Source organism: Acomys minous (assembly GCF_964271855.1).
Source record: "Acomys minous genome assembly, chromosome: 14".
NCBI classification, from domain to species: Eukaryota; Metazoa; Chordata; class Mammalia; order Rodentia; family Muridae; genus Acomys; species Acomys minous.
Genome location: NC_140496.1, coordinates 18,107,848 through 18,177,459, shown reverse-complemented (window position 1 = coordinate 18,177,459; position 69,612 = coordinate 18,107,848). Strand labels below are relative to the sequence as shown.

The window sequence follows — 69,612 nt, the reverse complement described above, 5'->3', positions numbered from 1 at the left end:
GGCACCTCTGTGGACTGATGAGCTGGTATCTCTGTGGACTGATGAGCTGGTATCTCTGTGGACAGATGTGGTGGTATCTCTATGGACAGATGTGCTGGCATCTCTGAGGACCGATGTGCTGGCATCTCTGTGGACTGATGTGCTGGTATCTATCTCTGTGGACTGATGTGCTGGTATCTATCTCTGTGGACTGATGTGCTGGTATCTCTGTGGACTGATGTGCTGGCATCTGTGTGGACTGATGTGCTGGTATCTCTGCGGACAGATGAGCTGGCATCTCTGTGGACTGATGTGCTGGCATCTCTGTGGACTGATGTGCTGGTATCTATCTCTGTGGACTGATGTGCTGGTATCTATCTATGTGGACTGATGTGCTGGTATCTATCTCTGTGGACTGATGTGCTGGTATCTATCTATATGGACTGATGTGCTGGCATCTCTGTGGACTGATGTGTTGGTATCTCTGTGGACTGATGTGCTGGTATCTCTGTGGACTGATGTGCTGGTATCTATCTATGTGGACTGATGTGCTGTTATCTATCTCTGTGGACTGATGTGCTGGTATCTATCTATGTGGACTGATATGCTGGTATCTCTGTGGACGGATGTGCTGGTATCTATCTATGTGGACTGATGTGCTGGTATCTATCTCTGTGGACTGATGTGCTGGTATCTATCTATGTGGACTGATGTGCTGGTATCTATCTCTGTGGACTGATGTGCTGGTATCTATCTATGTGGACTGATGTGCTGGTATCTCTGTGGACGGATGTGCTGGTATCTATCTATGTGGACTGATGTGCTGGTATCTATCTATGTGGACTGATGTGCTGGTATCTCTGTGGACTGATATGCTGGTATCTCTGTGATGTGTTTGCATGGATGCTTGCACAAAAATACTTAGGACTGCAATAGCTGGGGCTCAGGGTAGATCTCTCTACAGATTTATTTTTTTGAGAACTCTCCACATGGATTTTCACAGTGGTTGCACCAGTTTACACCCCCACCAGGCGTGTCTAAGTGCTGCCTTCAAAATATCAGGGTTGGGAAGGCTCTCAGCAGCGTGTCAAGGAGGCATGTGCTTAGCAGTGCTTCCAGAGGCTCCTGCAGCACCCTGCATCTCTGCTATCAGTGTTGGCAGAACTAACCCTGTCCCTCTTGCATCCAGTTGACCATTATATTCTTTTTTTGTGCCCCCCCCCCACTTTACTGTCTTTGCACACTGGATGCTCAGGCCTCTATTCCTCATGTCCTTCTTTTCTTATACTTATTTTATCTAGTAATATGATTTTCTGGATGATCTACCTTCCTCCCCATTCACCACCTCTAGGCATGGGGCCTCCACCCATGAGCATCAGATGTGCTTTCTACAGCACAGATGAAAACATTCTTTTTGAAGTTTGTAGTAAGGCCTGCAAGGCGCCCCTGGTGAGGAAGAGAGTGTGAACTAGAGCAAGGCTAAGTTAGGAGGGTGGGGAAGGATGTCAACCTGGCAGGCTTCCTCTCAGGCTACTTCTAACTCCTTATAAACAAGACAGTCCATCAGCCCTGTGGCTTAAGCTGGTATCCTAGGGGTGTGTGCAGCTGAGGCCGAACCCCCAGGGGTTCATCCACAAGCCAGGTGGCAAAGGATTAGGATGCCAGCTGGACCTGGGGAAGGAGTGAGCTCCCAGACACTGCATGGGATGACATTCAGGGACAGGAAAAGGTGAGGGACCAATAACCTGGTGTGGCCAGGCCCTTTTAAGTTCTTCAACAAAGTGTGGTCCAAGTAGCCTGATTTCCCAGCTGCAGGGTCTTTTTGTGATTTTTCTCAGGGGCCGGTTAGCTAATCCATCCCACCTGGTTGATTTCACTCCCTGGGGTCTGCTTCACCGGCGCACAGACTTGTGACCCCAGCTTTAGGACCGGTGGACTGTCCCACAGACTCCAGCCTATAAATCCCCTGCCTCAGTTTTTCTTTTCCTTATTCCAAAGAAATAAGAAAACAGAAATTGGTAGAAGAAAATGACTTTATTTACAGGCTTTTGAGAGTGGTGGAGGTGGTAAGGGGTGGGGACGGTGCCTAACTTTCTCCCCATCAGGCTCCTGTCATTTTACGGTTTCTAGAAAGGTGCATGGCACAGGCTAGAAGCTGTGAGGCAGCTTAACCAGACCTTGCCTGGGGAAGAGGGCCTGGGCCACAGGTTCTGTCGATTCTCTATTATAGAGACAGCTTTTTAGTTAAATTCTTGCCAGAGGAAAATAGGGTTTTAAAGACTTTCCGTTTTCTGCCTGTGCTCTCCCCTATGACTGACAAGCAGATACATGATGTACACACAGGAATAAGCAGACTCTCTCAAACAGAATTGGACTGGCCAATATGGCTGAGATATTTCTTCCCCCTCACTGGCCCGCTAACACTATTTCTGTTGGTTGTGGTAATCGGGCCCTGTGCCCTCCACCTGTCAGACAATTCTAGAATCATCGCTGCTGGAAGAAGACAGACCCCTACCAAAGACTTAACAGGGACACATGACTCAAGCTGCCCGACTCCATTTTGAAGGCAGGAGTCCTTATGCCGTATTGTTAAAATTAAGTTTTCATTTACTGCAAGAGCCAAGTTGAGTTGCCCTTATTTTGTGTTTGTTTGTTTGTTTTGCTTGTTTTATGACCTGCTCCAACCCATGACTTTGACTTGTTTTTGAGAACATCAAATTTAGCCCTTCCATATCACATGGTGACCATGTGGTGTTTGTTGAGATTTTTCTGTACTTTTTTTTTTTTTTTTTGAGACAAGGTTTCTCTGTGTAGCCTTGACTACCCTGGACTCACTTTGTAGACCAGGCTGGCCTCAAACTCATGGCAATCCACCGGCCTTTGCCTCCCTGAGTGCTGGGATTAAAGGCATGCACCACCACGCCAGGATGGGAATACACTTTTTTGTATCATTTTTCTTTTTATCTTTTTTTCATGTATGTGTATTCATGTGTGTACATGTATGTCTGGGGGCACATGTGTATGTACATACATGGACACACTAGCTTGTATGCATGTGAAGGCCCAGAGTTGAAGTTTAGAACCATCCTCAGCTCCCTTTCCACCTGATTCAACAAGGTCAGGCCTGGCTCTCCAGCCCAGAGCTCCCAGGACGGCTCGCCTTGCTAGCCAGCTCGTTCTGCAGATCAAGAAGGGTTGCTCTTTTCTAGAAGGAATCAGCTAGGAAGTAGTTGAACTGGAGTTTGAACCCTGGCATTCTGGTAGCAGATCCCACCCTCACAGCCTACATTAATAATTTTTTTTCTCTCAGAAAATTACATGCACACTTTTTAAAAAGAAAAAAAAAATTACTGGCCGGATATGGCAGAGAATCCCAGTACTCAAGAGGCAGAGGCAGGAGGAATCTCTGTGAGTTTGCAACCAGCTGGGTCTTCCTATTGAGTTCCAGGACAGTCAGGACTACATAGAGAGACCCTGTCTCAAAATATAAATGGACAAACAAATAATAATAAAAGATTTACTTATTATGTTTTAATTACGTGCACATGTGTGGTTCTGGGTATGTGAAAGCCAGAAGGGCCTGTAGAAGCCAGAAGTGTCCAATGCCATGGAGCTGGAGTCGGGGTGTGTGAGAGATCCTTGGTATAGGAATAAACCAGGCGGTGGTGGCACATGCCTTTAATCCCAGCACTCGGGAGGCAGAGGCAGGCGGATCGCTGTGAGTTCAAGGCCAGCCTGGTCTACAAAGTGAGTCCAGGACAGCCAAGACTACACAGAGAAACCTTGTCTCAAAAAACAAAAACAAAAACAAAAAACAAACAAACAAACAAAACTCCTAACCACATAGCCATCTTCTAGAGGAACTTTAATTCAGAACATGGCTGCTCTGGTAAGAGATCACATCCAAAGACCTTCTAGGTCTCTGTGATCTGGCAGGAATACAGATACACCTTTAATCCCAGGAGGCAGAGGCAAGCAGATCTCTGAGTTCTAGTCAGTTCTGTTCAGGTAGTTCAGCTGAGTCAGTGAGCTGAGAGGCAGTGCAGTGGAGTTGAGTTCCTGGCAGTTCGGTTCGTGGAGTTCAGAGGCAGTTTTACCTGGAGAGTTTCACGGAGACAGGCTGAAGAGAGAACAAGCTAAACACAGGTGAAGACAGAAAGAGCCAGAGAGTGACAGCGAGTCAGAGGATTAGAACAGATTGCTAGAGTTAGTTTGAGTCCAGGCAAAAAAAATTCAGTCAGAAGCTGAGAGAAGCCCGATGGCATCAGGCAGCTTGGAGAGGAGTTTGAGCCAGGACAGCTGAGTTGAGCCAGCGAGCCACAGTTCAGAAAGAACAAGAAAGTGTGAGCTTAATCAGCAGTAAGTCTCAGAGGCTGAAAACCTGCCTAGTTGGATTGTACAGAGGCTAGAAGCTTCCAGGACTAGGTCTAGGTTAGCAGATGAAGGCAGTGGACCTCCAAGATGCCAATTACATCAGGCAAATAAAAGTTTCTTTTACACCACCTCTCTTGCCTACAGGAACACTCTTAATAATTGGTATTTCAGATCTTTCAAACCTCCTTTTTTCCCCAGTCTCCTGGGCCCCTTGCTAGTTTCCTATCCTTATATTTATTCCCACCTAAATATATGATATGTATTTAACAGTTGGAGGCTAGAGAGAGAGAGAGAGAGAGCCCGTCTTTCTGAGCCTGGGTTATCTTACTCCGCACACTGTTTTCCAGTTCCATCTAGTTCTTGCATATTTCTTTATTCTTTATTGTTGAATAAAATTCCATTGTATCCCAATTGCAAACACAATTACATTGTATTCCAATGTTCCACATTTTCATTAACCACTCATCTTCCTATATTTAAATAACCTACACTTCCAGGAATCTACATTGTCATTAAAAAGGGACTTTCTATTGTTAGTCCTACTTTAGTGCTAAGGAAATTGAGATTCCAGAGGAAGTTAATGTGCCCTGGTCACATTGCTAATAAGTGGCATTGGGAGCAGGGAGGGAGAGGAGAAGGGGGAAGTGCACTAAGATCTGTGTGCTGCTCAGGACCTCTCTGGGGATCTGTAAGTGCAGAACCATTTTCATCAGTAACATTTGCCTTTTTTAATTCTCTTGTGTCTGTGGTGTGTGTGTGTGTGTGTGTGTGTGTGTGTGTGTGTGTGTGTGTGTGGTTTTTTCCAGGTCTGTTGTATAATCTCAGAATACCTTGAAGGCAGGAAAAGGATTCTAGCTCTCTTCTACCAAGTCAGCCATGAAGCAAAATTTCAAGAAAGTAAAATGGTGACAGTAGTTTCACCTATTTTTTTCTGTTTTTCAAAATATTTTTCATATGATATATGGTATGACTGTTGCTTTTAAATAAACTGACAAGTCCTTTTTTTGGTTTTGTTTTGTTTTTTTTCGAGACTGGGTTTCTTTGTGTAGCCTTGGCTGTCCTGGCTTTGTATACCAGGCTGGATTTGAACTCACAGCTATCTGCCTGCCTCTGCTTCCCTGAGTGCTGGGATTAAAGGCATGTGCCACCATACCTGGCTAACATGGGTCTTTTTTATTTTTTCAAATCTTCTCTTGAAATATTCATTCTGATAGCAGTCAATCATCACCTTATTTTCTTTTGTAAACTGTTTAGTGATGCACAGGCTGAACCAGTAAGCGGGACACACATACTTTCTTTCACAGGAAAAGTTCAAGCTCAACCTTGTCTAGAAAAACAATGATTTTATAGATCTTTTGTTCAGTTGCTTTGAAAAGTGGGATTCTATTCTGATACACACGGAGAAGATGGACAACATATCTTTTGTCACATTGCTTGCTTTATAAATAGCATACACCTTCGCTGCACAGTGCTTTAGAGTATTATGATTGAGTGATGATAAATTAAATAATTATTTTATAAATTGTCCCAAATAAACACTAATTATTTATGAGCTTTACTGTTTGACTTTTGCCTAGTTCAACAATATAGCTAATAAGATACCTTGAGAAATTGTTTCCGGATTTTTTTTTAAATCGAAGTCTTTAGAAATGACTATTAAAATATCTATTTCAGTGCAGATAGAAATTAACTTTGGTTTCCTTAATTGACAATGAGGATCAGAATCACCAATTAGGTATGATATTTTTCCATGAATGGAATGAAATAAATCTATATTTATGGTGTGTGTGTGTGTGTGTGTGTGTGTGTGTGTGTGTGTGTGTCTGCACATGCGTGTGGAGACCTGAGGTCACATCAGGTCTCTTCCTCTACTGCTCCTCATTTCTATTTTGAGACAAAGTCTCTCGCTGAACTTGAAAGGCTGAGGCAGGAGAATTATGAGTTTTGCATAAGCCTGGGTTGCAAAGTGAGACCTTGTTTCAAGAAGGAGAATAAAGGCTTGAGAGATGGCTCAGTGGTTGAATGCTTGTTTTCTTCCTCGCCAAGACCTGAGTTCAGTTCCCCGTTAGCATAGGTGACTCACAACCAGGCACTTTTAACTCTGGCGCCCTCTTCTGGCCTCTATAGACACTGCATATGTGGCATACATAGCACACATCTCCAGGTAAATAAAAATAAATCTGAAACAAGGAACAATAGAAGCAAATGAAGTTAAAATGAATTTAAATGGAATGAGATAAACACTTTACTGAAAATATTGAATTAGTGACGGTACTTTGAGTAACAGTGTGACTTCCCTATGTGTTCTTGAGCATATCAGACAGACTGAAGAAGGGGTCTTTGAAGTGAAAAGATGACGGGTATAACTAATTAGTTAAAAACATAATTCTAAAAGTTAGCTACTTATGATATCCCTTGAAGTTTTTCTCTTCTTCCTTTCTATATCTCTCCTTAAATTTTTTTTTCTTTTTGTCATTGTCAAGAATTGAACCCAGGGCCTTAGTCATACTAGAAAAATGTATATTATTGAGTGACAACCTCGACTATTAGTATTTGATAGTTTAGTGCTGAAAGACTACACTTCCCAGCTTCCCTTGCGGATTACAGAAGTCCTTTCTGCCCCATAAGGGACCCCATCTTTCTCTGTAGAGAAAGCCACTCTGACATGTGTGTGACAAAATGCTGTTTTGTTGTGAATACACATGTTCTGGTCTAAGGTAAAAAGAAGAAGAAGAAGAAGAAGAAGAAGAAGAAGAAGAAGAAGAAGAAGAAGAAGAAGAAGAAGAAGAAGAAGAAGCCTCTCCTTCTTTTCGCCTTCTGTCTTTCTATAGCTGCCCTTTTATAATCTAATATATGGTGCAGAAAGCTCTGGGGAAGGTCCCTGGAGCCCCCACCCTAGCAGGCAGCCCTAAGCCTGGACTACAGGACCCGAGGGCCCTGTGGGGCCACGTGTTCCTCTTAGGCAGCCTTTTCTCTGCACAGGAGATTTGTCGCCTCCACTTGTTTAGCTGAAAGCTCCTAGAACCTTCCACTAGCCCTGTGTTCTTTAACCCTGGAATTGTATAGTTTGGGTACACCCTTATTCTCCAGGTGCGTTTGGTCACTCAGGATCTTAAAGCACAGTCTCGGCAGTTTGGCACTAACCTTTATCTTTTTAGGCTCGGTTCTGGGCCCACTCATGAGTTCCAAATTTTCTTTATAGCATCTTCACATGAGCTAGTTATGGCTATGTAGATTACTGGGTTCAGTCTTACAGAGTTCCAAATGTCTTTGAAAAATTGTTTTCCGCTGTTCTCCTCTAAGGAGAAGGCAGGCTCTGCAGTTGGAATCTGGCTGCCCAAACATATTGTTTAAAAGTTTCCTCCAAAGTCTCTGTTCTGGATCAGGCTGGTCACCTGACTCTGTAACAGGAAATAGGAAAGAAAAAACAGAACAGCCCAGGAAAAGACACTATTATTGTTGTCTTGTATTCCTTTTCTTGGCTTTGTTTACTATCTTTAAAAATGGCCAAGTGCAGTCACAGATGTTTCACACTGCAAATACTGCTCCCTCTTATAGCTCTAAAACTTTTGCCAATGTATGAACTTTATCTCAGAATCTGTAAGTGTGGTTTTAAAAGGCTATAACATTGCAAGCAAGAGGGCCTTGCTATGTAACTCAGGCTATCTCAGCATAGTAAACATTTCCAGGCAGGTGTGATGGCTCACCAACACTTGGTGGGCAGAGGCAAAGGATTGAGAGTGCAAATTTCTGGGAACTAAGGAATCAAATAACTCAAATAAGTAGGCAGCAGAATATTTTACAGGTTTCTAATTATTGATTTCTATCAAAATTGAAGGAGAGTCAAGTCATTAGGCATGGTGACCAATGCCACAGCCTATTGAGTCATCTCTCTGGCCATAGGTCTTAAAAATATTGATCAGCTATAAATAACTAGGACATTAAGATTGAGTATATTTAGAAGATAGATATAACAGGTTTATTTTGAAGTATATCTTTGTAACTATATTTATGTTAGAAATGCTAAATATTACCTAAAAATAACTAAAAACCTTTCTCTGAAGGGTTTTTCACATACTACTAAATGAATCACCATTTCAAAGAAGGCTCCTCAGTGGCATTTCATATATTCAACATGTTGTTCAACTATCTATTTATTTCCAGGATTTTAAAAAAATCATCCCAAGAGGGTACTCTGTACCCATTAAGTATTTTTCCCATGGGACTCCTCTGAGAAACACTAGCTGACTCCTACCCCTAAAGACACATTTAAAATTATTATGTTTGTGTGTTTGTATGGGTGTATGTGCACATGAGTGCAGGTGCTACCCCACTGCCCCCACTAGAGTCCAGAAGAGGGAGTCAGATCTCCTGGGACTAGAGGTGGTTTGGGGGCCGCCTGACTTGGGCGCTAAGAACTAAGGCTCTTTGTAGAGCAGTGCATGCTCTTAACGATAGAGCCTTCTCTTCAGCACCCCTCCCCCCAGGTTCTATGGATTTACTTACTTTAGACCCTTTTGTAAATGGACGATAACGCACAAACGGGAGCCATTTGTACCTGGCTTGTCTCACTTGCCATGGTCTCAAGGTTCCCAGGGATGGCTTTGCTTGACTGTGGTTAATGATGTTCCTGAATTGTGCCAGGGAGGCCAACTCACAAGCTGAGTGATAAGCCACAGAACTTGTACTGGTGTAGACATCATGCGTGTTGTGGGATGCCCTGGCTTGATTAGTACACGCAACAAACTCATCTCTTTTCAAATACCTTCCTCTCCCAAACCAATCTCCAATGGAAAGCTTCCAGCTCAAAAACTTAGTGGCAGTGGTGTGTGTGTGTGTGTGTGTGTGTGTGTGTGTGTGTGTGTGTGTGTAAATTGGCTACATCCTGGAATATTCTATAGCAACAGGTGCTAGCCATGGATTCTCAAGCCTGGCTATATGTTAAGATCACCTGGGGAAGGTTTTAAAAAATGCAGTGCCTAGGCTGGGCTCATACCTAATGAGTTGGAGCTTGGGGCAGCTTTTCTTTCTTTCTTTTTTTTTTCATGGTGAAAAAAGTGTGTATGTAGGATTAGCCAGCTGGACTCCATTTAGATGGTCCCAATCTTGTTGGCAACATCCAGAACATTACAATCAGAAGCCAACCCCACACACGCCTTCTTCTCTCCATCAGGCCTTATCAGGGTGTTGACTTTGGCCACATCAATGTCACAGAGTTTCTTCATGGCCTGTTTGATCTGGTGCTTGTTAGCCTGGACATCCACAGTGAACACAAGTGTGTTGTTGTCCTCTATCTTCTTCATGGCTGCCTGGGTGGTCAGGGGGAATGTGATGATGGCATAGTGGTCAAGCCTATTTCTCCTGCGTGCACTCTTGAGAGTATTTGGGCTCCCTCAGGAGCCTCAAGGTCTCGGGCCGCCAGAAGGTGGGTGACATGCAAATCTTCTTTTTGTGGCTGTGGACGCCTTTCAGCACTGCCTTCTTAGCTTTCCATGCCATCCTGGAGAAAAGGCAGGGCAGCTTTTCTTAACCCTTGAACTATTGACACTTGGGGCTATGTAAATCAGCTGCTCTGGGCTCCAAGAAACACTTATCAGCACCCTAGAGCCTAGACACCACCAGAGGCCAGTGATGGTCACCTTCAGCTGCAGCTAACGGCTGTCCAAGAGCTTGGGGTGTGCATTGCAAGTCACCAGGTTGAGGGTAAGTGCTCTCCAGGATGCAACCACCATAGCTTTGGACAGTTTCAACTGGTTCTGATGTAGCCAGCCTTGAGAACGAGTATTCTGATGGTGTTTTCCTCAGGAGGTGGAGCTTGTAGAAAGCCCAGGGAGGTTTAGAGTTTTTTATTGACTGTAGTTTAATAGACTGGGAAGAATGGTAAAGTGTTGGGCCAGATGAGCACTTCTTCTCGTCCTCCCTCCCTCCAGCCTCCATGTGTTCCTTTAGCCCCAGGAAACTGTAAATCAGACGGCGAACAACTTCTGAGGCTGGCAAACAAGGGCCTTTAGGTAATGAAAGATCTAAGCAGGCTGGATGACTACAAGGTACAAAAAAATGATATTACCTTGTCTTGCAGAGTAATGCAGGTCAAGCCCCTGTGCTGGAGGATCTCTGTACATGTTTTCAATGAGCAGACATTGAAGTCAGTAGTAATAATAATAATAACAACAATAATAATTATAAGTATAATAATAATTATAATTTATTATTTAAATATATAATTGTGTTATGATTTGGACAGGATATGGACTCCATGGATCATGTACTTAGACACCTGTTCCCCAGATGGTATTGTGAAAGGACATAGGGCCTGCCTGGCCTCTGTGGGTCCTAGAGGTGAGTCTCGAAGGATGATAGTTTGGCCTGCTTCCTGCCTCAGTCCCTCTGTCCCTACCCTCTGCTTCCTGATTTGCTAAGATGTGAGGACATCTTGCCAACATGCTCTCTGCCTTGCCTTCACCACCATGACAGACCCATACCCTTTGAAGTAGCCATGAAGAATAAATTTATATTAAAAATTAAAGCTTATGGTGGGGATCAGTGGCAGATACCTGTAACCCTACTACTCTGGAAGTGAGGCCAGAGGTTCAAGAGTTCAAGGCCATCCTCAGCTATACAGTGAATTAGGGGCCAGCCGGAGCTACATAAGACCCTCTCACAGAAAATAAAGAGCAGAGGTCCTATGCAGACCGAATTTTGTTTATTTTGCTCTCTGCTCATCCAAACTTACTGATTTCTGTATTCTAAGAAGCGCCCAGCTTATTAGATATTAGTTTTAGATTGATAATGTGAAAAGTCAGTGGTAAATTACAAGTCAGAGAAGAACAACATTTTCTTGTGTCTGGAAGAAGTCGAAGTTAAGGATCCTGAGATCTAAAACTTCAGGTTAATAGAACACTAGTTGAAGTTTTTCAGTCTAATACTAGATGATGCCATTGTACAACGTGAAAGTTATTGTGCTTGCCAAAGGCACCGGGCAGTGTGGAATGGGTATTAATTCTCTCCCACTGCCCCTCAGCCCACACGTGATAGAACACAGTGTGATTCGACAGTGACAACATTAACTATGACTGAAGAAGTTCTCCCAAAGGAGCAAATAAAATAATTCTGCCCGGGAAGGGAGTCCACATCAGCTCATATTATTAAAAACTCCTGCCATGCACACAGATCTGAGCTACATTGCAAAAGACCCCCAAATAAAACATTTAAGAAAGGTAGGATACGAACTTACTGATCACAATTTAGGTAGGGACTTTGGACCTGCTCTTGGGGAGGGTGGAGGGAAAGGCTTCAGGAATGAACCCAGTGAAAAAGGGTGGCTCAGAAGAACCCTGCTGAGGGCCACTCAAATGCTGCCAGCAAAATCACAAGGATAATTCATTGCTATTTTAAGGAGAAAGCTTGAAGGAAAATGTAGTGGGAGTTTCTGTTTCTTTAAAAACTCAGTTATGTGCCAGGGGTGGTAGCACAGGCCTGTAATCTCAACACTTGGGGAGGCACAGGCAGGAGGATCTCTCTGTGTTTGAGGCTAGCCTGGTCTACAAAGTGAGTCCAGGGCAGCCAAGGCTACACGGAGAAACCCTGTCTTGAAAAACCAAAACAACCAACCAACCAAAAACAAAGCAAAACCCCAAAACCTGAGTTATGTTGTTATGCAACATGTTTTTATTTTAATTCCAGCTGTGGAATATGGGGCTGCTTCAGATTGTCCACAGCAACAGGCTGTCTCAAGCAGGGCTTGGAGAAGGGTGTGATCCTTGCCAGCTACAGATACTTTAATTCCGGGGACTCTGAGAGGGAATAAATATCAGAGCCCAGAGAGTGATGGGATGAGGGGCAGCCTCTGAAGAAGAAGAAGGTGGCTGCCGATCCCCTACTGCTCCTGTTATGCCCGTTTCTCAAGACCCCTGAAAGACCACCAGGAGACGAAATTGATGCAAGCACAAGAGGATTTTTATCTGCAGCCCAAGCCAGGCTCCGACCGTCACCAATGCAGTGGTATCCCAAGAAGAACCCTGAGCTCTGAGCCAAGGGTAATTTATAGGTCCCTTTCCCTCCCAGCGCACCCAAAACAAGGAAGGTCCAGCCTGGCAAGCGCCTATTTGGTTGAGATACGAAAGGGTATATTGTGCTCTAAAATGATTGGTTGTGAGAGGGTGCCAAAATCACAAACAGTTCTGGTTTTCTTTGTTCTCTCTCTGGGCCGGTTTTCTAGCAACCCTATCTCCTGTGGGCAGAAAGGAACGCAACATGGCTGGCCAGCTCGCCAGGTGTACCTCATCAATGCCTGGTTTTTGCTCAGGCCTGTTTCTTAAACTTTGCCCCAGTGGTCTTGAAATACAGTTTTTAATTCTTTTGGTCTCTCACTACTGGTTGCTTTTGTTGCACTTTAATGAGGAGAAGAAGGTGGAGAGATCCTGCCTATGAAGACTGGACTTGCCCCAAGGGACTCGACGACCCTAACCGGTATGAAGTAGTCAAAAGAGAATTAAGCCTCCTCTCCCCAGTGGCTTTCTCTCTCTCCTACCTAGTGTTGTGGTGTTGGAAGGGACTGGCATGAAAGGAGATAGAGGTAAAAGAAATCCCAAACAAAATGGATTAAAAAGCACGATAACAGGAAAAACAGAAGCTGGAAGGCCATGTTGATAACCTAAGTCCAGTTGCTGGAAGTAAGCAAAGTCACGGGGTGCTCATGGGACTGAATCCTAGTGCCAGAAACACAAGATTTAGAAAACACACCTCAGAAAGGATAGAGAGAAGAGAGCTTGCTGCTCTTCCAGAGGACCAGCGTTCAGTTCCTAGCACCCATGCTGAGCCAACTCACAACCCCCCATAATGCTCCCGGGGATCCGGTGCTTCTTCTGGACCCCATAGGCACTTGCATACATGGGCACGCACACACACAGCCACACACATGCACATACACAGAACAAATCTTTAAAAAAGAAAGTTTGCCACCGGAGGTGAAATCCAATTGTACATGTGCCAGTAACGTGCATCCTGCCAGGGCCTACAGGAAGCCAAGCTCTCAGTTGCAGTGTACGGGGAGTAGACCCACCCCCTCCCCAAGGCACTGAGCAGCTGGTACGTGCCAGTAAGACATGTTCGCTTTTAAATCACCATTTGTGCTAATGTTAAGGTCTTGCTCTGAACACTCCTGATGCTCATTTACCTATCAATAAGCAAGCGTGTTGGGAAAGGGGACGGTTTGGTTCTTTCATTGGAAGCTGTTGGATTTTTCCCTTGCTAGTTTGGCTGTGCTAAGGAAAAAAAACAAAACAAAACAAAAAAAAAATTGCAGGTTTGGTCCTTTCTCCTCATGACTTAACTGCTTGTTCACCCCCCTGTCAATCCTTCTTGGTTGTTGCTTCTCAGTTAAGTAGCCAGCTGGACTGCCATGACTCCGGAACAGGGATTGCCTCCCCTTGAGACTGGTGTTAAAAGGAAGATGCTATCATGAGTGCCAACATGAAGCTTCCTCTGTTTCCATGAGAGGTTGGCTGGGATTGGTTGCAAACGCTTCTCCTCTGGCTATAGAAGCAGGGTATTTGGTTCACTCCCTAAACTAGATGGAAGACAGCCTTCCACACTCCCGACCCCGAGCAGGATTGGGGGGTGGGGGTGTAGGGGAGTTGTGGGGATGAGGGATGGGCTGGGGAGTAGGGGGGTAGGGGTATGGGTTGGGGTTTGGGGTTGGGGTAGCCTGCACACTGAGCTTAGAAATGGTAGAGCAGTGGAAGTCTTAAATCACAAGAAGAAAAGACCAAACCCACAATTGCCCAATTAAAGCAAACTGTATCTTGGGGTACACCAGGGACTGGCCACCTGGCAGTCTCACTGTATGTCAGCATTTGAGAGAGCAGCCCCTGCTGGCCTCTTGAAGTCCCCTTGATAGGAGAGATGAGGTGTTAACAGGGGTGAGAGAGAGGGGGGGAGGGGTGAGAAGCTCCTACACATTGTTAGAAAGCTACAAGGAGAGGGCTGGAGCAAGGGTAAGGATGTGAGTGAGGTCACAGACAGTTTCCGTCAGATCTAAGAAATAGGAACCTATTCTTAATCACACCTAGAAGCCTTCACTTGCGAGGACTTAACACGGGACAAACAGGAACTTATTCTTTAGCTACAGAGAGGAACCTTAGCCTGTGGAGGAGCTTAAGTGTCTTTACAGCAAACAGAGCCCTTGGCCTGCAAGGTGTATTGCTCCTGTTTTGGTTTCCCATTTAACTTGCAAGTTATATTGTTCCTGTTTCAGTTCACAGAAGAAAGGGCAAGAGTTGAGAAGCTGGCAGGCTTCTGTGGAAGAAACAGAGCCACAGGACCGGCTGCTGCTGACAGGGACAACCACAGCAGCTGCAGCACTAAAAAAGTGGCCGCAGCTGGTCTGCAGATGATAGTTCCCGTGGGAGTAGCCATAGCAGTAAGGGCCAACCAAAACAATTTAAGAGGGCATCCAGGGTGGGAGCAAGGATGGTAGAAGTAGAGATCCGAGGCAGAGGAAGGATGGAAGGCTATGAAGGGAGGTTGAGGACACCTCAGTCAGTCACAGAGCTTGCTATGAGAGCATGAAGGTCTAAGGGCACACACAAAATGCTGGGTAGGACCATGTGTGCCTCTACCGGGAGTGCTGGGGAGGCAGAGACTGGGCGGTCCCTGGAGTTCGGTGGTCAGACTGCCAGGCTTCATCAGTGAGCCTCAGATCCCCCGCAGAGACCCTGTCTCAAAAAGTGAGGTGGAACGGCACCTACATTTGGCATACTTACCTGAAGGAGATGGACGCCTGTGAAGAGGTATAAAAGGCATTTTCTTCGGGTGTGTCAGTTGACAGAGGCAAGGAGCTATCCAGCAGCAGCCATCAGATTCTAGAAGCTTCCTTTCTCGGGAAGACTTATTCAGGAGGGAGAATGTACTGCTCCAGCCCCCATGGGTATAGAGCGCCCTCTGCTGGACATCCTTAAAACAGGCCTAAAGCATGGCGCTTACCGTCAATGTCAGGTGGAGGGGTTGGATTAAACTGGTGAGGACCAGCCTTGACTCATGGTACACAAGCTCTGTGGCTAGGTATGGGGGCAGAGTGAGCATGTATATGGAGTGGATGGATTTGCTTGACACTTGGAGCAGCAAAGTGGGAGTCCGTGTCTAAACAGATTGAGGCCTGTTGTCCCCCCTTGTAAGTACAAGACTGAAAGACTAGAAGGGTGTTTCCAAACAGGTTTCATTGCAGAAGGCTTGGTCTGAAGCGCGCATGCACTTTGTTTTCTGGCGGAAGCTCTCTTGGTGGTGAGTGAAGTTCCAGGGACTTGGTTGAGGGACAGTCAGTTAAGGACTAATGTCCAGCTTTGATGAATGACGCCAAACAGCCGAGCAGCAAGAAAGAGAAGCGCGAGGACAGATCACAGAGTCTCAGAAGGCTCGGCCATTCCTTTTCAGACTGTTGCTTATTTGCCTGACAGCACTCTCAGATCTTTTTCTCCACCGTGACCTGTCTTCTGAGGTCCTGGACTCATTCACTTGCCCTCAAAAGAAGAAATTGTAACATCCGGGGTGGGATGGGGGGCTTAGGTAACCTGGATGCTGAAACTAAGTCAATCTAACATCGTATATACAATAGATATTGCAATATGCGCTGGCTAATATTACATAAACTTGGTGCAAACTAGAGTTATCTGAAAGGAGGGAACCTCAATTGGGAAAATGCCTCTCTAATATTGGGCTGTAGGCAAGCCTGTAGGGCATTTTCTTAATTAGTGATTCATGGAGGTGGAGGGCCCTGCCCACTGTGGCTGGGGATATGCTTGTGCTGGTGGCCCTGGCTTCTATAAGAAAGCAGACTGAGCAAGCCATGATGATTAGCTAGTTAGCAGCACGGCCTCTGTATCCACTCCTGTCTCCAGGCTCCTGCCCTGTTTGCGGTCTTTCCCTGACTGTCTTCAATACTGTGAAAGTGTAAGCCAGATAAACCCTTTCTTCCCCAGCTTGCTTTCGGTCATGGTGTTTCATCACAGCCACAGTAACCAGAACTAAGACGCAATGTCAAGTTTTAGGAACACAGGAGCTACCTTGTGGCCTGTCATTTGTCTCCAGTATGAGACTCAGGAAGGGGCTTTGTAGCCTTAGTGAGACCGAGTGCTCTGTGTTCTGCCTCTTCCACGTACGCAGAAGCAGAGCAGTGCTTTCTCAGCATGAGTTTGAGAGACTGATGAGAAGACATGGCAACTGTTGTCGCTTTTTACGGTGTTCCCTCATCTCAAGGATTCGGGCCTGCCGCTCGGACTAATGCCTGAGGCAGTCCTGTGCACTGAAGGCTGTTGTTCTTCATGCACACTTGTAATTTCTCTCTCTGTGTCTTGACACAACTGAGTGTCCTTAATGCAGTGTATCTGATCTTTCAGGGCATCTTCAGGGTGTGGAATTTTAAAGAGCCAAGAGCTCATCCATTGCTTTTGCTTTTTTAATCTCTTATTTTTATTTCCTGACTCGGAGCCTTACCAATTCCATTGCCACTACGTAAAGTGTAGGCCCTCTTTGACATTGTGTATATAAATTCCGTATCAAGTGGCTTATAGGTAGTGCATATGTTTAAAAGGTCCTGGAATATACCAGGAAGGCTATACCATGGAAGCTATACCATTCAAGTGCAAGAGGCTAGAAAAGCCTGGGCAGCTCCGTGGTGTGTGCACTGATGTTCTGTCCTTTGGTTCTTCTCTGCTTCAGTGGTATTGAGTACTTCCATCTTGACAGCATTTTCCCCCTGCCCTCAGCAGTCTGATGTAGAGGTAGGTATGGTATAGAGCTTTCAAAGCTCTATAATTTTTTGTGTTCTTTCATTTCTAGAATAACTTTGAAGTGGCATTTATGTTTTCTATTTCTTATGTCAGATGTTAAGACCAATGGCTCCGTTAGAATTTCTATTGCTATAATGAAACATCATGATCAAAAGCAAGTCAGGGAGGAAAGGGTTTACTTGGGTTTACTGTTGACCACTGGGAGGAGGGCAGGACAGGAACTCAAACAGGGCAGGAGCCTGGTCAGGCAGGAGCTGATGCAGAAGCCATGGAGGTGTACTGCTAATCAGCTTGCTCAGCATGGCTTTCTCAGCCTGCTTTCTTATAGAACCCAGGACCATCATGCCACGGGTGGTACCACCCACAGTAGGCAGAGCCCTTCCCATCAATCGATAATTAAGAAAACGCCTTACAGGTTTGCCCACAACCCAATCTTATGGATTTTCTTAATTGAGGCTCCCCTCTCCCCAGTGGCTCCAGCTTTTGTCAAGCTGACATAAAGCTAGCCAGCACAACTGACATTGACAGCAAGCCTACCTCAACATAGGGAGTTTCTGCAAAGAGCAACATGGCGATGTCCTGTGGATTGATGAGAACTGACATCCCAGAAACTTGAGACCATGGGAAGGACCAGAAAAATCCTCATTATGGCAGATATTTGAAGAAAGGTTCTTAGAATCCACTATTCGAGGAAACCCTTCCAATGTGAGGAGTATTTTTCTTACTATGTTAGACATCACAGGATCTACACTGTGGAAAAAAAATTCTTTGTGTATAAGGACTATGGGAAGACCTTCAATGGCAATTCATCACTAATCCAGGATCAGAAAATGTGCGCTGCAGAGAAGCCTTATCAGTGTGAGGCATGTAGCCTCCAGTGGTAATGCAAATGAGATACACAATGGAGACAGACCCTATCACTGTGTGGAGGGTAGAAACAGCTTTACCAATAGTTCTGAGTTTGTTATAAGTCGGAGAATCCACACTGGTATTGTAGGATATTTGATCACACTCTGTACTCTAAGTCTGTGTACTGGAAAAACCTGTTTCTAGTTGTGGTGTGGCTTAGCCCTAGTACAAACTTTTAACCTGAGAGCTTTCTGTAAACAGGACTAAATAAAGTCAGCCATAGGGTAAGAGCAAGCAACCAGTCGACAGGGAGTGAACACAGGAAAAAGCCATAGAGAGTGAGAGGAAGTCCAGAGGATGGATAGAGAGACACACAGGAAGTAGAAAGGAGGGACATTCAGTTTGAGGGTGTTTTAAGACAGAGCGGAGAAGGAGAAAGGGATTTTTACTTCTGGGATGTTGGCTGAGTAGGAAGGTCAGCGGGGTGTTTTATCTGCCTCTTTGATCTAGTAGGCTTTCACCCCAGCATCTGACTCCTGAGTCTTTACTGGTAAAATTGAACATTTGGGACTTTGTTTAAAAACAGCATACCGTGGAGAAACCCTATGCGTGTAACACGTGTAGAGAGGCTCTCATTAATAATGATCCACTGACATCAGAAAATTCACACTGGAGAGAAACCTTATGTGTGTACTGAATGTGACAAAAACTTTGGGAGGTCTTTTAGCCAACATCACTGTATTCACACAGGGGGAAGCCTTACTCTTATAAAGTGTCGCAACAGCCCTTCAACTTTCCTACAGAGCTAACTCAGTGCCAAAAAAGTCACAGTAAAGGGAAACCCTCTCAGCGTGTGTGTCTTGTGGGAAAGCCTCTGCTGCTAAAGGACATTAAAAAGACATCTAAGAACCCACACTGCACACGTGAGGAGTGTGAGAACGTCTTCACCAGCATCAAAATCTCCATTCTGGGAAGAAACCTGATGACTATAGCAGTGTGAGAAGTCCTCCAGGGCCCCTTTGCAGGCAGGTCTTGACACACGTATCCATTCGGTCAAACTTGGGCTGCACATCTGCCATCCTGGCCTCCCAGTGTTGTTTTATCCTTCTTTACAGTGATAGCGTGCTTAGTTTTGGACCCTGCCTCTCACTCAGAAGTGGAGTGTGTGGCAGAAGTCTGGCTTTGCTGCACATTCCTTCCCACGAGCCATAGTTACTGGTTAAGCTAAGAGGACCATTCTGGATACCTTAGAGGATGAAGATAAACTTAGCACAGCTTAACCAAAGTCCTGAAAGCCAAAGATCATTCAAATCTTAGAGATTGTGTTGCACAATGACACTAAATCATATCTGAAGCTAGAAGTGTGTGTGTGTGTGTGCGTGCGCACGTGCACATGTGCACACGCATGTGTTTAAATACCAGTAACCAATAACTTCCACTTTTGGTCCTTCTAAGTAAGGTGACAGTTCATGCTAATTTCCCTCCCTTGAAACAGCATTCTGACTTATGCAGAGCCTTATCAGTATAACAAACAATCTGTTTCCTTCTAAAGATGTCACAAAAGACAAATTTATCTGGGCATGCATAGTGGAACATATCTGTCCAACACTCAGGAAGCTGAGACAGGAGGATTGTGAACTCAAGGCCAGGCTGTGCTACAAACCACAAGGCACACATTGTCGGAGCACTGATGTTTTCCTGGGTCTTTGGACTTTGGTGCACTTGGGGATTGTAATTCCATAAAGCCAACGTGCTTTTCCAAGACTCTTTATAACAGGATGGGTTGGGATTCTTTTTTTTTTTTTTTAAATACAGCAGAAACTGTGGGATTGGAAGCTGATGCTGTTGCATTGTTCTGAAGGTTAGCATCCCTGTAGTCAAGGTCAGGGAGAATCTGATACCCAGTGCATCATGTTAAGGAAAACATCCAGGGCCCCTTTTAGATATATGCAAGAAGACAGTTCCTAGGCAACACCCATGAGAAAGCAGGTATGACGGTCTTCCTTAGCGGTCAGCTCTTAGTTTTATCTTGGTGCCATCTCGTTTGGATAACTTTAAATTGCTATCATTGCAGCAATGACATCAGATTGTGTCTGTCTTCTCTGTGGTAAAGCATCCAATTTGATGGCTGTGAGCAAGTTTCTGAGAAGCTAGGCAGAACATGTACCTGAAGCAGACAGGCATTGCAACCTCTCCCCCTAGTTCATCCTTGCGTGGGTCCAGGCATCACACGTGTGCCTGTGTAAGAGAGCAATCATGGCGTCTACTTTTTGTTTTCTAGCCTTCTGAACATTACAGTTCAGCTTTCTCATACGATAAGGCATACAAACATCTACCACTCACATTCCTGTTGGCTCTTTAAGCCAAAGCAACACCTCTGGCTTTAGTTTCTTACTAATTTTTGGTATGTGGCTGTACTTCCCTGTCAGATAAGTATTTATTTCTTTTTAAAGATTTATTTATTTTATTTATTGCATATGAGTGCTTTATATGCAGAAGAGGGCATCAGATTACATTATAGATGGTTGTGAGCCACCATGTGGTTGCTGGGAATTGAACTCAGGACCTCTGGAAGAGGAGGCGGTGCTCTTAACCACTGAGCCATCTCTCCAGCCCCCAGATAAGTATTTAGAATGATGTTGTATATTATAACTTTACTAAATTCCTAGGATTCTTAATCATCTAATGATTTTTGTCTTAAAATCATTATTGCAAGATATTAATATAGATGCCATTTTCTTTAATTCAGTACTCGTCTCTGGGATATATTTCCATTTTAAAGCTTTTAATTCTAGCATGTTCCCAAGTTTTAGATAAACTTTATTAATGTCTAACATTTCCCCCAAGGTGAACTTTAGAGTCACTTTCAGAAGTTTCAGAATCAGTCCAGTTGGATTTTTATACTCTTCCTACCAGAAACTTGCCTGTGATGTTATTCTTACAGTGTGGTCCTTTTGTTTGGTTGGTCCTGAGTATTTGAACACATGCATGCACATGCATGCACACACATGCATGCACATGTTCCCATCACTTCTTAAACATTTATTAAGCTTACTCTTTATCTAGCTTTGGTTGCTTTATGGATGACCTTTCCTTCCCTAATATGTATTTATCCACATAGTAGAATGCATGCTCTATTAAATTAATTAACACTATCAAGGAGTACATGAGCAAGGTGTAGTGATGCATTCCTGAAATCCTAGCACTCAGTAGGACAAGATAGGAAGATCATGGGTTCAAAACCAGTCTGAGCAGTAACTGTCATGTGACAAAACTTTAACTGGGAGGTGCAACACACACACATCTACTTACCCCAGATAGGAAACCCATGGCACTCCAAAGTACAGATACCACTGAAGTCCAATTTGGTGAGCCAATGAGTTTTACTGGGGTTCTTTAAGGAAGACTCCAGGATGTCCAGAAATGACTCCAGGATGGCTTTGTCACCAAAGACTATCCCAGTAGGCTGGAGACCTGGAGCACACTGCACAGCCTGTAGCTCAACAGGTTGGAAAGTATCCTTTCTAAGTGACTCAGTTGGTCTATGCCTCTTCCAGGTAGCTCAATTTATCTCTTCTTCTTCAACACCGCTGGTATGGTGTCAGCCTTCTATGAAGCTCAGTTTCCATCTTCTGAGAGAGAACCCTCAATTTTTATTGCTTACTCTGGTAGGGAGGGGGCTTATAAATCTGGTCAGTTCCAGGGACTTCCTGAAGCTATTTTGAGCTGCTGACCTTCTTGCTTAAAGAGCTTCCTGCAGGATAGACTGTTTCAATCTGGGAGGAGGAAACTTTAACTGGAGGATGAGCCTGGGCCAGCATGGACCATACAGTGGGACCACACCTGGGGGGAAAAAAGATGTAAATGAAATGTTGAGCCAACCAGACTCATGTTTTTGGCACAGTTTTCACAGAGAAATGGATAAACCCCATCTTTGTTGCAGGTCCTGTGATGGTGTGGGGAGCGCATCCTATGCATGCTATTCGTCTAGAGAACAGCGCCTGTGCAAGTGCAGGAACAGAAAAGAGAATGGGTGGGTTGAGAGCCTGGAGAGGTGGGTGTGGCCACACATCACCTTCAAGTACAGCAGTATGTGGCGGAGGTGGGTGGGGCCACACATCACCTTCAAGTACAGCAGTATGTGGCGGAGGTGAGGGTGGGGGATGGGGGTAGGCAAGCTGGAAGGAAGGGAGAACTATGTTATCAGAATCAGGAAGGGGGAGGGTTTTTGTTTGGTTTTGTTCTGAATCCTCAAGAACTTCATACATACATACATACATACATGTAATGTGTTTTGACCAAACCCACCTTCATTCCCTCCCCTCAGCTTCTCCCCTCTGCTCCCTACCCCTTTCCCCCCAACTTCGTGTGCTCTTTCTAAAACTCACTGAGTCCTCTTAGCGGGGCCAGTGCTGGAACATGGACAACTTCTCAGGGACCACATCCCCAGCATGGAAGAAAATAGACTTCCCCTCCCCCCAGCAGCCATCAATTCTGGACAGCTCCTCCGTGAGAGGCTGGATTTTGTGAGCATCTCCAGTAAGGAGAATATCTAATGAGGGTCTGACCTAGTGGCTTTTAGTACTGTCTACCTTTCCCCCATGGTTCATTCTGGGACTTTATATGTTTTTTTTGTTTGTTTTTTGGTTTTTTGTTTTGTTTTGTTTTTACATTTGATGGCAATAGTGTGGTTAAATGGTGGATCGTTGTCAGAAGTGCCACAAAGCCTGAAATGGGGGCAGTCTGCCTACAGAAGAAGATTTTAGACTTGCAAGCGGTCGTTCACGTGAGTGAAAACCTTGACCTGAATCTAGGCATGCTCATGCAATTTTAACATGTAGTAACTCTAGGAATCTAACTACAGCGTAATGAAGAGAAAAACCATCCTGTGTTTCACTCGCCCCTTTGCCAAAAAGCATTCAGCATTTTAGATGACAGGTGGGTGCGTCAGAGAGGTGGTTACAGCAAGATTGGGGATGCTTTTCTATAGGTCAGATAGATGCTGTTTTTGAAGACACCAGTGAAAGGCAGCAGCTCGGTGGTGGCTGTGGCATCCAAATTCTATGTGTGACAATGGCAAATATATATGTTATTAGGTCAAAGTAGAATTGTTATTATAAATCATTTTCACGTATCCTTTATAATGAATTGTTTATGAATTTCTAGGCAGTGCCAACTTTCAATTCCTGAAGAGAAGCTGTGTCTTCAAAGACTGGCCGGTTAGAACCACAGTGATGCAGAGAGGCTGGGATGCCGCAGGTGCAGAGGCTAATTATCTTATTTGGTGCTAGCTTTAGCACTCGGAATATCCATTCCTTGGCCATTTTTTTTTCTGTCAGAACATCCCCTGGTAATAGGTTAATCATCTGTTGGGATCTAGTAACAGGACACTAGCTAGCGTCCTCCGACACAAAAGCCAATAACTATCACATCTATCTGACCTATAGGAAAGTGTCTTCTGTCTTGCTGTAACCACCTCTCTGATGCACCCACCAATGTATTTTAAACTTTCCTTGATTTAGGACTTTCTTGTTGTTCTGTAAAACTATGACATTGCTTCTGTGTTGGAACATAGAATTTGGGGTAACCTACATCTGTATGCCCAGGCCATGATCACTTAAATTTGGTTCGAGAATAAACTATCTTCTATTTCCTTTAAGAGTTGTTTTCTTGTGTCAAGAGAAGGTAGTTAAGAACTTCGTGGTGATTGTTGTTGTTATTATTGTTGTTGTTGTTGTTATTTGCACTGTCGATTGAATCCAGAATGCCACACAAGCAGTGTACCACTAAGCTACACGTCTAGTCTCAGCTTCCAGAACAGCTGTGATTAAGGCCCAGCAGGCCTGCATGACATTACGTAACACTTATTTTTAAAGTGGACCCTGGTTCCTCCAGCCTGTGACGCACTGGCACAGTCCACCTGCTGGCACCTGCAGCTTTACCAAGACACAAGCTCGGGATGCCTTTCTCGGGTGGGCCTGTCCAGGTCCCCCAGGAGTAACGGTCCTCAGGAGTCAGATCCCACCGCCCGCGACGAAGGGCCTGTGCCCTAGGGGGCCAGAACAGGACCGCAAAGGCCGGGCGGGGCACCCCGAGAGGGTGGGCAACAGTCCTGGAGGGGCGGGCCGGTCCAGTGACGCACTTCCGGTCGCGCCGCAGATCGTGCTGCGCAGGTGAGTGCGGGCTCGCTGCGGTTCGCGGTGTCCCGGCGGTCAGCACGCACGGTGTCCCGCAGACAGCTTCGCTGCGCACCAAGTCTCGGTGCCCACAGTAGTGAGGCCTGTGTGGCGGCCACACATCAGACCCAGAGCGCTTAGCAGGTGGCTGCTCGGGGAGGCTGTGTCTCTGCAGCCTGAGGGTGACTGCGTGCGTGCGGGGGCGAAGCGGCTCGAGGTGACACCGCAAGTGTTTTGACGCGCTGCGGCCCTGCAGGCGCTTCAGGTGTGTACAGCGTGTCCCCGGGCTCCAGACAGGGTGAGGGGCGCGGGGTACCGCAGGAAAAGCGGGGCCCCTTTCTCAGCCAGTGGGGACAGAAGACCTGAGGCCTGGTCTGCTGCATCGACGTCAGGCCCCGCACACGCACACAAGATTACGCCATAGCTGGGATATACGCAGAATAGTTTCAGAATTGCTATTTCATACCCCGTAGAGGACAGTACAACATTTGGGTGGATGCAGGTGGTCTCTTTAATTAAAGCTACCATACTCAAAATACTATTTTTCCAAGGAGAGAGAGAGAGAGAGAGAGAGAGAGAGAGAGAGAGAGAGAGAGAGAGAGAGAGAGAGAGAGAGAGAGAATATATGAATCAAGGTCCTTAGTGCTGCATACATCAATATGTTAGTTCTTCACAAGACTCTCAGACTCTCCCACCCTTGGAGGTAACAACTATTTTGAATTTTGTCTTAATCACTGCCTGTTTTAAAAAGTGTGTCCATATGTACTAATATGTAAACAATTTGATCTTTCGGTTTTTGAGCATCGGTTTTGCGTTAATTTGTAAATTCATTAGTGTATATACCAGCTGGGTAGCATGCAGTTAGAAAAACAAGACAGAAAATTTGTGTTTTCACTGGATAGGTAAGTTGTTTTCAGGCTGGTTATGTATCAAAAATAGAGGCAAAGGTAAATATTTTGAGCATATGTTTTATTATGTAAATGAGCCTATCCATAGGGACACATTTTTCAAGTTTAAAAAAAATTCTTTGAGAACGTCATACAAGTATGCAATACGTTTCGACCGTTTTCACTCCTCTCCTGGGTAACCCCATGATATATACATTTTAAAAACAGATGTGAATATTGGATTTTTCACTTTGGCATTGAGGTAGACCGTTATTAATGGAGCCCACTTGTTATCTCCAGGCTGGATTACATCTTCTTCATTGTAGAATAAGTTTTCTTAACTTCCAAAGGGTATTTCAAGAAGAGCTAGGCATCAATAACACACTTATACCAGACACTAAATGAACAAAAGACAGAATAAAAACCTTTTAAAAAAAACTGTAAAGAATAAGAAACCAGGCCGTTTAAACATACAGTAATAAAACCAGAGCTTATTAGTGGGGGAAGTGAGAGCAGCACAGATATATTTTAGCTGTTATATCAGAGACAAATCAGGGTCCCTGAGCTCCAACATAGAAGTTAGATTATTTAACACGAGAATCCCTGAGCACTGCTGGTTAAGGGTTAGTGCTAGGGCTAGACGAAAATTTATGTTTTTAATTGCCAAGTAAGAAACAATGAAAATAACCGAAAAAAACTCCTACAGGTTGAAGAAGGGAAGAAAATGTAAAAATCCTGTTGTAGTCTAGGTTTTTCTAGGCATGGAACATGGAATGAAAGTGTTTGTTTGTTTGTTTGTTTGTTTGTGGGAATTTATCTGTGAATGTAGTCACTTGGACAGAGTGAAGGATGCAGAGAGAGAGAGAGAGAGGAAAACAGGGGGGAATATTACAGACAAATTAAACACTCAGTTGAGTCCAGAATGATTTGACAGTTGGGCAGTTGGCAGCGCAGTGACTTGTGAGTCACTGGGGATGATGCCATGGGCCAGGATATTTATAGGTAGGAAAGAGAAGGAAGTACCTTGCTGAAGAGCCAGCTCAGTTGGCTTGCCTTATTTGAACCTAGTTTGACCAGCCTGACGCCTGTGATTGGCTGAGACTCTGCTCCTAAGTTAGATGTGATCTTGTTTATAGGTTGCAGTTCTCTCTACAGGAAAGGACTCAGGGTTATAAGTAGGGAGGCTTTCTTAGGCCAATTTAGTTTGTTTTAATAAACCACTACAAGGTTGCCTTGTCAGGCTTGGCCCTCAACAGCGCCTGTCTTCCAGGGTCTCAGAGGAGTCTTGGAATCTCAAAGGTGTCCTTCTATGGCTAATGGGAAAACCATTTACCCATCAAATTCTGTCCACTCTTGGTCAAGGGTGGCCTTAGATGTTTACTTGCCTGCAGTTCAGAGCCCAGCAGGGGTCTCCCTCAAAATATGGGAGAAGCCCTAGGGCAGGAATGAGGTATCTGTGGTGTATGTCCTTGTGCAGGTTGGTTACAGCTCTATGCAGCTGCTCTCTGCCTAGGAGAATGCAGAAAGCCTCCATTTGGCCTGCCTGTGACCCGAAAGTGGACAGTTCAGATTGAGAACTGAGAGGCAGCCTGCACCCTCACTTACTTCTAGCCCAGCTTTCTCAGGGTTAGCTTAGGCCACAGGGGAAGCCAGCCTGCTGAGGCCCACACAAAAGCCTTAGGGTTCATTTGTAGGTTTTGGTTTGTTTGTTGGTGTGAAGACAGGATCCCTGTGTGGCCCAAGGTAGCCTTGAGCTTTGAACTCATGAGCTTTCTGCCTTGGCCTCCAGAGTGCTAGGGTTACAGGTTTGTATCATTGTGCCCAGAAGGCATCAAGATAGCTTCTGTTGTTGTTTGAAGCAGGGTCTTGTGTAGCGCAGGCTGGTCTCAAACGCTGATGCTCCTGCCTTCAGCTCCTGAGTACTGGGGTTATGGGTGTGCACCGTCACTCCTGGCAAGCCTGAGGGATCTTGACACTAAGAATGAGAGGACTGACAGGAGCTAGAAGAGCAGCTGTCCCCTTTCTCTGTGGTGTCTTCCTGCAGCCTGCCTCTCAGACCCCATGCTGAGGCTGCCGCCTAGCCACCCTTTTCTTACAGTGTGATTGCAAGCGATGTTTGGTTGCGGGAAGAGAAATGAATTAGATTTGATAGTGTCATCTCTTGAACTGAGTCATCGATTCCTGGTCTGCCTAAGTTTTATAAACACTTTTATATGATGCTTGTAAGAGTTGCCAAATCGCAGGCTTCTTGACAGCAAACTTTGGATCATCAGCGTCCTGGGAGGGACACCAGGCATGGGAGCCGGCGAGAGGGTCGCGTCCTCCCTCTTCTCTGGCAGCTCCTGTTCCTCTTTGGCTACCAGTTGCCTATGCCTCAGATCTCAGCTGTGCTCCTGATTGGGGTGGCTTGCCTCTCATCTCACCCCCACCCTCTGTTTCTCCTCAGCTCCAGCCCTTCCTTGAGAGGGAAACCAGGTGATGGCAGCCATGATCCCATCGGTTTGGCCCCAGGTGAGCTATGGGCCCCTCATCCCCTTCAGTGGGCAGTGTAGACTGAGAGCTGAGGGGAGATCTGGGTGAGACTTGGAAAGAAGAGTGCTTTTATCTGCCAAACTGGATCTGGTGGGAAAGGTGGTCAGACAGGGGGCAGAGACTGGGGCAGAACCAGAGACGGTGGCAGGAAAGTGGGCCTAGCAGGTGGAGACACACAGGGTCTGTATGCCGTGGTACATGAGCGCCCTGATGGAGGGCTTTTGGAAAATGGGACCATGGGAACAAGCCATGTGGTTCTGAGGAACTGAAGGGGTTTGGCGTAATTGGTTGCTGGGCGTGGGAGAAGAGCTGGTCAGGGAGAAAGAAGCTTTGCCTCTGACTAGGAGGGATGGGGACGATGATAGAAAGTGGGAACAAGGAAGGGAAAGACAGGAGACCTGGGAGTCCTTGGTTGAGGGTCTATGTGGGGAGTCAGGTGGCAGATGGGTTAGAAGCCCAGATTACCTCTGGAAGGGTACGGGGCACGGGTTTTACCTTATGAGGGTGAGGGCAGTGTGTGGGGAGAGGGCTGGGACTTGAGGTAAATAAACCACACAAGACTTCACAAGGATGCGGTGGGCACTGCGGATGCTTCCAACAGTCTGCCAGTGCGGGAGTAGCCCGTCTGAGAGTACAATTGTGCAGTAGAATTTGCTTATGGGAATTCTTTTTCTTTCAGCCCAGTGTGAGAGTGGCATGCGGTTTCTCTGCTGTAAGAGAAGGCGGATATTCCATAGCTTACTTTCCTGGTGTTTTTTCTTCTTCACTTTCTCTTATTACTAATTTTGTGCTCTTCACAAGCCCCCTTCCCAAGCCCTTATTTTGCCCTCTGCCCCTCACTTAGGGCCTGAGCCATGGAATTGGCCCTAGGGCAGCAAGAACCTGTTGTTTCAGAAGTCGGTGACCTTTGAGGATGTAGCTGTGTACTTCACGCAGACGGAATGGAGTGGTCTGTCCCCTGAGCAGAGGGCACTATACAGGGATGTCATGCTGGAGAACTACAGGAACCTGGCCTCCGTGGGTAAGGCCTCTCTCCCCAGGGCTCAGATGCTTCCACTTTGGGTTTCTTGGTTCCTTTCTTCCTAGGGTGGGGATCTGGTAATCCTTCATGAGTGAGCTTCTAACCTTATGTGTAGCAAGCTGGAAGAGCACAGCCCGAGCTGTTGGGGCCAACATAGGACTTTGTGGAGACCAAGGCGTGCTTCTGAATGACCCTAGAGGATCTGTATATTGGAGTATACAGTGTGAAAACAGACGCCTGTTCTACAGAGGTGCCTTTAGATTGCCCCTTGCCTGCCTTTTCTCGAGTCATATTTAAGAATCTCAATGCACTCTGGGTATTTCAGGCTAAGATCAAGACGTGGTGTCCCTTTTGGGCCGACTCTCCAGTGTCTCTGCTTGTCCCTGGTCATAGTCTGACCCTTCTTATCTCTAGCCGCCTCCTTTCTGAGGGATCCTGGCTCTCTCTTCCCCTCCCCCCACTGCTGAGGCAGTCTCAGAAGTGAAGAATACACACGTGGGAGATTTTTCATTCTCTTCTGTTTTCCTTTTCCCAAATCAGGATTTCCACTTGTCAAACCTGCTGTGATCTCACAGCTGGAGGAAGGAAAGGACTTGGAAAACCTGTCTCATCTGGCCACTGGAACAGGCTCCCAGGGCCTCTGGACTGGTAAGGAAGGCACTAACTGCCCACAACATAGATGTGTGTGCCACATTCATGCATTATGGTAAAGCATTTTCCCTAGATTTCATATCCTAACCCTGACCCCACCATCTTCAAATAAGATGATGGATCTAGTGATTTGGGTGTGAGGTCCTTAACATTTTTGAGCACTGCCACTAAAAGTGGAGGATGTAGCCTTATCAGCTTTTTTACACAGAGGCAGAAATGGCTAAAGCCACAGGCTTTGCTGAGGTATCATCCCATCTGTGTCTGTGAGGAAACTGTTTCTTTCCAGTCAGTTATTTGAGGTCTGTACTGTCCTGTGAACCAATCTCTGAAAATGTGATGATGAGAGGCAGCAAATGTGCCATGTTATGGGCTCAAGACTAAATGTGACAATACACATCAAGGGTATAGCTTAGTTAAATTATAATTAGCTATCCATTGAGAGTATAAATAAAACGTGCCCTGTTCAGTGCTTCTTGAATGCAGTGTGTAAATGGCTACTTGGGATTCTCACAGGTACACAGAGTGTCAGTAGGGCTTGGGCCCAGCCAACTGGCTGCGTCTAGATTTATACTGTGGGGCCCTTAAGCGGGTGCTTGATTCTCATTCTGTATGCAGCAGTGAATCTCATTGGTTGGTGATAAATGAGACAGGCTCTGGGTGGGCAGAGGGAGACTGTGGTGGCAGTGAAACCATAAACACAAAACAGAAGGCCTTTTTCATGACTCAACCCTGTGATTTCTGCAGAAGTCTTACTTGCTGCACCTTAGAAACTGGAAAATAAGATTTTGGTGGGCAGCTCAGTAGTTCAAAAAATTAAATGGACGGTATGTTAGTAAAGATGAAATGGGCACTGGATATTAACATCTTGCCATACCATCGGGCTTGGAAGGTCGATAATAAAAATTGATAAAGATTAAATTGTTGATCTGCCATACAAATGTTAATCATTTTGAAAAATATCTATCTTTAGTAGAAACCAAAGGCAAACAAGTCATAATAATGAAGGAAGGTTGGGACGCAGCATAGCAGTAGAGCGTTTGCTTAGAATGCGTGAGGCCTTGGGTTTGACCTTCACTGTGGAGAAGCTGCAGTAGTGAGGGAACACTTACCCGTCAGAGAACCTGGTTCCATCAAGTGTTAGTGAGGTAGCAAAACAGGTATGTGGCCTTTGGAGGGGAGTGAATTCTGTGTGAATTGCTAGTCCTTCTAGAGGAAAAGTTGGCACTCGGTAACCTTGATACTGTTTTCTAGACTCATAAATAGTGACACTTTACTCAGAGATCCTTGGTGCACTTGGGCATCAAGACAGCGAAGCCAGTCCGTTGTCAGTGTGAGAAGACCAAGTTGAGGCACCACTGCAGGTTGAAAGAGCATCTAGTAATTACGCTCTTAAATTTTTGCAGTCTTTAAAAATATTGGAAAATGTTCATCATTAAAGGAAGGAAAAATTGCCTGGCCTGGTGGTGCATGCCTTTAATCCCAGCACTTGGGAGGCAGAGGCAGGTGGATCTCTGTGAGTTCGAGGCCAGCCTGGTCTACAAAACGAGTCTAAGACAGCCAAGACTATACAGAGAAACCCTGTCTCGAAAACAACAACAACAACAACAACAAAAACAAAACAAAAAACCCAACAACAACCAAAAAAACAAAAAAGGGAAAACTCTAGTTTTTTGAAAATTAAAAAAAAAAAATTAAAAAAAAAAGATATGTTAGAGTAGTGACTTTTAGGCACTAGGTAACTCAGGTTTTGGATAACTGAACTTTTCAGTTTCTGTTACCACAGATGTCTTAGTCAGTCTGAGGTTTTGGAACAGAGCCCCATAGAGTGAGTGGTTTATAAACAACATAATTTGCACAGTTTGAGCTGCTATAACAGACTACCTTAGATGGTTTTTAAGAACATAAGTTTATTCTTCCAGTTTTGGAGGCCAAAAGTCCAAGATCAAGGTGCAGGTGGACTCTGTGTTTGACAAGGACTGTTTCCAGATCATTGGGCAGCTAGCTAGTTCCTTGCTATGTCCTTATATGGTAGAAGGGAAGAGAACTTTACCAGATCTCTTAAAACATGTTAATTCCATGTATGAGCTTTCTGCCAAAGATACTCACTCTTGTAAGTGATTTAGGGTTTATATAGGTAAATGGTAGGGATGGACAGCAACAAACAGTGAGTCTATGGTGATATATTCTTAATTTTGGAAAGGTTTATATTGTTTTAAAGTCCTTTCTAGAGGAACCCAGGTTACTTGTGTTGCTGAGAATAATTATAATGAAGTAGTAAGAAAAAGGCCTTGCTCTTTTTTTAAGTGTTTTCTCTTTCTCTCTCTCTCTCTCTCTCTCTCTCTCTCTCTCTCTCTCTCTCTCTCACTCACTTTCTTGCTCTCTCAGTTTTCTGAGACAAGGTTTCTCTGTGTAGCCCTGGCTGTCCTGGATTCGCTTTGTAGACCAGGCTGGCCTGGAACTCACAGAGATCCGCCTGCTTCATGTCTGGCTAGTTATTCTTCTCTTATATAATATATGCCAACTGCAGCCTCTGCTCCCCCCGCTCCGGCTCCTCCCACGGCTTCCCCACTCCATCTCCTCTCCTCTCCCCCAGATCCACTGCTCCTTCATTTCTCTTCAGAAAAGAGCAGGCCTCCCAGTGATAGCAAGCAAAGATGGCATAAAAAAATGCAGTAAGACCTGCACAAACCCTCATATCAAGGCTGGGTGAAGGATTGCAGTAGGAGGGAAAGGGTCCCAAGAACAGGCAAAACAGAGATACTCCATTCCCACTGTTAGGAGCCCCACAAAACCCCCTAGCTAACAGCCACAGCATGTAGTGCAGACCCCTTTGGTCTCTGTGAGCCGCTCTGTGAGCCCTGCTTAGCTGATTCTGTGGGCTGTGCTCTCTTGGTGTCCTCAATCCCTCCGGCTCCTACAGTCCTCCCTCCCTCTCTTCCTCGGGGTTCCCAGAGCTATGTCTAATGTTTGGCTCAGGGTCTCTGCATCTGCTCTCATCAGCTGTCGGAGAAAGCCTCTCTGATGATGATTGGGCTAGGCACCATTATTTATTCACTTTTTTTTTTTTTTGGCCAGTCATGTTTGGTTCTACCCTATATCTCTGAGCCATCCAGCTTTGAGTTCCTGGCCATCCAAGCAGTGTTGGACGTAGACTCCGAGCCACCATTGCCCTAGCACAACTTACAAGCAGGACAGACGTGTGTGGAAAGTTTTATGACTGGGTTGGTGTGCTAGTCCTACTGCTGGGAGCTTAGCCTCATTACAGAAAATGAAAGCGCATATTTTATATGGTTGGGGGAAGTTATAGATGAAAAAAATAAAGGAAGCTATTTGGGGGGAGAAATGGAAAGGTCAGTATTGTAAAAATTATGATTATAAAGAAGGCTGTTTAGAGGTGATTGGTTTCTAGAGCTGGTGGAAGGAAAAGCTTGTGCAGCAGTGTTTGGAGGGGCCGGAAAGGTGTGAGAGCACCTAGGAGAGCAGAGCTTCTGTGAGGCACAGAAAGGAGTGGAAAGAGCAGCTTCCAGAAGGCTAGAGTGAAGTGCTAGGAAAACAACACATAGCTCTTCTTTTCCTCTGTTGATGCCTGTCAAAGCCAGTCTTGTTGTGTGTCATTAGGTCCTCCACCTTTCCTTTGTTAATAATTTTCTACTTGTATTAATTAGGGGCTTGATCCATAGGGACAACCAAGAAGGAACTGATCTGATAGACAAGACCTAGACTTTTCTTCCATTGCTACCACTTTTAACCTTTACGTTACTGGTATTGCCTTTTGCAGTGGCCTTGCCTTAGGAAAGTACAGCTGGGGGTCTTATTTTAGTTGAGGTGGGCTTGGATAGCTGTCCTTTCCCAGATGTTTTCTGAAATAGAGATACATGTTCTTGTCTAGTCTTTTCATTCTTCATTACACATTTGGAATCTCCTTTGTTTTCTATTTCTTGTCTTTTGCTTTAAAATATATCCGGTGCACGCCTGTAATCCCAGCACTCAGAGAGGCAGAGACAGGCGGATCTCTGTGAATTCGAGGCCAGCCTGGTTTACAGAGTGAGTCCAGGACAGCTAAGGCTACACAGAGAAATCCTGTCTTGAAAAGTGATTTTTAAAGAACCTTCTGGAGCAGGGCATGTTGATGTGCATATGTAATTCTAGCCCTTGTGAAGCAGGTACAGGAGAATCAGTAGTTCAAAGCCAGCCTAGGCAACATATTTAGACCCTTTCTGATTATTATATATTCTCTTCCAACATGGTTCTATATGGCATCTTTTAATTTTCTACTTCTTTTGGTAGAATACAGTACTATCCAGACTGGCAATAATTTGACAAAAGAAGAGTGGGAGGAAAAAAAGAGTGTATTATTTGAACTTCAGAAGGACTTTTCCCAGGAAACAAACGTTTCAAAAACTTATATTGTTGACCAACAACCGGAAGTCCAGTCAACAGGAAGTGTGAAGGAGAGCATCAGTGCCACTGATGGAAGAGCTAAGACAAGCTCCATAGAGACTCCAAACTTGTCCCAGAGTCATAGCAACTCCACTGGAGAACAATATTCTGATACCCAGCTTACTAAGAATGAAAAAAGTACTATAGAGGAAAGGCCGCTGAAACACAGAGAATTAGCAGCAACCTCTCCGGGTAGCTCTCAAGTGAATCAGCACCCAGAAAGCTGTGACGTGGAAAAGCCCTATCAGTGTACAGAATGTGGCAAAGCCTTCAGCGTGAAAGCAAAATTTGTTTGGCATCAACGACTTCATAATGGAGAGAAGCCTTTCAAATGCGTGGAGTGTGGGAAATGCTTCAGCTACAGCTCACACTATATCACGCATCAGACAATCCACAGTGGAGAAAAGCCATACCAGTGTAAGGTGTGTGGTAAAGCCTTCAGTGTTAACGGGAGTCTCGTCAGACACCAGAGGATACACACAGGAGAGAAGCCCTATCAGTGCCAGGAGTGCGGGACTGGCTTTGGCTGTAGTTCTGCATACATTACACACCAGAGAACCCACACTGGGGAGAAGCCGTACGAGTGCAGCGACTGTGGGAAAGCGTTCAATGTTAACGCAAAGTTAATTCAGCATCAGAGAATTCACACTGGAGAGAAACCGTACGAGTGCAATGTGTGTGGGAAGGGCTTCAGGTGTAGCACCCAGCTCCGGCAGCACCAGAGCATCCATACTGGAGAGAAGCCGCATCGCTGCAGTGAGTGTGGGAAAGGCTTCACTAAGAATGCAAAGCTCATTCAGCATCAGAGAGTCCACACGGGGGAGAAGCCCTACGAGTGCAGCGACTGCGGGAAGACTTTCAGTGCCAAAGGGAAGTTAATCCAGCACCAGAGAATCCACACGGGCGAGAGACCGTACGAATGTAGCGAGTGTGGGAAATCTTTTAGGTGTAACTCCCAGCTTCGGCAGCATCTACGAATCCATACTGGGGAGAAGCCATATAAGTGCAGTGAGTGTGGAAAGGCCTTCAATGTTAATGCAAAACTAATGCAGCACCGGAGAACTCACACAGGGGAGAAGCCTTTTGAATGTAATGAATGTGGGAAGTGCTTTACTTCTAAGAGAAACCTGCTTGATCATCAGCGAACCCATACTGGAGAAAAGCCATATCAGTGTAAGGAGTGTGGGAAAGCTTTCAGTATCAATGCCAAGTTAACTAGGCATCAGCAGATACACACTCGGGAGAAGCCGTTCAAGTGTATGGAGTGCAAGAAAGCATTCAGCTGTAGTTCTGACTATATTGTGCACCAGAGAATCCACACTGGAGAGAAACCCTTTCAGTGCAGTGAGTGTGGCAAAGCCTTCCATGTCAATGCTCATTTAATTAGACACCAGAGAAGCCATACAGGGGAAAAGCCTTTCCGATGTGTGGAGTGTGGCAAAGGCTTCAGCCTCAGTTCAGACTGTATTATACACCAGACTGTCCATACTTGGAAGAAGCCCTATGTGTGTAGTGTGTGTGGGAAAGCTTTCAGGTTTAGCTTCCAACTTAGTCAGCACCAAGAGGCTCATAGTGAAGAGAAATCCTAATAGACAAAGAAAGCAACAACAGTCAAACCGAAACAAAGAACTCCTCTGTTCAATAGGAAGTAGCTCATGGCTCATCAGTTATTACCTGGAGGAAAATCCTCAGAGGGAAAGGACATGGCGGTCTTCACTTGCAAATAGTTGTTCTCTTTTCCGTTTCTAATCAAGATTAGATGAACAGTAGGAAGGTACACCTAAAATACCCTGGGTTTTTAATGAACTTGGTTTTTTTTGTTTTTTTTTGTTTTTGTTTGTTTTTTTTTTTGTTTTTTTTGTTTTTTTGTTTTTGTTTTTGTTTTTGTTTTTTCGAGACAGGGTCTCTCTGTAGCCTTGGCTGTCCTGGACTCACTTTGTAGACCAGGCTGGCCTCGAACTCACAGCGATCCGCCTGCCTCTGCCTCCTGAGTGCTGGGATTAAAGGCGTGCGCCACCACGCCCGGCCGAACTTGTTTTGTTTTGCTTTGCTTTTTTGAGACAGAGATTCTCTGTGTAGCCCTGGCTGTCCTGGAACTCACTCTGTAGACCAGGCTGGGTTCCAACTCAGAGCCTCCCAAGTGCTGGGATTAAAGATGTGTGCCACTACTGCCTGGCTAATCACTTAGTTTTATGCCAGTAACCCATCAGGAAATATAACGAAGGAAAACATCCATTCCCAGCGGCATCAGGAAAAGTAGGTTTTTCTAGGAATAATTATTTTGTGGGACTGAAGAAAATGAAAGATTCTTAACTGAGGGAAACCAAAGGAAACAAGTAAAAGGGATGGAGAGAAATTAACTTATTTCTGCTAAGTTTTTGACAACAAGGATGCATTGCATGTCCTTTTTAAAGGGGGAGAAAAGGAAACATTAAAAAAATTACTTGTTAGAAGAAGCCTTTAAAAATATGAGATCCAAAGTGGAGATAAACAATAAGGAAAATGTTGGCAAATGATTCTTTCAAAAATAAACCAAAATAACCAACAAAAAGAAACAACAACAAAAAAAAAAAGAAAGAAAAAAAAAGAAACAAATCTGTGTGTTGTAAATAATTTCAAATAAGTTTGAGATGTAAAGTGCATCTGCAGATGTGCACTATCCTACACGCACACACACATACTCACAAATGGAAAGACCTTTGTAAAATTTGTGATATAAAGGATAATATCTAGTACTCAGATTTTCAAAAAAAGATAAATAACTTTAAAAAGTCAACAATGACATTAACAGACAGTGCTTCAAAATCACAAGTGTTCTAAAGAAGCATTCCACCTCAGTAGTATCCCAAGGAGTGGAACTTAAGACCTTTTTTTTGCATGTCACATTGAGTATACGATATGCATTTCCTCCAATACTAGCAGCCCTCAGCGATCGCAGATGCCGCCTTTGCTATAGATGCCTGCCATACAAGCATCAAATACACTTAACAGCATGCTGGAGTTCCTATTTTGTAGTGGCTGAATTATAAAAACATGGCTATGCCCTGAAAAAAGGTGTCTGCTTTGGATTTCAACTCTGTGGTCTTGAGCTCCACGAAAATGTTAGAGTTCTCAAGATAGTCTGTGAAGTCTCTTAATCCCTTAAAAAAAAAAAGTAAGCCATTAATATCATGTAAGCTGTCATGAAGCTGAGAAACAGCAGTTGCTTCTCCATGTTGTCAACTGTTAATAGGTGGTAAAGGAAAAGGTTTCCTACTCAAAGCACCTCTGGTACCAAATGTTCAGGGTTCTGCACCAGGTCAGTGTGGTGTGGACAACTGGATGTCCTCCAATTTATAACAGTTTAGACACTGTCCATAATAAACATCTGACTGGTGAAGTGGGCTCGGTCTGAAAAGCCTCTCTCCCTCTGCCCCATCTTCAGACACTAGTGATGAGTCCTACATTTCTGGTTTGGCTACAAATAGGACCCTTTGGGTTCAGTAAGTTGCTATAGTAACCCACAGACCTTAAAGAGACAGTTTACAGTTACAATTTACTCTCCGTTATATCGTGAATGTCACATGAGCAGCCAGATGAAGAGATACTTAGAGCAAGATCCTCAGGGTTCCCTTGTGAAGGTGATTTTGCCCTTATGGAGCCAGAGTGCCTCATCCTGCTGAGCCCCACTGTTCAGGGCTTTTATGGAGATTACAGTGTGTAGCTGTGATTGATGAAATCCTTGGCTATTAGTGGGTAAGTTTGCCCTTCCAGAAGCCAACAAAGTTTGCTGAAAGTTCCAACCCTCTTAGCACATAGTCGGCTTGGAGCTAGCTCACCACTTGAGCATGAACAGATGACTGCAGGAGACCTTATGAGTAGCAGTGCTGAACTGGAGAGAGGCCAAACGTGTCTTACACCACACAAACCCACTTACTTGGTTCACACCCCCATACATCTCTTTGGGGATTTTGAGGTTTTGTGTGCCTTTAGTTCAGCAGTAAGTAGGATAAAACGAAAACACAGCAAGATGAAAGCTATCAATTCTATGAACACAGACGTTAGGCAATGCAGAGTACCAGTGTTTCCTTCCATACAGCAGCTCTTTCCAAATGTCTCCATTTAAAAGTTCTGTGATGGCTCAGCAGGTAAAGGCCAAGCCCGACCCGAGTTTCCATCTTTAGAACCCGTGTGATGGATAGGACAGACTCTCACAAGCTGTCCTCTGGTCTCTGTGCATGCATGAAAATAACAAATGTAACTTTAAAAAGCTAAAATACCTATAACAAAATTAAGCATTTTGATTGTTTTGAAGTGTGTCATTCATCTATCCAAATAAACAATAAATTGCAAAATTGCTGAAACTTTTTTTTTTAAGACTACATTTAGTCTGAGGAAGTACCTGGGTTTAAATAATCAGAAGGTTTGGTGGGAAAAAAATCAAGTTCTGGTACACCTCCTTAATCTGGACATAAGATTATGCAAAAATAATCTTAAGATATAAGACAGAGCTAAAACCGTCCACAATTTTTAAATTTTATTTTAAATTTATTTTTATCTTTTAGGAAAGAATTCAGATCTGACTTCACTGAGCTGAAGTAGAATACAGCTTAGCAGGTTTTGGATACTCAGGAGCAGTTCTCTGCAGGGGAGAGAACAGTGGGGAAAGCAATACCAGGGTTTTTGTGGTAGTATTGTCCTAGTATTTTTTGCTCACAGAGCACAATAAGAACATACTTTGTAAAACTGCCCTGGAGAAGATCTGACAACCTTTTTTTTTTTTTTAATTTATTTATTTATTTTGGTTTTTCGAGACAGGGTTTCTCTCTGTCGTGTTGGCTGTCCTGGACTCCCTTTTTAGACCAGGCTAGTCTCGAACTCACAGAGATCTGCCTGCCTCTGCCTTCCGAGTGCTGGGATTAAAGGCAGGTGCCACTACGCCTGGCAGACACAAGAGTTTTTCTATATACACCACTACCCCCATCCCCAGCTCTGCTTCTCAGTAGCCTTCTACCTTCTCTTCCTGCCCAACACTGTTCTTTTCCTCTCTTTCTTACCAGCTCCTTTTGCTCAGTGTCTGGGTGAACATGATGGCCAGTAGGAACAGTTAAGCCTTGTGTAAGTGATGTGATCCCTGAGAAAGCTGCAACCATAAGGCAGATCTAAGGGAAGACCCCACCCCTCCTGTATCCACAGACCTGGCCAGGCTCTTACAGGTAGTTCAAATTTTACTCTACAGGGGATATCCCTGGGGCCCATCACCTCACACTGAGGAAAACTTTAGACAAAGCACAGGGCAGGTATGGGCTGCCAAGATCACTCAGAGAGTAAATGTGGTGTCCAGGGAATGTCCAGGAGAAATTGGTGTCCTTAAGGGGGACAGGTCCCTTAGAGGGACACTGATGAAGAGCTAGCCTCCAGAGTTCAAGGCTAGGCTCTGTAGGTGAGGACAGCAGTGCTTTTCTCATCCACCCTCTGAGAGTCATAGTGCTCTTTGACACTTGGGGTCTTGAGAGGGTCATCACCCTTACTTCATTAAAATGGACACTTGGGCTGAGGAGCTTGGAGTCAGCTATCAAACAGACCCAGGTTTTAGGGCACCAGTGCTACCTGGGAGGCACTGAGCAAGTGTATTGGCTCACCTATAAGAGCAGGATGCTTCTAACCCTGTTGGTAGCTGGGCATCCCCAAGAGGCAAACAAAAGCATCTGAAGAGCCCAGATAACTGAGGTTGCCACTGTCTGTCTTCTGGATTCTCATGAGGTCCAGGGGCCTGATGCTCAGGCCACCTGCAGTGTGCCTCACCTTCCCATGACGTTCTGTGCATCTCTCCACCTCTCTGTCCTTCCTCCTCCCTTGCAGACCCCCTCAGCCCTCCCACCCACCCCTGCTTTTGCTCTCTTACAACCCTCCTTGCTGGTTCTCTCACATCTCAGTCCCTAGCGGTCTGAACTGTTTGCAGAGCCGACTCTGAAAGGGCCAGGGGATGACAGGGCCAGGCGGCTCATCTTCCTGAGGCCACACAGGGTACTAAGTGGCTGCCATGCCGCTTTTTCTGGTGGCTGGTAGAATGACCTGTGTGCTGAGGGGTGGAGGAGGGTAGGGGACATGTGACAAGAAGTCTCCTGTAGACCACATGGAAACTTCTTAGGGCCCACTCATCCTGGACACTGGCCAGGTGTTTATTTCAGATGCCCTGGTGTATCTTTGTGAAGTGTGAGGTCCCCTCTCCTCAGTAACCCTTCCTCTATTCTGTGCCCTTTCTCATGGTGTCTTCAGATTCTTCTTATTTTGAGATCTTGTTAGGGGTACTATTGCTGTGATGAAACACCATGACCAAAAGCAACTTGGGGGAGGGTTTATTCCACCCACACCTCCAGGAAACAGTCCATCCCGAAGAGAAGTCGGGGAAGGAACTCAAACAGGGCAGGAACCCAGAGGCAGGAGCTGATGCAGAGGCCACGGAGGGGTGCTGCTTACTGGCTCACTCCTCATGGCTTGCTCATCCTGGTTTCTTACAGTACCCAGGGCCACCAGCCCAGGGGTTGCACCACCCACAATGGACTTTGCCTTCCCCAGTCAGCCACTAATTAAGAAAATGCCCTACAGGTCTGCCTAGAGCCCAATTGCATGGAGGCATTTTCTCACTTGAGGTTCCTTCCTCTCAGATGACTCTATCTTATATCAGGTTGGTGTAAAAATTAGCCAGCACAGACATCTGGATGGGATAGGGCCTGAGTTCCATTGGCCTCTTATGGTCCAGGGCCCAGCTCAGGAGAGGGTGCCCAGTCTGGTTCTTAGACAGAGATAAAGCTACGAAGCTCCCTCACTCCCCCTCCCACGTCACCACCCAACTTCTCCTTACGTCCCAGCCAGCAGCAGCTGTACATTGTTGCATCCCCCAGCACTGAGCCTTGTCCACGGTAACTAGTCAAGACCCTCTCTTCTGTCCCTGCCCTGTCTGGTCATCACCCATCTTGACCCCAAGCTCAAGCCAGATGGGAGCTGCCCACCTGGAGGCACACAACAATTGCTTAATCCACTTCAAGATAGACAGCTGGTTTGCTTTTGCTTACAGAGCATCTAAAGAATGTCCCCTCTGAGGAGCCATAGTTCATCACTGTTGCACTGTCCCCGACTGAGTTGTCTGTTCTTTGGGAGGCCGTGAATAGTTCATGACTGGCCTCAGACAGAATGACCCGCATTCTCCATTGTCAGATGCATGGATAGGGGCAGTGCAAGGATCATTTGTCCCCAGCACTGGGGTCCTTCCCTGGACTCCTGGTGCCGTGACTTGCCTGTAGATACTTGCTTCCTGGGGCCTCTTCAGCGGCATGCCCATGTAGGGGAGAGCTGGAGGGTGTGGTCTGAAGGGGTCCCCAGACACTGGGAGGCCAAGACGACTCAGGCAATTCACCAGTCTCTATCCGTCCCCACTAAGGATTTTATGGGGCCGGAGCAAAAAGATTGTAAAGGAGTCAATCCAAGAAAAGGTAACAATAGCATCTCCTAGCACACAGGAACAATATGTTTCTACACCACACACTGTGATTTGAGGGCCTGCCTGATGATAGCAAAGATGGGGACTGCATCCGGTTTCATTCGAAAGGAAATTTCTCAGAACCACTGTTAGCATATGTTTTGTTCTTGAGGTAAATAGACATTCAGACAGAAACATGGGGCGGGGGTAAGCCAGCAGAAAGGCAAGGCTTCAAGAGCACAGACGCCGATCCATGCTCATACCTAGACATACAAGCAAGGTCAAAGGCAGGTTGCTGCTCTAGAAAGCAGGTGGGTGGTTGCCACCAGCAACTGCCATCGTGTAGGCATTGGCTCAACCAGGCAGGCTATGAGGCACCACCACCATGTTGGCTTCAAGTGTATGGTGCCGCTAAAAGATTGAGCCCCAACTGGTTCTAGACAGTTGTCAAATTTACCCCCCAGGAGAGTCAGAGGACAGTTGGGGGAAACATTTAAAAAAAAAAAAAAAGCTCATAAAAGCATTGTTTGGCCTACATCCCACTTTTTGGAGATCTTATTTCGTGGTATACAGCTGAGGTTGGAGAAGCATCTCCATATTGTCAGGTCCCCTTTTTATCACACGCAAACTGTGGTGGTGGTAGGATCTACTTCCCAAGTGTGGTAGTGAAGACCGATTATCTGCTGCACAGTGTGTATGTGTGTACACAGATGTGCGCGCGCGTGTGCGCATGCACACACACACACACACACACACACACACTTGTGCAAAGTCAAGAGTCCAAGTCTCTCTCTCATTGGCCTAAAGGTATGCACACAAACTTTGCCACAGACAGGGTTCTACACAGACCCCCCAACTTCCCCCAGACTCCCAGAAGTACATGTAAAACACACCACAGCTCTAAAGCATGTCTGCTCTGCTCTTACAGCTTCAGCCACCAATGCTGGCCAAGCGTCCTGTCTTGTGTACTTCAAAGAAGCCATCCCTATCACCTGTGACATGTACAGGCCCTCAGTGGAGTGTCCCAGGGATGCCATTGTGTAAACTGACCCTCTCCTGGGGCTGCTGGGAACTAAGGACAGATAGAAGCAAGCCTTGCCTCCTCCATCACACCTAAGAGAGAGAAGGGAGCAGAACCCTCCCTTCCCTTGGCTGCTTGTGGGTCTGGGTAGTTTCAAACCATACACTGTGAGACCCAGAGAGGCCCCAAGCCATGGATCCAAGTCCTTAGTTTACTTATGGCCAATCAGGTCCAGGGATGGATGGGACACTCTGTTGTTCACATAGCAAACCAATGGCTCACCTGTCTCTAATCTCAGGCAGGGGAGAGATCAGTTGAAACATTTCATCACGCAGGAAGCTCCTTAAGCAGGAAGGTCAACAACTCAAAGTAGCTTCAGGAAGTTCCTAAAACTGAGTAGATTCACCAGGCCTCCCTGCTACTAGAGAAAGCAATAAAAGCTGCGAGTTCCCTTCAGACAGAAGGAAGTTGAACTGAGACCCTGAGACCAGAACAGCTGCCTGGAAGAAGCAGAAACCAGTCGAGCTGTCTGGGAGAGATACAGACCAACTGAGGTACTTGGGAAGGCCACTATTCCGCCTGTTGAGCTGCCTGCAGGTTGTGTGATGTGCTCCAGCTTCCCAGCTTTGTGAGCTGTCACCTATGGGTGGGCTTTGGTTGATGCAGTTGTCTTTGGGTCATTTCTGTTCTTGTATGTAAGCCCAATAAGACTCATTGGTTCACCAAGTTGGACTTTGGTGGTATCCATACTTTGGTCTACCATGGGCTCTCTACCATGTGGGTTCTGTCTCACAAAAGATGGCCAGGGCTTGCTCCACCTGTATCAGCTCATGGTCAGCTGCTGCTGGTGTCTGGGATGGAGTCAAAGAATGGATCAGGAATCCCCCAGGCCTGTTTCCTGTGTTCTCAATGCAGATGTAGTATCGAAACACAAATAGAGGCGCTCTGAAATCAGAAGGTCTAATGTCCCAGATCTGCCACCAATGGGAAAATGTGTAAACTTGGGGCTCAGAGTCTTGGCCAATATGAGAAAGTGGCCTCTGGAAGGCCATGCTTTGATGGTCAGTGATGCTTGCTCACTCTCTGTAGGTTTGTTAGTGTCCAGGACTGGTCTTTCTGCTCAGACTCCAAAGATGAGCAGGTAAAGAAAGCTATTCGGCGTCTGCAAAACCTCATGCATCACCAGGCAGAGTACACGGGCCACAGCTACCGGGGTCTAGTAGATGCCTTACAGTGACAATGAGGAGCCTCAGCCCCAAAGACTCGTTTCTACACTGTAACATTTTTCACCTGGAGCTCTAGGCCCAGATGGGCACCTGTTACAATCGTTTTCCCTCCCTCTGGATCAGTATATCTGTCTCAGGGGTGGAGGGTGCCCTCCCACCCAAACCTGTCACCCTCAGAAAACAACTGGGCATACCTAGGTCAGAGAGGGGCTTTTGAGAAGACTCTTTGCTGACCTCTCTGCCTCTGAAATCTCCCCAACTCTCCAGGCCACTTGGCCACTTTTGTCTGCTGTTGTCTGGCCTGACCAGGAACCGAGGAGCATTCCGTTCTATTCCAGAATGCCTGCCAGCCCCTTCCGCTTAGTCAAGAATCGGACGACGGGAAATGGCCTTTTGGGGGATAAGCACGTAGCCACTGGGTTGGGCAAGGTCCCTGTTTCCTTTAATCCCACACACTACAGATCAGGTGGAGCATCTCTCAGGCCTCCTGGGGGCTCCCTGCTAAGGCCTGAACCAGTTAGGGAGGTGGGAGTCATCGGCCTACTCCGTTGTCTGTCGGATCAGAGCCTCCTTCCTGCTCCTGTTTCATCCACCACAGCAGGGCGGGTCTTCAAATGGCTGCCATGTTCTTGAGGTGTGGCTCCCACCCCCTATCGGCCGCGGAAACCCCACCCACCCTCAGTCCAAGCCCAGCCTCCAGGAAGCCTCCCTCAACCGCACACTGCCTCAAGTGTCTCCGGTGGCGGCAAGTGCCCCAAGAGACTCGCAGCCAGTCACGGTAAGAGACTAGTCTATCGTCCAGTCTTTATCTCCCCACGGCACACCGGGGCTGGGGTCGCCCATTCGTCACCAGTGCGTGGGCCTCGGAGGGCTCCTCCCAGCGCAGGCCCGAGCCGCATGCACGCAGCTGCACAGATGCCGCCATTCTCGGGGTTCCTCGTGCAGGGCTGTCTGGGCCTGTTGCTGGTGTCATGGTGCAAGGGGGCAGGGACATGAGCGCTGTTTGCGTGTTCTGGGGGTGCCCTGCGCGGGGAGGAGGGCGGGCAGCAGCCATTAGGAGTCCTCTTCCGCTCCTGTTGCCTCCTTGTGGAGCAACTCGCCTGGCCGCTTCCAGAAGGGCGGGAAGCAAGTTGCCAAGTCACCAGCGTGAGGCTACCAGGTCCCGTCGGCCACACGAAGGCGCTCCCCCCCCCACCCCTCACCCCTGGCTCTGAATCTGAGGAGAAGCTCTTCTACAGCTGCCTCAGACCCAGGACCCTAGAGCAGCTGGGACTGAGGTGGTGGTTGAGAAAATGTCCCTGTGGTCTCCTAGGGCGAGGAGACTGAAGAGATGGCGGAAACCAGAGGTCCTGCAGGGGGGCGGTGGGGGAGGGTAGAGCACCCCAGTTAGCCCACGGGCTAGCAGTGCAGTGATGAAACAGCTCTCAAACCGAGGAGCTCACAAGAAGAGCTGTGATGAGGTGTGTCGCCTCAAGACCCTGACAGAGACGGCTCAAGGCTTAGCTCAAAGATCGCTAGGAAGAAAACAGGGAATCCTGGACAGAAAGCAGATAGTAGGATTCAGAATGCAAGTGTTCAGTCTCAGTGTGGGTAAGGACAACGCTTTGTGTGAGAGGCCACCGCCATCGTCGAGCTTGTCTGAAAGGAGACGCCATAAGGATTGGAGGGTTGGAGGTTCCCTGGGACGTCAGACGACCAGACGAATAGTGAGGCCCTCCTGAACACTGCTCCCAAAAGTGACCTCTCCTTTGTGTCCCCCCCCCCCGCCACCCCCCCCCCCGCTACCCCCCCCTCCCGCTCCTCCCCGCCCCATTCTGTGACCTCAGCCTACTCTTTACCGCCCTCTGCCCTCTGAACTTGGAACTGCAGATGTTTGCACAGTGTATCAGGGAGTGAGGAAGTGCTTGGTCCCCATGGATAAGATCGCTTATACATAAGCCATCAATAAGTGTCTAGGTGACTTGGGGGCACTGTGTTGAAATAGAAGCTCCTAGAGTGGGGGACTGGAAGGGGGAGGGTGTCAGTGCTCTGAGCATAGCCTCTAATGAACTGCACAGGAACCTCAAGAGTCTTTTCGGGTGGAAAATAGATTTGAGGGGCTCTACACGTGTCCACCAGAGGGCACGATCTCAAATAAAGGCCTGCAGGCCAAACCTCTTCTGGTATGACCTAGGTGTTGCCCACCAGCTGGAATACACCTTCACCTCTGCGTCCTTCATTTGACTGTATTCCCTGGGTAGGGGATGTCTATAGCTGACTGGCCTTCCCAGAGTTGTAAAGGTAAGAAACCACAGGCCAAACTCCCTGGAGGTCACTGGATGGAGAGGAAGAAGGCTTGTAAAACCTACAGGTCTTTAACTCCTTATTCTTTTTTTTGGGGGGGGGGGTAAAACACACAAAACAACATGAAATCCACCATTTTAACTCTACAAAATATGCAATTCAGTGACACCACAGTGTTGAGTAACTCCCATTGTTCTCCAGTTATAGAACCTTTTCATTATAAGTTACCAGCCTGAGCCTCAGTTTCCCCATCTGAAAATTGAGCTAATAATAAACAGCTTGCCTAAGACTGGAGGAAATGTTAAAAAAAAAAAAAAACAAACCAAAAACAAAACTTCTGTTTCTGGAGGAGGAGTAGGCTTGCTTCTGAGTGGATAGGTGTGGGAAGGGGGCAAGCCCCCTAGATCAGAGAGCACATCGGTGATGCCACATTCCGAGTAAATAAATGTTCATTTAGGGCTCAGTGATCCTTAGGGGCCTAGGAGAGGCAGAGGCTGCTGCTGGGGAGGTCCTCTAGGGTCAGAGAGTGCAGCCTTGAGGCCACGATTTCTCGTCAAGGAAGGGAGTTTTGATCTTGGCACTCTGCCAACTGTCCAAGGCCCACTCTTACGGCTACCCTGTGAGGAAGCCTATGTGTCAGGAAACTGAGGTTGTGGAGGGAGCTGAACCTACTCACAACCACAGACCCGGAAGTGCTGGCGGGAGGGCTAGTCTTGACCCTGCTGTAGGAGGGTGGAGGAAGAGGAGAAGCAATGAGGGGCATTTGACTCCAGCAACCTTGACCTGACTGGGGGGGGGGGCTTCTATGCCCTTGGCCATAGAACTGAACTGCCAGTAGCTGAGATAGTATAGGAATGGAGGGGAGGTTAGAATACTGAGCAGGGAACAGAGGGCAGCAAGGGGGAGACAAGCACACACACACACACACACACACACACACACACACACCAGCCATACCATATGTGCAGAATGTATAAGCAACTCTTATGGCTCAATAAAGCTCTTTCAAATATTTTTAAAAGTCACATGGGGCAGGGGCAGCTGAAGAGATAGCCCAGTGGTTAAGGACACTGGCTGCTCTCTTCCAGAGGACTTAGACTTGACTCCCATCACCCGCACGGAGGCTCATAACCATCTAATGACTTCAGTCACAAAGGATCTGACGCCTTCTTCTGGCCTGTGAGCACTGCACGCATGTGGTGCGCAGGCACACATGCAGCCAAAACAGCCAAACACATCATTTAAAATAAGCTCACGGGGCAAGAACTAGACCAGCAGTCCAATGGAGATGCCTCAACAAGGCAAAGCGTTACTCTTGGTCAAGATGCTGAGCTTGGAAGAGCAAGAACCCAGGACAAGAAGTGCTGCTCCAACCAACAGCCGTACCCAACATCAGTATGCTCACTACCACATCACCATTGTTGTCACCATCACTACGGTCACATTACCAGTTGTCACCAAAACTACCACAATGACATTACCACTATCATTGTCAGCGGTTTTACAACCCTGACTACCACTACCACCACTACTGCAGTAACATCATCTACAATTATCACTACCAACCACCTCCTCTGCTACAGCATCACCACCACCACCATCACCACCACCACCACCATCTCCATCACTACTCCCATCCCAATATCACCAATCTTCCTCATCACCTCCATCGTCACTTCCGTTCTAATCACCGCAGCCATGTCTCCCAACCCTCCACCATCATCCCCAAGCACCCGGTGAGAAGCACAGATTCTTCTTTGTGCATCAGAAATTTTGGGACACAGGGCTGCCATTCCCACCAAGCCCTCCAGAGGACTCTGATGGATGCTCAGATGAAAGAAGCCCTTGACAAGACAGCCACCGAAAATGCAAGGTTTCTCTAACGGGTTGTTTCAGAAAAACCCTGGTAAAAACAGGCGCGAAGCCAGAACAGGGAGGAGGAGAGGGGACGTCCCCTTCCCCCCCCCCCCCCCCCCCCCCGTCAGTCCTTTCCGCTAATTCCCTGTGCTGAAGATCTGCCCAAGAACAAAGGGAGTTCATGTAGAGGTGGGAACTAGACAGCAAGTGCCTTTTAACCACGTACTGGCTCTTATGGCTCAGCTGAAACCCAGAGGCTCATCCCCTGAAGTTTCTCACTCTATCCGATGAACTTGTGTGCAGAGATGCCTGCCTTGTTCTCCAGCGAAAGACACAAGAGCTCAGCGCAAGTGTGGCCACACCCTGGCATTGACCAGCCATTCAGGATCTAGACACCTGACCCGGTTCTCACTGAGGCCTTCAGTATTTGTTAGTCCCCTGTTTACCACAAGTGCTAGGCATCTCGGCTGCAGACCCCCACTCCCCGATCCAACCCCCGGGTGCATCCAGACCTAGCTGGGTCTTTCCCGCTCTCAATTCTTAGGTTTTGACCTGCCTTCTGAAGTGAGTTTTCCACCCCAGAGTGCTTGTGAGTGCGGATTTGCTCACTCTTGGAGAGAAGAGAGGGGAACCTGTGACGTGGCTCCTTTAAAGGTCATGCCTTATTTTTATGGTGAAAGCCTGGTTAGGTTGGAGTCGGAAGCCCTGGTTAAGTAGTTTCACTGACTTTAAGCTTTACCCAACCTCTATAAGAGGACTTAGCAGCAGGGCCCCACTTCTTTGGGATCCTCGAGATGCAGGTGGCCTATACCCCCTCTGCCCGTTCTCCCTAGGGCTAAACGAGCCCCAGGTGTCCCTAGTTAAAGGAAGCCTGATGGCATGCAGAGAAAATATGTCAAGTGAAGAAATGACGGAACTAATTAAGAATCACGAGGCAATGATTTGGGGAAGAGGAGCAGTCATTTGGCCCCTGGTTCAACAGTTTCTAACATGGCTGAAGCATCCCCAAAGAAGAAAAAACAATATCGGGTCTTATTGTGACTAATCCCTCTCCTGATCCTTGTTCCTGTTTTTAAATTTCCATATTGGAATCACAGTTATTCTTCTTAATCTCTTGCACACATATGAACATAAATTAAAATAAATTCTAATTTCTATCCTTTTTTTCTACATATTTTTTGAACATATTATAACCGCCCCTCTAATATTATACCATGAAATGTTCCATGCTAGAGAATATGTACTTATGTTTTTTTAAAAAAAAACTACTGTGTACTATTCCACTATGGGGATGGCTATAGCTTACATCACTGGTCTTCACTTGTTTGGGTTGTGTTTTAACTTACACACACACCATCTGTACATATCCACTTGTGTCTAGAGAATAGCTTTGTGAAGGTGGGGGCACTGTGTTGGGGCGATTGCTTGGGTTCTTGTGGTGGGTGATGCTTTCCTCCTAGTGGGCAGCAGGAAAGTGAGCCAGAGAGAACGCAGTGTGAGGATGCTCTGTGCTTTCCAGCCACTTGCCCTGGGGGCTCACTTGTTCAGCATTTCACTTCTTAAGTCTATGAAACGGGCCCTAGCACTCGGGAGGCTGAGGCAGGAGGATAGTCAGGAGTTTGCAGCCATCCTGGGCTACAGAATGAGATCCTGTCTCAAAACAGTATCTATAAAATGGTTCCCGAAAGGCTGGGGGTTGGGCTCAGTGACACGCTGCTTTCGGTAGCATGTGCAGGGGAGGCCTTGGGTTTATTCACAGCACACCGCCCCACCTTCAAGCCAACAACCAGCCAACCATAAATTTAGATCATATGGTGGAAGGATATAATTAGATCTTCTATGTAAAACATTAGTTCAGGGCCAAAAACAAAACTAACCATCGGCAGGGTGCCAGGGTTCTTCTGAAGGCTTGCTAGAGCCTTTAGCGAGAGCCATGGACTGAGCCTGCCTGTCAAAACCATTGAAGAGGGGCTGGAGAGATGGCTCAGCAGTTAAGAGCACTGACTTCTCTTCCAGAGGTCATGAGTTCAATTCCCAGCAGCCACATAGTGGCTCACAACCATCTATAATGTGATCTGGGTACTCTCTTCCAGCCTGCAGGTGTACATGCAGTCAGAGCTCTGTATATATGATAATAAATGAATTTTAAAAAACCACTTAAGAATCCCTCTCCATGGCTACCCGTCCCTGAGGTTTGTTAGGTTTTCTTAACAGAATACCTGGGGTTTCCCAGGGACATTTCTAGAGTTAGCTGTTGCGTAGAGTGGAGAGGAATCTTAGGACACTGGCCTGTCTTAAATCCACAGATTCCCCTGCACAGGCTGCAGTTGAGTGCAGTGTCTTCCGTGGATCATTTTTGCTGCTAGCCTTCTAGAGTGTTCTGGCCAGCAGGTGTGAGCCTGTTCCCGTCTTAGAATTATCTCAGGGTGCAGCAATCACTGCCAGGCCAAGTCCTCATAATCTGCAGTTTGTTCTTACCGAATAAGAATGCCTTATATTTGGGTTCGTGGTCCCAAGCTCCTCCAGGCTGCCCCCATGAGACACCCCGTGGCCTGTGTATGGAAGCCCCGTCGCCTTAGGGTTTGGGTACATTGGGAGATGAACTACATTTGAAATGGGTGTGTCCAAACTAAAGGGTGAGTTTGATTTTTGTCTACATAGAAATACAGTCCATGTCTTTCAAGGCCTGACACTGGAGAGGTGTTCTCAGAACATTCTGAACAGACTCTGCAATTTACCTGATTTTTCTTTTTGCCTCTGTTCTGTGTGTGTGTGTGTACATGTATGCATGTGTGTGTGTGTGTGTGTGTGTGTGTGTGTACATGTGTGCATGTGTGTGTGTGGGCCAAAGGTTGATGTCACTGTCTTCCTCAACCATGCTCTACCTTTTTGAAGTTGCATTTTTTGGGGGTGATTGTGCGTGTGCATGTGCGCGTGTGAGATGCATATGTGGATATGAATATGTACATGCTACAGAGCACATGAAGAGGTTAGGGGACAGCTTTTCTGGAATTGGTTCTCTTTTTCCACCTTTTTTGAGGCAGGGTCTCTCTACGTCTGTTGCTATACTGTATGCTCCAGAGCTGCGAGGGTCTCTCACCAAACCCGGAGCTTACCAATTCAGGAAGAATGGTTGAGCAACAAGCCCCAGGGGTCCTCTGTCGCCACCTTCCTGGCAGTAGGATCATAGTCCCATGCTTGGCTTTTTATGTGGCGCCTGGGAATCTGCACTCGGATTCTCCTGCTCGGGCACCAAGCGTTTACCGACGACGGAGCTATTTCTCCAGCCCTTTCCTGTTCTCTCCCGTCATGCAGGAGATCAGGATGTATGGGGAACCCAGGATCTGTTTGCTGAGTCCCTAGAGCCAGATGGTCCATTTACTTGATTGACCCAAGAATATGAGTGAAGAGGAGGAGGACTCATTCAGGACCCTCAGAATTTATGATGAATCAGAGGAGATAAAGAAGATGCCAGAAAACTCTGGTGTTTTTCCTCGTCATGGGCAACAAGAGCAACACCAAATGGACAGTACACAGGGGATGCTCCAGCTGCCCCCATGTTCCTCAAAGCAGTGTTGCCTTGTTTCTGAAGAGATGCACAGTATGACCCAGCAGCGGTGGGACCCCCAGGCCCAGGACACATCTGGGCTTCAGCCCGTGTTGTTTTCTGAGGCAGAACCAGGAGGAGGAAGCAGCTCAAGGTAAGGCTGTCATGAGCGAGGCTGGGCAGTGATGGACTTTTCTAGGCAGAGAGGGCCTGGCACTAAGTTCTGGACTTCAGGCCATCATCTCTGCCTTCTCTGTCATAGCTTTCAACCAGGAGCCGCGACTGGTAAGTTCTGGCTGTGGCCGTGTGGGCAGGGAGTGGATGTGGCCCAAAATGGATCCTAGATGGTGGATGAGGCACCTGGTTTGGTGTTACAAGAGCAGCTTTCTATCTGACTTTGTGTCTCTGTGGCTGTGATACCCTGTCCATGAGAGGTGGGTGTGGCTGTGATACCCTGTCCATGAGAGGTGGGTGTGGCTATGAGACCCTGTCCATGAGAGGTGGGTGTGGCTATGAGACCCTGTCCATGAGAGGTGGGTGTGGCTGTGAGACCCTGTCCATGAGAGGTGGGTGTGGCTATGAGACCCTGTCCATGAGAGGTGGGTGTGGCTGTTTCCCTGCAGGCCAGTTCTATTCTTCGTCCTTGCTCAACAGAGAAGTCTGGTCATTCCTCAACACCATTGTAAGTACCTTAATGTTGTGATTTCAACGCCCAGGCATCCTCCCCCTTTCCTACTCATCCTCTAATACAGAGGTGGCGTCTTTGCACACCCCTAACCCCTTTCTCTTAGGTAGTGGTGGCCTGGGATACCACCACCTTCTTAATGAGGCTACTCTCTTTGTTCTACCGTTCTGATAAGTAGAACCTTTATCCCAGTGTCACTTCTTCAGAAGATGTGACAATGTGACTTGGGGGCCCCTAGGCCCAAACTCTTATGAGAAAGCTTTGGAATTTGGGGAGTAAGGACAGAGCGGTCCCGCCCTCTCTCCAGCCTCCGATTCCAGATGAGGCGGTGGTCAAGTGGAAGTCTCCACGTAGCTCCTGGAGGATTGGCACTCTCCGCCATGGGAAGCAAGTCAACGCCATTGCCGTCAGCAGTGCTCCACACCACGTGTACACATGTGGCATTGGCTACATCAGGGTGTGGGATGAAGATGCGCTGCACGCCTCAGACAGAGCACCTCAGGCCCAGATGGACTTTCAGGTGAGGGGCTGGCAATCAGGCTTAGGGAGGTCAGTTGTCTCTGTCCTTAGCACCGAAAGTACGTTGACAACTTGTGTCCTTCCCACAGGACCCTCGGAACCGTGTCCTTACGTGCAAGCTGTTCCCCGATGAGCAGAGTCTGATCACAGGGGGAGTGGCCAGGGCTCTGACTCTCTGGGACCTGGCGCCCACCCCCCAAATCAGGGCCCAGATGGCCTCCACGGGCCCCACGTGCTATTCCCTGGCCCTTTCCTCCGATGCCCACATCTGCTTGGCTTCTTTCAAAGGATTCGTGGAGATTTGGGATGTGCGGAACCAAATCTTGATCAGGTAGGCCCCTCTCCAGAGCCGCAAGGGTCTCCCTTGGGAAGGGCTCGATCGTGAGACGCCCCCCACTTTTCCTGCTTGGCAGTAGGGCGATGCCTGGAAAGCACACCTGGGGACTTTGTAACTTCTGGGCTAGGGAGCAAACATTTCTGGAAAACCTCTGAATTGTCTTCCCACCAGGAAACACGAAGTGCCTTGCTATGGGTCCCGCTGTGTGGACATCACAGGCTTTAAGTTCTGGACAGGTGGTGAAGACACCACCCTGTGTTCCTGGGACCTGAGGAGCTACAAGAAGCTGCAGCAACACAACTTATGTCATGAGGTGCCTGCTTGGTTGCCTCCAGGAGCAAGTTCAACCCCAGGGGTGGGGGAGGGGCGGGCTTGGATGCGGGGGGGTGGTGGGGGGGGCGGCGGCGCTGGCAATCTTGTGCCACTTACCCGGCTCTCCCCATAGATTCTTAGCATTACCCACGACCCCAGTGAGGAATGGGTGCTAGCGGGCTTGAAGATGAGTGACATCGTCATCCTACACGCCCACCGGGAAGAGAAATATAAAGCTGTTGTCCAAAGATACATTCAACACCACAACCTCAAGTTTGCATCCTGTGGTGAGTCAGACGCCAGGCGGCTCCCTCTCCTCTTGCTTCCCTTTACCTCAGGGGCTTCCCCTACACAGAAGGCAGCCCGAAGGTCCAGGTAGACAGCCGCTGCAGGAGTTCCTTCTCGTGGGCCCCTTGTTTAGCACTAACTTACCGTGTCCTGGGGATGGGGCCGGAGCGGCAGCAGGTGAACGGATGGCTCTGGGGTATGCTCATCTGGTTTCCATAAGGCAGGGAAGCTGAGGCAGAGGAGGTAGCTGCTCTCTCCTTAGTCTACTTTGAGGACAGTTGGATGGACTCAAGAACGCAGGCTGGGCCTCCGGCCCCTCCTCCACACCTGTTCTTTCCCCTTGCCAGGGACCTATTTTGTGGCCACTCTGGATGACATGATCCACTGCTTAGCGGCGCCCTCTCTACGAAGGTTGTTCCAGGTACGGAGGTGGGGAGTCAGGGGGCCCTGGGAGTGTACACACAGCGACACTCAGAGCTTGTGGTTCTGGTGGTTCTGAGAGGGAGCTGGAAAACACCACTGAGAAGGCATCCTACAGTGGGAGAGACTGAGGGCTGAGTCGGTGAACCTCATGGTCTTTACTTTGAGCTTTGCCCGTGACCCAGTGAAACCTTGAGTCTACGTGAACTTTGAAACATGAAGTCCCTCGTGTCTGGCTCAAGCCCCACCGCCCCCCCCCTTTCTGGTGTCCCCCCTCTCTTTCTAGGTAGAGGAGTGTTATGACATCCTGTGTTGTGACATGTCCTCTGATAATCGGTATCTGGTCACCGGTTCCAAGGAAAATGGCATGGTGTACCAGCTCCTATACTGAAGGTTGTGGGCTATGGTCTTGCCAGTGAAGAGCCATAAAGAGCAGGCCACGTGAGCTCACAGTGCTGGCCATCTTCAGCATCTGTCTCCCTCTATGCAGCCTCCATGGCTGGCTGGCTGCACTCCCAGGCTTTGACTATATACCTGGGAGTGTTTCCTCCCTCCCCCCCCTTACACCCCTCACCTTCATCCCCTATGCCTGATCTCTGTGTTTGGCAGGTGACTTTATGAGATATGGCTTTGGAATTAATAAAATAGAGCAAAACACAGAATAACCTGCTTGCGCGTTTCAGAGAACAGCATTATAGTAATGGCTTATTTCCAATCTCTGTTTAGCAGGTGGGGGCCCGGCATTCTTCCCGAGCGGGTCTGGTAGTCATGTTTCTGGGGCCGTGATAGAATAAGCCTGGCAAAAAGCAACGTAAGAGAAGAAAGGATCTATTTTTGGATTGCAGTTCCAGAGGGACAGTGTCTTGTGACAAGGAAGGAAGGCAGGGTAGCAGGATCATGGGGCCAGACAGGCAGATGGGGAGGAGAGGGGTTCGTAGGGAGGGGAGCAGCCAGTGGTATCCTTCCTCCCACTGTACCCCACTCAAGTCTCAGAACTTCCCAAACAACATTACCACACCAACTGGGGACCAAGTGTTGGTGCCATGCGGGACCTTCATTCACATGCCACGAAGGAAAGACTATTAGGTCAGAGGGTCAGAGTTAGTTTTATTTGTAACTTTAGAGGCAGTGCTGGTGGCCAAGAATGATAAAAAGAAACGTAAGAAAAAAGTACTTGAACCACCAGCCCTATGTGTCTGTGGGGTTTGCACCTGGCATATGACCAATGCACTGAAAATGTGGGGTTTTTTTTTTTCTGCTCCCTAAACAACACATTATAACATTTATTTACATGGTGCTCCCATCACAATGGGCACTATAGTAATCTAGAGGTGATTTCAGGCCTGTCTTGGAACCCCCTCCCCCCCCAAAAAAAATTTAAAAATGAAAAAAATTGAGGTGATTTCAGGCATAGAAAGCTGAGCACAGGCTGCATGGGATGCTATGGCATTTTATAAAAGGGGTTTTGGTGTCCACCGAAGGTGGTTTGAATGAGGGTGTGGGGCCAAGCACAGTGACTCTCCGTACACAAACTTGAGACTGCATTTGTTAGTTTAAACATCCCAGGAAGCTGGTCCGACCCGTAGCCTGAGGCTGAGATCTCTGTAGTGCTGACCGCACCAGAGTGCTGACGCCTGTGATTTGCATTGAGCTGTAAGCCCGCAGTCTAGGGCCTTTGCACACTCGGTCTCCCACAGGTGGTGGTGTTGTCTGGGAAGGACTAGATTGGTGCAGCCTTGCTGGAGGAAGTACGTCACTGGGGGGTGGGCTCTCTCTGCTTTATCCCCACGGACGAGGATGTGAGCTCTTTGCTTCCCGCTCCTGCTGTCCTGCCAGCCACTTTGTTGCTGTGCCTCCCCACCGTGACGCGTGTGTAGCCTCTGGAACTGTGAGCCCGTATAAAGCCTTCCTTCTGTGTGTTGCTTTTGCCGTGGCGTTTTCTTACAGCAGCAGCAAAGTAACCGATGCAAAAAAGTGTTATCTGTACATGGCCTGCTCACGATCGCGGCATTTGGTACCCCAAACCTTCCTATTTCACTGTTTCGGGAGGACTCACCTGTGTTGGCATGACGTTTCATCTGGCTTTCTCCAGGCTGTAAAAGCATCTCCGCCCTCTCCCATCTGCTTTGTTGCTTGGCGGTGGTATGGCGGATCCTGCCGATGTTTGAGGCTTAAGAGTGCCCTCTCAGGGGACCATGAGCGAATAAAATGAGCCTCACCTGAGCCAGGCCTAAGCAAGTAGAGGGTAGAAGTTTCCTGCGGGGACACTTTCCCTTCTGTCAGCTCAAGGCAAAAGAGGCAGAGACCCCAGGGCACTGGCAAGCCAGAGGGCCGAGGCGGCCAATGTTCGTGCATCAAGCAAGGAGCGAAGCTGCATACCCGCGTGGTGGTTTGAGTGAAAACGGCCTCCGCGGGCTCAGAGGAAGTGGCACTATGGAGGCGTGGCCTTGGTGGAGTAGGTGTGGCCTTGGTGGAGTAGGTGTGGCCTTGGTGGAGTAGGTGTGGCCTTGGTGGAGGAAGCATATCTCCATGGAGTCGGGCTTTGAGGTCCTGTATATGCTCAAGCTAGGCCCAGTGTGGTGTACAGCCTCCTTCTGCCGCCTGCGGATCCAGATGTAGAACTCTTGGCTCCTTCTCCAGCACCGCGTCTGCCTGCACCATGCTGCCGTGCTTCCCGCCATAACGGACTAAACCTCTGAACTGTAAGCCAGCCAGCCCCAGCTAAATGTTTCCCTTTATAAGGGTTGCCTCTTCACAGCCATGAAACTCCAAGACACCATGAAAGACAGATAAACTTTATCAATATTGAGGTCCATCTGTTACTATAGCTCTGGAAAGAGCATATATTTACTTAAACGGCCTAGCAGTGACTATTTTAGGATGGGTTATAATTGATGCGGCCATCATGCAGTTCAGTCATGCCTGCTGTGGCATGCAAACGGCCACAGATAGATAAACAAGTGAGTGTGAATTTTATCCATGAAACTTTATAGATAACAAGTAGTGGAACCAACTGGCCTTCTGGGTAGAGTTTGTCAACCCCTATCAATATGCCTTTAAGTGATGTAGGCAATTTAAAATTCTATATAAGATGTGTAGAGTTAGCTGGGTGTGCTGGCGCGCGCCTTTAATCCTGGCACTCAGGAGGCAGAAGCGGGTGAAACTCTTGAGTTCAAGGCCAGCCTGGTCTACAGAGTGAGGTCCAGGACAACTGGAGTGACACAGAGAAACCCTGTCTTGAAAAACAAACAGAACAGAACAAAAAACAAACATCACGACAGAGAGAGAGAGAGAGAGAGAGAGAGAGAGAGAGAGAGAGAGAGAGAGAATGAATAGAGGTCATCAGTGAAGCTATTAGGTGGTGCCATAGGGTGCCATAGGCTTTAAAATTAATGTGCGCACCAAGGATGAATGAATATGCCGATTTTGGCAGATTTTGGCATATTCACACCAGGACACAATGGGTGACATTATAATGGATGAGAAGTCTTAAGGCACAGTCACAGGCTTTCACACCGTTTTCTTATCAAGGATTTCTCTTTCTCACCAATTCATATTCCATGCTTCCTCTCCCTGCCCCCCATCCCCCACCCCCCTTTAAAAAGCACTACCAGCTGGAGATGTGGCTCAGCAGTTCCAAGCACTGATCTTCTAGGGGACCTGGGTTTCCTGCACTTATATGGTGGCTGGCAACTCCAGGTCCAGGGGATTTGATGCCCTCTTCTGGCTGCTCTGGGCACTGCATGCAGGTGGTACTAGCATAAAGATAAGGAAATCTTGAAAAGGTGAGGAAAAAAAAAATAAAGCCTGTCATTTGGAAATACACACACACACACTGAGGGTCATGGGCAGTTCAGTGGTTTTCAGGGCATTTATGGTATATGCTTTCAGTGCTGTGACAAAGTACCCGAGGAAATCAGCTTAAAGGAAGAAAAGGTTTGTTCTGGCTCAAAGTTTCACTCCACACTCAGCTGGCTCCATTGCCAGCATCTGTCTCCCAGAAGCGCTGTGCATTTTTCCATTTTAGATTTATTTTCTTTTCTATCCTGTGGATTATACTCAGAGCCTTGGCAAGTTCCCCTCTTCTGAGATTCACACTCAGTCCTTTTTGGGTTTTGGGTTTTGCTGCTGTTATTTTATTTTATTTTTGCTTTTGGCTGGTTGTTCTTTTGTTGTTGTTGTTAGGAAGTTCTAAGTTGTTCGGGCTGGCCTTAAATTCAGTCTGTACGGATCAAACAGGCCTCGGACTTGCAGTTCCTCCTGCCTCAGCCTGCAAATTAGCTGAAATTACAGCTACAGAGATTTTTGCTCTTACCTAATTGTTTCGCCTTCTTTTTAGCTCTTCTGACCAAGGCTTCCTCTATTTCCTTTGAGAATTGCCTCCCTCAGTCTGGCCTGTAGGCAAGTCTGCAGGCTTTTTTTTTTTTCTCATTTAATGACTGATGTGCAAGGGCCCAGCCTACAGTGGGAGGTGCCACACCCTTGGGCAGGTGGTTCTGGGGTGCATGCAGGAGAAGACAAGCTGAGTGAGCCGTGGAAGGCAGGCTGCTGAGCAGCGTATCTGTGGTCTCTGCTTTGGTTCCTGCTTTGAGTTCTTGCCTCAGCTTTGGGAGGCAGAGGCAGGCCAATCTCTGTAAGCTAAAAAGAAACCCTTTGCCCTCAAAGTTGGTTTTGGTTAGTGTTTTATCACAGCGACAGGGAGCAGACTATGGCAGTTGGTCTAGTGGGTGAACCTGGGTAGTCTGTAGCGTAGTGTAATGTGAACTTTTTGATTCTGGTCTCTGTGTTAACGGTTAATGGGGAAGTTGAGCAAAGACTATGTGGGACCGTTATTGTCCTCATCACTGTTTTGTAAGTCTTAACATTAAAAGAAAAAGTTAAAAAAAACAAAAGAATAAGTTCCCTTGGGCCGGTGGTTCTCAACCTGTGGGTCGAGGCTCCTTTGGGGGTCATGTATCATATATGATATATCAGATATTTACATTACGATCCATAATAGCAAAATTACAGTTAATAAAGAAGCAATGAAATAATTTTTGGTTGGGGGAGTCACCACAGCATGAGGAGCTGTGTTTAAAGGGCCATGGTGTTAGGGGGCTGTTGAGAACTGCTGCCTTTAGGCCTTACCCCAGAGACTCTGAGTAAATCTTGCAAACCGGGCCTCTTCCTATAACAGCTTCTCTAGGAGTTTCTAGGATTCTGTCTTGGCGGTCACCCTGACTACATTAAGAGATAATCAGGTGAATTCAACGCACTGGTACGTCTGTGGGGGTGTGTCTTGAGGCGACTGCCGTGCGGGACAGAGGCTGGCTGGGATGGGAGGGGATTGCTCCCACTGTGGGCTGCAGTGGGCAACAGGTAATCCAGCTGCAAAAGGAGGCCTTGGAGAAAGCATGGTAGGTACATATGCCCCGAGCCGGCCTGCCTGCCTTCCTTCCTTCCTTCCTTCCTTCTTTCCTTCCTTCCTTCCTTCCTTCCTTTCTTCCTTCCCTCCCTCCCTCCCTCCCTCCCTACTTCATTTTTTCCCTTTCTTTTTAATTTTTCCCTCCCTTTTGAATTTAAAACATTTTTTGTTTCTGTTTGAGACAGGATCTCTCTGCTGTCCTGGAACTGCCTATGTAGACGGGCTGGCTTTGAACAGAGATCCACCTACTTCTGCCTCCTGAGCCCTGGGATTAAAGGTGCTATCCCATGTGAGGACTGACGCCCCCTTCTTTCTGAATGCCTTCTGCCCTCTGCTGACTTCAGATTCAAGCTTCTTGGCCTTTCAGCATGGACTCGATATACCAGCGACTCTTCAGGACTGTTCTAGGCTGTTCTAGCACCCTGGCTGGGGCTTGGGTTGACCATCTTCTTTGCTTTTTCAGCGGAGCGCTGTTGACTCCCTGTTTCCCAGCATGTCGGCCCATCTAATAAATCCTGCCATGTGTTCTATTCCCCTCGAGAACCGTGTCAAGGTAATTTGGACAAGTTCTGTGTCAAGAAGCACAGTCGTATCAGTTTTTTTAAAACCCCAAGTGCTCCTATGGTTCGAAAGCCACGTTTTGGTTTAACCAATTTTCTTCATATCAATTTACTTAGCAATTTCGGGCCACAGTTACTGTGGGATGAAAAGTTAAGGCATTTCGTGTGCCCCAAACTGTCTGTGGTTCCCTGGGAAGGGTGCACCCTGGGAACTAACTCTAGTGGCTCGCAGAGACTGGGCCTGTCCCCCTCAGGGAGGGGCCTGGCCTGAGCAGAGGTGAACAAGCAGTTGGTTTGTTGGAATGTGCAGAGACTGAGCACTCTAAGAGGCAGTTAGAAGGTGGCTAGGAGAGAGAGAGAGGGTCGCGGCTGGTAAGGAGAGACAGTTGGAGAGATACAGATCAAGAGCTAGCCGCTGGTCGGACGAGCAGAAAAGGGAAACCGGCCAAGGATGCTGGTTTGGGAAAGAGGTGAGGCCTCTATCTGCCTGGCTTGGTACGAGGCACTGAGGAGAGTCCTGTCCCACCGGATCCTGCCACAAACCAGGGCAGGAGATCCCTTAAGGCTCCTATGAGCTAGACCAGCGCAGCCGCAAGGAACTTGAACTTCTGCACGGCATAAACTTTGCTCCTTAGTGGAGGGCTTAGGGAAAAGCTGCCCCAGGCTCATGAGAGGTAGAGCTGGGAGTTGGGGCTGCTTGAGGTTCATGGGGAGAAAGGTGTGTGTGTGTGGCTATAGCCCACTGACCTTTGGCAATGTGGGCCTGTTGGCGAAAGAAGACTCAATAATAAATAAGACATACTCACAGCTATGTGAGGATGAACTGTGGAGGGAGAAAGAGTTCCCCAAGGGCCACAGAATCCTGAGTGGCCCCACGTTAGAGGCTGTAGGAGAAGAGACATGTTTAAGCTGTCTTCTGGTCCAGGTACCTCTGTGTCCAAATGCAGGTTCTGTGCCTGTGTCTTTTCATTTTCTTCCTTTTTTTTTTTTTAGACACAGTCTCATGTACTCCTGACTGGCCTCTATGTGGCCAAGAATAACATTGAGCTACAGATCCCCCCTCTCTACCTCCCTAGGACTAGGATTGGCTTGGCGTTTTCTTAACTCTCGAGTGACAAAGCCTCGTCGCAGGGTGAGATGAGCCCCTGCGTGTGCGGCCGTGATATAGAAAAAGCCCTCAACTGATCTTATCATTAATAAGGGCCAACTCACGGGGCCACAGAGAAAGCCACGGTGATGCCAAGTCCCTGAAGCCCTGTCTGGGAAGGCTTGGGACCCGGTGGAGAGGAGTCGTCATGGTTTTGTCTGCCTGCTGAAAGCCAGGTATATGGCGCAGGGTCACAGGGCATCCTTATTGCGTCGTCAGGAGGAGGTTTCCAGAGTGATAGCCACTCTACCACGCAATGGAATGTGGTTAGGAGAGGGCCATCTAATCTGACTGAGGATGACCTTCGGCCTAAAGGCTGATTTCCCTCTGACGTGTTCCCTCTTCATCTTGAGACGAAGAAGCTCTGAGATGTGTTCTCCGTGAGCTTCCAGGGTGAGGGCGCCTGTACCGTCCGGCACCGAGCAACATCTGATAAAGGACAGAGCCAAATAGCAGAAGGTCACTCTATGGCCCAGACTCCCCAACCAAAACACATTTGCATGGCTGCCCCACGGCTTCTAAGAAGCCCCGGGTATCGACCAGCGCTTGGTGTCTGCTCTGAGCCTCCATCCCATTCAAACGTTCAGCTTCTGCCGCCACCTGGTCCTTCATCTTGGTCACCGTCACACCGGCTTCTTTGCTACCTATTTAGTACTATCCAGCCACCCTGTCCTTTAGGTCTCTGAAATGGAACCCACTTGCACAAACCCCGCCTGCAGCAGCCTTCCACATTCCACGTCCACGCTGACTCCTCTCTGTTTCCCCTAGGTGTCAGGGTGGCTTCATAGCGCGAGTCCAGGCGAGAGGACAGACTTAGCTGCTCCCACACGTGTCTGGCCTGAGCACAGACGCTCCTTGGGCCAGGAGAGTAGCTTAACCATCTTTGGGCTTCCCCCAGGGAATAGGGTAAGAGCTCGTGGGATTTCCAAGTGCCGCTCTGCTCCCAGCACCATTTGATGATATTCTTTGCCTAATCTCAGCTCTGGGGTTGGGGGGTGGGGAGTGGGGAGGTACGGCGGGGGGGGGGTGGGTTGGGGGTTGGGGGGTTGCTGAGGGGAAGCAAGCATGGGCACAGGGCGTCTGGGTACTTGTGTGATACCTGTGCCTTCCTTTCCCAATAGATGCAGACATCTACTGGCAGTCAGTACGGCACAGGAGCGGGCTCTCCCAAATGCCTTTTATTAACAAGGACAGATGTGTCTCAAACTTTAATGGGCACAAAAATCTGAGTTCAAGGTGAGTGTGTGTGTGTGTGTGTGTGCGAGAGAGAGAGAGAGAGAGAGAGAGAGAGAGAGAGAGAGAGAGAGAGAGAGAGAAGAGAGAGGAGAGAGCCAGAGGTCAATGTCAGGTGTGCTCAATCCCTCTCCACCTTGCTTTTGAGGCAGCTTCTGTCTCTGAGTCTAGAGCTCACTAATTGGGTGAGACTGGCCTTCTCCGTCCTCGGATTGCAGGCTTGCACCACCATGCCCGTGATTATCGCATACATGGTGTTGGGGATCCAAATGCAGGTCCCCGCCCTTGTGCTTTACCAACTGAACTCCCCAGCCTGAAAGCTTGCACATAGAGCTGGTTTTCGGTGATCCCGGCTTGGGGGCCACAGAGGCTCGGCTCTGGGTTCTTGGGCCTAGCTGAAAACTAGAATGGGCTGGTAAGGAGCTGCCCCACTCACTTCCTTCTTCATTGATTTAAAAAAAAAATCGTGTGTGTGTGTGTGTGTGTGTGTGTGTGTGTGTGTGTGTGTGTGGTGTGTGTGTGTGTGTGGTGTGTGTGTGTGTGGTGTGTCTCTGTGTGTGTGTGTGTGGTGTGTGGTGTGTGTGTGTGGTGTGTGTGTGTGTGTGTGTGTGTGTGTGTGTGGTGTGTGTGTGTGTGGTGTGTGTGTGTGGTGTGTGTGTGGTGTGTGTGTGTGGTGTGTGTGTGTGTGTGTGGTGTGTGTGTGTGTGTGTGTGTGGGGTGTATGTGTGTGTGTGTGTGTGTGGTGTGTGTGGTGTGTGTGTGTGTGTGTGGTGTGTGTGTGTGTGTGTGTGTGTGTGTGTGTGTGTGGTAGGTTCCATGTCTAGATGATGTGGGATACTCTGGTTGTGTTGAGGTGTAAGTACTTGGGGGATATTGTAGGAATCCCATCAGACACAGACCTGGCCTAAAATGGAGGTGCGGCAGAGAGATGGGGCCACCCTGGAGGTGGAGAGGCACATGGTGGGTGAGTCAGGTGGTCTCTTGGTTTGCTTTCCATTGCTGCGATGAACATGATGACCAGGACCAACTTGGGGACGGAGGGTTTATTTGGCTTAACTACCCTTAATCACCCTCCATCACCGAGAGAAGTCAGAGCGGGAACTCCAGGCAGGAAGGCAGGAAAGGAAGTAGAGGCCATGGAGGGGTGCTGCTTCCTGGCTTGTTCCCCAAGGGCTTGCTCAGCCCGCTTTCTTACCCAACCCAGCACCAGCTGCCTAGGGATGCCTCCGCCCACAGTGGGATGAGCCCTTCCAGCATCAGTCATTAATATAGAAAATGCCCCACAGGGGAATAAATAAGGTGGCCGAGTCTGTTCCTTCTCCCAGAATGCTCTTCCCTCTTCATCCCCATCTCCTTCCCCTTCTCTTCAAAGCTCAGTCACAGAGACCCATCTTTTACATTTCTTTGACATTTGTTTTTCTATTCCAGCCCCACATACTGTACTAGTCTTTGTCTTGTCAAATCTATATTGTCGTGTTTTTTTTTTTCTTCTTTGTCATCTGCCTCACTCAAGAAACTCTACAGGAGACTGAGTAGTGATTTCAAAGTCAGTCATTCTTGGTCCCCATAGTGCCATCTCGAGGTCCTGCCGTATAGAACGGCGCCGATGATGCGAGTGTATGTAGGGATGACGCCAGAGGGAAACTTTGTCCACCACTAGGGCTCCTGGGGCTTCGGGAACCCCATCCTGCAGCTCTCTGAGAAGTCTCGCCCCGACTGGTATCCAAGATTTGACTTGTTCAGTAGTTAGCCAGCAGAGGGCGCCCTGGCACCAGCTGGAGTTTCTCGGCTTTCCGGTCCTCTCCCTGTTGATGAGGACCGGGGCGGGGCGTCCGGTCCCAGGTAGCAGCTTGCTCTCTGGGGATAACTGCAGCAGCCAGGCTCCTTTCCGTCAGGGTGGAAGAGCAGCGGGATCTTCTCTGCACAGTCTGCTCTCTGTGGGATACGGAACGAGAAGGTTCTAAAGGAGCAGACTAGCCTGGCTGAAGACACAGAGAAACTCCAAACCATCCTGGGCTAAGGGGCTGCAGTTTAGACTAATGAGGGCCCTGGACCCCTGCTTTGGGGACTTCCGTCACCCTGAAGGCTTCAGAATCACCGGAACACAACCTGCTCCTGATGTGGAAGGAGAGGCCCCTGGGGCGGGCATCTTCCAGTCCCTTCCAAAAGCCACCCGTGCGCAGCTAGCCCAGGAGCGATTGCTCCTTTCCAGAGAGGCCCGTTGAGAACACAGATAAGGACAGGGGCGTATGGTGCCTGGCAACTCTCAAAATGTACCAGACAGCAAGCCACGTTTGTTCTGGTTACACGACAGTCCCCTAACAGTAAGACATGCCTGGAGAAGGGCTGCACATCAGATGGGGCTGGTGATGGTAAAATGGTACACGTGTTGCGAGCATAGCTTTACAAATGAGCTACAAATGGAGAGAGAGTTAAAGAGCACTGACTGCTCTTTCCAAGTATCCAGTTTTGATCTCCAGCACTCTCACAGTGCCATACAAGCATCAGTGACACCAGTGCCAGTGTGCTGGGCACCTTCTTCAGGCCTCTGTAGGTGCTGCTCACACACGAGACATGTACATGTATCACACACACACACACACACACACACACACACACACTCAATCTAAAAATTATTTTTTATTCTTAAGGTTACATTTATTGATTGCTTGAGCGCGTCTGGACATGTGTGGGCATGTGCACTTGTATGTGAAGCACAGATGTGGAAGTCAAAAAACAGCTTTTTGGGAGTTGGCCTTTCTCTCCACAGTCTGGGTCTTGGGGATCAAATTCGGGTCCTCAGGCCTCATGTCAAGCCTCTTTACTAGATGAACCATCTCACCCACCCCTAAATCATAATTTGAAAAGGGGATCAGGAAAATATGTTCCATGTGGTAAGTCTGGTTGGATGTTTTTTTTTTCTTTTAATTAATCAATTAATTTATTATGTATACAGTGCTTGGCCTGCATATACACCTGCAGGCCAGAAGAGGGCATCAGATCACATTATAGATGGTTGTGAGCCACCATGTGGTTGCTGGGAATTGAACTCGGGACCTCCAAAAAGAGCAGTCAGTGCTCTTAACCTCTGAGCCATCTCTCCAGCCCTGGATGTTTTCTTTTTAGAAGAAAAAAAAAACCATTATATGTGTGTGGCACAGGGCTGAGGGGAGTGATGGGGGTGGGCACAAGCTCACGCGCTTGCCCTGGTGCACATGTGGACACGTCAGAGGACAAGTTGTAGGAGTTGGTTTGTGTCCTCATCTGCCACATAGGACCTGAGCATTGAACTCACATCCTCAGGCTTGGTGGCGAGCACCTTCCCTCACCAAGCCAGCTGGCCAGCCCAGTTGTTGTTTCCTGAGACAAACAGATAAAAATTAGATTTGACTGTGTCACTAAACTAACAGGGGAAAGAAAAAATAAAAAATAAAAAGCAACCCCCGCTTCTCAACACAATTTGGATAAGTGCAGCTTCTTGATTGTCACAGGCTTCCTGTGGACATGAAGGGGATGTGCTGGGTGGGACTCAATAGCAGTGAGACTGAGGTTGCGGGGACAAGGTACAACTCCTTGGGTTGGGAGTCTCAAGCTTAGGACCAACTCCTGGCATGAGGAGGTTGGTTACTGCATAATCTACAGCCTGGCTGAGAGGCCAAGGGACCCCAGCAGCAGTTCAGCCAAAGCAAAATAAGGCACTGATGATTATTTTCTTTTCATTATTTCTAGATAATAGCAGATTTCTGACCTGGAGGGAGCACAGAAAGAGGCTTGGTGGCTTGTGAGATGGCGAATCAGGGATAGCAAATGAATCCCGGAGCTGGCTTGATGATGTCCCAAATCAGCCACTGGTGCTGTTGGTCACATCCTCGCGCCCACCGCCCCCCCACACCCCCGGTGATGGGGTGAAATGGAGGAGGAGCTGACAGAGCCCCAGAGGCATCATATTGGGAGTGGAGAGCTGGATGGAGCTGACTCTGGAGACATCTGCCCCCTGTGGAGACAAGGACGATGATGAGCCTCCGGTGAGCATCAGAGACTAATGCCTGGAGCCCACCTCCACAGGCCACATGCGTGTCATACCGCTGCACATCTGCCGGAACACATCTGCCTGTGAGGACGTCTCTAGGTTCTTTTAGGCTCAACATTCACACGTCATCTGTGTGAGCTAGGCGGCGAGCCTCATGGAGCCTGGGTTCCCACTGCAGGCTCCACAAATGCTCTCCAAACTCGAAGCTCCTGGGGCGGGGGGCGGGGGGGGGGGGGGGAGGAGAAGCGTAGGGACATTTTTGTGGCCTTGCTACTTACTAGCTGTGTCACCTTGGAAACATTGTCTAAATCTCTGTATCCCTCTGTATTCCTCATTTTTGTCAAATGTGGATAATGGTCCCGATTGGCTACCTGGGAGGTTTAAATGTCGTGAGAAGAAACGACTCATTTGAACAGCTTCCTTTTAGTTATGGAGGCTCTTTTAAAAAGTTGGACAACTTGGGGAAAAAAAAAAAAAAGAGTACCCGACATTGATAGTTGGGCATTTGATTATGACAGGCCTCATGAATAGGCACAAGGAGTGTATAAGCCCGGTCCCCAACGAGCCTTGGGCATCTCCATGTCTCTTGCCTGCATTTCTAGAGTCTACACTGTTTGTTCCTGGCAACGGAGTCTACAGCTTAGCTGAGGGGCTCAGAGAGGTACCGGCTCTGGTTGGATGCCAACTGTGGGGTTCAAGTGCCTGTATTTAGAGCAACCCTCCTCAGATTCAGCACTACTGACATTGGAACTGAATCATTAGTGTGGGCCTGGGTGTGTACTCGGTGGCGGGGGGTGGGGGGTGGGTGGGGGGGAGGGAGGGGGCGGAGGCTGTCCTGTGCATTGTAGGATGATTGGCAGTATCCAGGCTCCACCCATTAGATGCCAGTAGCACCTTCCATCCCATTTTGTCTCAGTTTTAACTAAGGAAAACATCTTGAGACCTTGATGAATGTCCCCCAGGGAAGAGAGGAGCGTCACTCTGGTGGAGAATTACATTTCCATGTTCCCTTTCGGGTGAAACTCTGTAATTGGTCATAGCCTGCTGCGTTGGTTGTTGTTTGTTGAAATGACTGGAGGAGCCAGTGCAGTCCTGGAAAAAGGTGTTTTTGAAGTTGAAGGACCATAGACTTTCTGAATCCCAGTCCCATTTGAAACAAACAGTGGCCTACTTGCTGCTCAGTTCTTGTATGGCCTGTTACTCAAAACTAAAGGTTTGGAAGGTTATGAAGTGCCACAGAACTTTTTTCAGTCTTTTCCTTTTGGGTAAAATATTAGTCATAGACAAACAGTGAATGTTGTATAGGGAACAGAAACCTGATGGATTTCCTTGTATATGAATATAGGTTTTTTGTCTTTTAACCACAGACCTGAGGGTAGATGTTCCTCATTCAGGTACACACCACGACAAGTATTGAGTTCTTCCAAAGGGTCAGAGGGGAGTCATAGCAGAAGCATTTGGGATGCTTAAGAGGTCTTTCTAAATGCTCTGAGGCCCATGTCCTAGTTTTCTGACTGTGATGGTGAGGGCCAATGATGCTTTACATGGTTGGCCTGTGATGGGCAAATCAGGTGTGGCCCACTTTGAAATCCTTCTGATGCTGGCTTTTGAGAGTCAGGGACAGATGCCAAGGACCCGAAGACATTCAGGAAAGGGGGTGTTCCTCTTTGACAAGTTTACACAGTGCTTCCTTTGCACTTTCCCAAAGAAGCAGAGGCTTTCAGCCAAGCACAGATCCAAGGTCAGGGAAGGCTTCAAGAAGGGGGCAAAGCAGAGTGTGTTCCCTTAGCAGGCAACTCTGAGGCAGGGCTGAGAGTCCCAGCATGGGGGGGGTGGGCAGAGGTGGGTCAAAGCTCACTGTTGGCAGTTGGGAGAATCAGATTTTTGAAGGATATTTCTAGACTGGCCAAAGGGTTGCTTTTTTTTTTTTTTTTTTTTTTTTACCCAAGTCTCAGATTATGGCGTTTATACATCTTTTTGGACACACAGAAGATCCAATTTAGGCTGTGCCTTCTTGAGGAGAAATGAGGGAATAAACAGTGGGTGAGTGGAGTTAAGGGAGAGCCGCAAGCTCTGCTGCCCTGAGTGGTGGTCTTCCCGGTGGGTTGGGCATCTGTATCATGGATATCACCACGATGCTTGTGCCATGTAGTTTTTCAGAAGATAATGCTGTTTTCGTACTTGTTCAGGATGTGAGACTTGGACCAAATGGGGGAGGGTGGGGGTGGGGAGAGGCGGCGTCTGTGCTATTCTGGAGGCTTCCAGTGACCTTAAGGTATGGTATTGGAGGCTTCTGGTCCAGACGGGACCTCCTCCGAGAAGAGGCAGCCCTCTGGATTACTTAGTGGCTGCTTGTGAGCTGTGCTGCTCTGTTCTGGAGGCCAGGAGAGCCTTGTGGCGTCTTCAGGGCATTTCAGCCCACTGCTTCTGCTTTGAGCTGTTCTGGGAGTATGGGTCAGCTGTAGGGTCTCTCTCTCTCTCTCTCTCTCTCTCTCTCTCTCTCTCTCTCTCTCTCTCTCTCTGTCCCTCTATGTGTTTATAGGAAACCGTGCCTCAGGCTGCGTAGATGCCCGCTTCTGTTCAATAAGCGTTCTTTTAGCCTCTAGGGCTAGGAAGAAGGGCTTCTCTGCAGACTGGGAACTTGGCAAGGTCAGCGGGAGGCTGTAGGCCTTTATCCAGGGTTTTGATTTGGTGTGGCTTCATGCTCACCTCCTCAAGCGGCTTCTTCTCTTCCTCCTTCCTGATCAGCTGCCTGTCCACCAGCAGGGCTTGCCGCAGCAGTACCCAGCAAGGGCTGCGTGTGGGGGGATCACATCCGTATTCTAGAGGTACAGGGCATCTGGGGAGTCTTGTCCTGCTCTTCCAGCAGACTCACCTGTTCCCACCTCAGCCCTCCACTTGAAACAAAACCGGAAGATAGCCTCTTTTTTCCAGACCACTCCCGGTTCTTCCCGGCTTCGTCAGTGGTGGCAGTGCCTGACCTTGCTAGCCTTCTGAAGGCTTGGGTGAGGTTCCTTCCTAGCTGAGCCTTCCAGGCCATTCTGGCACCCTCCCTTTCCCCTTTACGGCAGGGTGGAGGACTGCCTGTCCTTAGACATGGCCGGCAATATTTTGTCTTGGGGAACATGTTCTGACTTGTCCGAGTTTCTGGCTTGTCATGTGGGGTTCAGCAGCTTTCTCACTCTTGGAGTATCAGATACTGAGGGCAGGTGTTCAGTGTGGCGCTGGGGCTGAGATAAGGTAAATGGCACCAGGAGGTTGAGGCTTCTGTGGAGCTCCTAGCACATTGCAGGAACATCCTGGGAGGTGGGCTGAACACTCCAGAACTTGTGGGTGTCAAGTTTTTTTTGGATAGTTTCTTTCCTCTGTCCCTCCTTCCCTCTCTCTTTGCCTGTGGCTTTTCAGCTCCTCCCCCAATGGGCTGGTTTCATCTTCTGCCTTTAGTGAAACCTCCCACCATTGGAGGAGCGGTTGATGGCTTGGGTGACTCATGAAACCAGAGGCTGAGAGAAGTCACACTGGAAAGAGATTTCCCTGTAGTTCACAGCCTCTTGCCTTTTCTGGGCTCCATGATGCCTGCCTTGAGGTCC

The 69,612-nt window shown here is 47.6% G+C and overlaps 2 protein-coding genes and 3 long non-coding RNA genes across 9 annotated transcripts in view; 4 read left to right on the top strand and 1 right to left on the bottom strand.

Annotated features, from left to right (window-relative positions):
- Nucleotides 1-12,666: 12,666 nt before the first annotated feature.
- On the top strand, nucleotides 12,667-22,773 carry LOC311583806. Its single transcript, XR_014774686.1, has 3 exons — nucleotides 12,667-12,822; nucleotides 21,931-22,020; nucleotides 22,674-22,773. It is a non-coding gene; the product is annotated as an uncharacterized lncRNA (long non-coding RNA).
- Nucleotides 21,459-24,017, bottom strand: LOC311583805. The gene is made up of 3 exons (XR_014774685.1): nucleotides 23,930-24,017; nucleotides 22,376-22,521; nucleotides 21,459-21,830 (listed from the first exon to the last, which is right to left on the bottom strand). It is a non-coding gene; the product is annotated as an uncharacterized lncRNA (long non-coding RNA).
- A 9-nt stretch (nucleotides 24,018-24,026) lies between these two features.
- On the top strand, nucleotides 24,027-38,028 carry ZNF23 (zinc finger protein 23). Of its 4 annotated transcripts, none has more exons than XM_084757707.1 (5): nucleotides 24,027-24,160; nucleotides 27,497-27,561; nucleotides 28,477-28,603; nucleotides 29,144-29,251; nucleotides 33,542-38,028. In XM_084757707.1, exons 2-5 carry the CDS (start codon nucleotides 27,529-27,531, stop codon nucleotides 35,281-35,283), a joined length of 2,010 nt encoding a protein of 669 aa, XP_084613833.1. In that variant the 5' UTR covers nucleotides 24,027-24,160; nucleotides 27,497-27,528; the 3' UTR covers nucleotides 35,284-38,028. The 4 variants fall into 4 exon arrangements, with proteins under 4 accessions (XP_084613833.1, XP_084613835.1, XP_084613832.1 ...); XM_084757709.1 differs by having other exon boundaries at nucleotides 28,427-28,603; XM_084757706.1 differs by having other exon boundaries at nucleotides 24,158-24,428.
- A 5,986-nt stretch (nucleotides 38,029-44,014) lies between these two features.
- Nucleotides 44,015-54,310, top strand: TLE7 (TLE family member 7). Its single transcript, XM_084755794.1, has 10 exons — nucleotides 44,015-44,178; nucleotides 50,856-51,241; nucleotides 51,350-51,372; nucleotides 51,711-51,769; nucleotides 52,080-52,292; nucleotides 52,381-52,622; nucleotides 52,800-52,941; nucleotides 53,074-53,227; nucleotides 53,576-53,649; nucleotides 53,935-54,310. The coding sequence occupies exons 2-10, from the start codon at nucleotides 50,940-50,942 to the stop codon at nucleotides 54,037-54,039; spliced, it is 1,314 nt and encodes a 437-aa protein (XP_084611920.1). The 5' UTR covers nucleotides 44,015-44,178; nucleotides 50,856-50,939; the 3' UTR covers nucleotides 54,040-54,310.
- A 5,640-nt stretch (nucleotides 54,311-59,950) lies between these two features.
- LOC311582524 overlaps nucleotides 59,951-69,612 on the top strand; it is a 13,447-nt gene continuing 3,785 nt past the window's right edge. The window contains exons 1-4 of one of the 2 annotated variants that reach the window (XR_014774127.1): nucleotides 59,951-60,082; nucleotides 61,528-61,665; nucleotides 61,881-61,995; nucleotides 65,722-66,017. This is a non-coding gene — a long non-coding RNA (uncharacterized lncRNA). Of the gene's footprint in view, nucleotides 60,083-60,696; nucleotides 60,936-61,527; nucleotides 61,666-61,880; nucleotides 61,996-65,721; nucleotides 66,018-69,612 lie in introns of those variants that run through there. The other variant, XR_014774126.1, reaches the window with a different exon arrangement.

Coding starts and splice junctions, on each gene's coding strand:
- ZNF23 (XM_084757707.1), top strand. CDS start 27,529: ATGGCAGCCATGATCCCATCGGTTTGGCCCCAG. Junction 27,562..28,476: donor TCCCATCGGTTTGGCCCCAG/GTGAGCTATGGG, acceptor CTGTTGTTTCAG/AAGTCGGTGACCTTTGAGGA. Junction 29,252..33,541: donor CTCCCAGGGCCTCTGGACTG/GTAAGGAAGGCA, acceptor TTCTTTTGGTAG/AATACAGTACTATCCAGACT.
- TLE7 (XM_084755794.1), top strand. CDS start 50,940: ATGAGTGAAGAGGAGGAGGACTCATTCAGGACCCTCAGAATTTATGAT. Junction 51,242..51,349: donor GGAGGAGGAAGCAGCTCAAG/GTAAGGCTGTCA, acceptor TCTCTGTCATAG/CTTTCAACCAGGAGCCGCGA. Junction 51,373..51,710: donor TCAACCAGGAGCCGCGACTG/GTAAGTTCTGGC, acceptor GTTTCCCTGCAG/GCCAGTTCTATTCTTCGTCC.